A 71714-nucleotide genomic window follows, 5' to 3' on the forward strand; every position below is an offset into this window, starting at 1 on the left:
TGAAAGATATACATTTATATCTGATACCAAAATAACTAACCCTCATGTTCCAAGGCCCTGTACTTGGTCTTCAGTATCTTGTGCTGTAACTCCAAGACTAATTTCAATGTTAAATCCTCAAAATTCTCTGAAAAGACTAAATGCGATTATTAATCTGATACGTGTTATTTCAGCTCTGATTTCTGGAATCTGGTTTCATTATTCAATACATTATCCCCAGTAGATAACAAACTTATACTAAAATAATTATATTAAAGTGGAAAATCAAAGTAAGGCTCAATGAGTTGCAAAGTATGTAAGTAATTTTAATCTTCTAACCCCTGCTTTAGTATAAAACAAATTAACAAAAAAACAAATAGATAAAATTCATTAAGCTACAACAGACATTAAAAGGTTTATACTGTTCGTTGCTGGAAACTTTGTCTCTTATTACTTTCTTTTTACATATTATGTTAGTCTAAAAAGAGCAGTGAAAAAAAAATTAAATTTTAGAATCAATAATTTGAAGAAGGATTCGACATGCTAGAGCAATTAATTAGGAATTTACATATTTCACACAATTTTATTAGTCCCCTTTTGGACGAATTCTTCCTGTGAGAGAGTGTTTTAATTTAATCCCATTTACTTCAAATGATTTACTGAAGATTGTAGGTAGAATTGCCAATAAAAAAGTAAGCAATGGTTTCTACGAAAATATACTATCATTCGGATATTGTTTAATAATAATGCGATTATAAATTGCCTAATAATAAGTTGATTAATTAATAGTAAATAAATGAATAATGAAAATAAAATTAACATACTATTTTTTCTGGGGTGTGTTAGTCGACAGTCTCGACTTGTATGTAAGGAAGTGGGTCCAACCGAAAACTTTTCGCTCTTCTATCTTTTGTTTTCCTACTATTAAATTCTACACCAGCCAATTATCAATAATAATAATAATAATCTACAGCAACCACATGAGGAGGCAAAAATTATTTATTGCACGTTTGGACTACTACAATTGAAATTAAACTAAGCTAGACTGGTGACTTCCTTTCACATTTGATTTGACAACCTGAATTCAATCCAAAATACGACTACAACCAATCAGAAACAGTTGCTATTTGCTACTCCTTATGTGGATGACATTCCTTTTTTTTTCTTTTTTTTTTTTCAGCAATGTCTTAATGAACGAGGTTAAAAAAACAGTAAAGAATTCGATTCGATCCAAATTCTTGTCTATAACCGTCTGCTATCTTAAATTACTTGATCCAATTAATTCACTCGCATTATGTATGACCCATTACCACAAAAAAAAAAGCATTTAAATTATTAGGGGTATCTTTATATTTTCAAAATACGAATTCAACACCTATAGTTAAGAAGAAAAATCATATCCATAATATTATGTATATTTCTTTTATCTATCTATCTATATCTATCTATCTATCTATCTATATCTCTATATCTATCTATCTATATTATTATAAAAGAACGAATAATTTATGATAAATGTTGAATGACTAAAATATCCTTAAAATATTGATCGACTTTTATGCCCTTAAATATTTGTATAATTTAAGGATCTAATGGTAAATTACCTAATGATGAAATTCTTTTTCGATTTAAACTATATATATGCCTGACCCTACAATGTTGATCATACTTGAATTAGAAAAGTACGTCCATAATTTTCTTTCAAAGAATTATTGTTCCTAATTACAATTCTTTTATAACAAGGAATATACTAGAAAAAAAGGCACGTACTAAAAGAAGATTTAGTACTACGTTCTAAACACATCAATAACATTTTAAACAAAGTTGAAAATTCTTACTATCCTTTAAAGTCTTAATTTGTATTTAGTTCATATAAAGCTAAAACTAAGTTAAGTTAGTATCTTTTACCTAAATATTAGGAGTTACTACATATTTCAAATAAATTGAGTTAATTTTTAAAATATTAAATAATAAGAAAACAATTAAATAGTAATTTTTAAAAATATAAAATCTAATTTTAAAGGATTAAACAATAGGGGCAAGTTTCTATGAATATGTTTCTTTTACATGATAATAAAGTGGTTCTAATAATATGAAGAGATTGTGCTCTTTAATTTATTTATTTTTACTTCAGTATGAGTAATTGATTGCTTTACAAATTTCTCAAAGAAAATCGATTGATGTTAGATTAGGTTTCCTAGAATAAGTTCGTCAAAGTCTCCTATATATTGAAGTTTAACAAAAAAAATTCTTTTGATTGATTTATTTTCATTAGATGCTCAATTGTCTCCAATTCAAGATTTACATCAATTTATATTCAAATAAAAAACAAAATCCTTTAGAATAATATTATTAATGTATTATGCGTTATGATTGGTTAAAACAATCTAAAGTAAGTGAAACACAATGATTGGACCGGCTTTGTAACATAAGCAAAAATACATTATGATGTTCATATAAAATGTGAAAATCAACTTGAACTTTCCAAGGTATTAGCTAGCTAAAAAATATATACTATATATATAATACACATATATATATAAAATATTTATCTGCTATTATTTTTGACGGTTAAATATATATATATATATATATATATATATATATATATATATATATATATATATATATATATATAAAATCTTAATTAATCATGGACTTGATTTATCAAAATACGTGTATAATTAATATTTTATTGCTTTGAATATGATAAAGTAGTATAATTTTACTCGGGTTATATCCGCCATAATTTTAATTTAACATAACTTTATAAATAATTGAGACAACCCTCACAAATATGTCAAAGTACAATAGTGAAAAAGTAATACTTTTTGGAGGTAATTCAAAGATGGACAACTATATGTTTTACTTTTGAGATGGAGAAGCCAAAGTTATAGAAGGAAATATGACACCAAAAAACGACCTCTATAAAGAAGTCTTAGATATGATACTACCACACTGAATATTTATACACTATAAATAGGATATTACTTAACTTAATTAAATTGATCATCTTTGTAGGTTAAGACGATATCATTTATAATTCAAGTATTCTATTAATATAATAATATTAATGTTTAGCATTTAAATGATTGTTGTATTTTTATCACGTTAATTGCTTTACAATGATCATATCATCTTGTAAATAATTTGTTACTAAAGTTAGTTAGTTATTTTTTCACATAAAAGTTCTGACTAAATATTTACGTCCAACGCATGTACATAGTAACTAGTACTATATTAAAAGTACGAAGGCCCTTAGCTAAATGTTGTTCGCCTTTTTTACCCTTTAAACATAGAGTTTACATCGGATAAAATAGTCATTTAATAATTTTTTTCTAATATTTAGGAATAGTCATTTAATTTTTTTTTAATATTTAAAAATAATTATTTAATTATTGTCCTAATATTTAAGACTTTAATTTTCAATTCTAGAATTCATACACTTTCAACTCCATTTAAATTTAGGAATATTAGATAAGCACGTTCAATTACAAACTAGGATAGTTTCGACAACTTTCGATTTAAGAGTATTTTTTCTTTCTTTTTCTTCCAACTTTTGTAGACTGCTTGCCTTTTATTTTATTAGAATATTTTTAAGGTTAATTCACAATCTTTTTAAATATACAATTTTAAGAGTACAAATCATATCACTAAGTAATATTAAAGATTTTACCATTCTATACGTGAAAACAAAATAGTAAAAACAAAATTGAGGTTACAATTTGCCGAAAATTATTTACATTTGTTTATGAAAGTAAAAAATAAATTCAACAAAATAAGAAATCATAATAAATTAAAAAATTAAAAAGCAAAAATGTTTTTGTAGATTTTATCATAAAAATATTTTTAGAAAATATAAACAATTAAAATATTTTTTTAATCAAATTGGATTTACTTTTAAATTGTCTTTATTTAAATGAGAACTGATTATAAGTACACAAAGAAAAATAAAACGTTACATATGTGGGAATTGATGAAAAGAATAAATTCTAATTTTGATCTAAACATGAATTTCATATTCTAAGTCCTTCCACGATAGTACGAACGTAGCCCTTTCATAATCAAACAATTGCAAGTAATACTACTACAATCATATTGTCACGACCCATTTTCTGAACAAGCCGTGACCGGCACCCGATCACTAAACATAACCGAGCGAACCATCTGTGCTTATCAAATCTATTATAACTTCAAACTTTATATGCAACAAGGCAATACTTTAACCAAATACTTTTGATTAATTTAAATATTTAAAATAAATTAACTCCAAAACTTTATTCGTAGTAACTACTGAAATACTGCTAAGTTATTATCAAAAATATCTGAATCTTAACCCACCGACTGTATCTATGAAGCCTCTACTGATAAACTGACGCACTACTCAGGACATGAGATTTCCTGGCCAGTTCTCTAAGTGAACAAAGAAATAGCTAAATAAAGATGACTCTAAGGAGTACTCCACGAACAAAAGCGGAGCTCACCAATAGCACTGAAAGTGAGGGAAGTCCTAACTCGTAGCCTGCTCGCCTGCAAAACCGGTTCCTACGTTGTACCGCAGACCAACGTAGGTTCCCAAAAGAGAACGTCAGTACCATCCATTGTACTCAGTGAGTCTCAACGACATGGGACGAAACTTTAATAACATATACATTACAAGCAAAGATTCTAAATGCATGTAAAACATAAAGCTTATAAGAAGAATTCTAAAATAATTGCATAATAGCAGTTTATGAATATTCTAAAAGAAATTCTTTTCTTTTTCTTTTAAAAAAAAATACATCACTTTATACTTTGGGAGTTCCAACTATCCTGACTTAATTCTGTCTCAGTCACCGTATGATCGGCACGGGTTCGATCCCAACCTGATCGAATAGGCCCAATCCACAAGGTGCCACTCGCTTCATGGTTCTCAGCGCTCATGTGCTATACCTTAGCTTGGCTAGGCAAATTCTCAGCAACGAGACCCTCGGCTCGTGTGCTCCCTACTTTGGCACAAGTAGTTTCAGGAAGTCAATGCCTTGGTCAGGACCCTCGGCCTGGATGATGACCCCTTCTCAGAATAGAGGATACTCCCAAAAAATATTTCTTTCTAAAACTTATTCTGGTGACTTTTCAAGTCTAAATCTTTTCTGAAACATCCTATGCATACTCATACCGGTATCCTTAATTGTAAAGCATGGCATAAGAATGAAATAAACATTTAAAAGTATTTCTAAAGATTCTTGCTTTTTCATGAATTTTCAACATGAAAATGGCATATAAGAATAACACAAAAATCTGAAAAATTTATGCACATATATCATAATAAATTATCTAAACTTTAGCTAGAACAATTCTAAGTTAATAGGTACTTAATAGCTCCAATTAAGTACATATTAACTCTTTTAAGTAATTCATCAAACACCTTGTATGCGTTCTTTTGTGAGTTAAACCACTTTAGTAAAGGGTTATATTAACTCACTTCAAAACTCCTTGAGCCAATGCATAATCCCCAGTCTAATTTATACCCGTCAAATAATTGATTCTACAACAACCATTGTATTTGAATTAATTTTAAAGATTCACACCTAAACATGGAACTTACTGTTTATACAGAGGAAGAAGGTAATTAACTATTCAATTCTTACCTATACTACTTTAGGATAATTGACAATAGGGAATTTTATATTCCTGAGTTCAAGAATTAGTAATTTGTGAAGAACCCTAAAATTTTTGTTGTCTGCGTAAATAGTCTTGCTGCCTCTGTTTCTCGTTCTGTTTCTCTTTTCCGTATGAGGCTTGCGCGAGTTTAAGCCTTCTGTCTTGTTCCTATAAGGCTTTTCAACCTTCAGAGTTTTTTGTTGTGTTTTGGTTAAGGCTTTCAAGCCTTTTGCCCCTTTTAAAAGAAATACGTTTCTTACCATTCCAAGGCTTTAAGCCTTTATTTATTTATTTATTTATTATTTTTCTATTTTTGTTTTGTTTTGCCTTAACTAATAATTAATTATACCCACTTTTAAAAATTACTAACATTAAAATTATTAATAATCCCCTAATTGTATATCCAATTCTTTATAAATAGAGAAGAAACTCAAAAATCAATCACAAGGGTTTAAATCCGTAATAGAAGTATAATTTTTTATGCACTTTAGGCAAGATAAAAAAAATAAAAATTCTATATTTAGTGGATCTTGAAACTTTTATAGATTTGAGGAGCGTTACAATCTTTCCTCCTTAAAAACATCCGTCCTCGAATGTTGCTAGGGCCCTATTCTTAAGCTAACAATCATTCCTTAAGTCCTTGAACTTTTTAAGTTTTCTTAGCACTACTCACTCTTCCAAGGGACTCAAAATTTTGACTAACTCCCTAAATTTTCAAAAATTTCGGCAGAGTTTCCCTTGTAAATTGGACTATCCAAAAATATCTCTGTCACCAATACCACGACTATACCAACAACAACCAAATATACCATAACAGGCCATTCGTAGGCACCATACACAGCTCATAAACTAATTACTCACACTCCGGCAAGGAGGTACCACAATAACCAACCAAAACCTAAAGCACAATACTTCAGCAAAAAGTAAATAACTTTAATGAATTAAATATACTCTGGCATGGCACTAAATTATTAAATAACTAAATATACTCTGATAGAAACTAAATTACTTTAACAACTAAGTGTAATCTAGCAAGGACATAAACACATGCTAACTTGTATTTAATAAATAAAATATATATGCCAAGCCAAATTTAGGTTCATATACCTTTTTCCTCAAATAAATATGGATACTTCTTCCTCATATCTTCCTCGATCTCCCACGTAGCCTCTTTTGAATCATGATTACTCCACAAAACTTTTATCGATGCTATATCTTTTGTTCTCAACTTTCTTACTTGCCTATCAAGAATTTCTATAGGTACCTCTTCATAAGTCAAGCCTTCTTTAATTTCTATGGTATCGGCAGGTATTATATGCGACTCATCATGAATGTACTTTCTAAGCATAGACACATGAAAAACAGGATGAACAGAGAATAACTCAACGGGCAACGCTAGCTCATAAGCCACGTTTCCCTTCTTTTTTATAATCTCATAAGGCCCAATAAATCTAGGACTAAGTTTCCCCTTCCTACCAAACCTCATAACTCCTTTAATTGGTGAAACTTTCAAAAACACCTTGTCACTAACCATGAACTCTAAGTCACGATGCCTCTTGTCAGAATAGGACTTTTGATGATTCTGAGCCGCTTTCAGTCTTTCTCTGATTAGCTGGACTTTCTCTAAGGCCTCACAAACAAACTCTGGACCAATCAATGGAACCTCTGCTAGTTCAAACCAACCCATTGGAGACCTACATCTTCGCCCATACAACGCTTCATAAGGAGCCATACCAATGCTAGACTGATAGCTGTTATTGTAAGCAAATTCTATAAGTGGCAAGTGATCATCCCAATTACCTCCAAAATCTATAACACATGCCCGCAGCATATCTTCGAGTGTCTGAATGGTCCTTTCTGCCTGGCCATCGGTCTGTGGATGGAAAGCGGTGCTCAAATTGACCTTGGTACCTAATCTTTTCTGAAATGCCTTCCAAAAATGCGTCGTGAACTGAGGGCCTCTGTCAGATATGATTGAAATTGGAGTACCATGCAATCGGACTATTTCTTTGATGTACAACTGCGCATACTGCTCTACGAAATCTGTCGTCTTTACTGGTAGGAAATGCGCGGACTTTGTCAGTCGATCTACAATAACCCAAATTGAATCATGCTTACGGTATGTGCGAGGTAGACCTACTACGAAATCCATATTAATCATCTCCCATTTCCACTGTGGTATTTTTATATCTTGAGCTAGGCCACCAGGCCTCTGATGCTCGGCTTTGACTTGCTGGCAATTCAAATATTTAGCCACATGATCTGCTACTTGCTTTTTCATGCCTTTCCACCAATACAACCCTTTCAAGTCCAGATACATTTTGGTAGCACTTGGGTGGATAGAGTACCTCGAGCTGTGAGCTTCTTCCATTATGGCCTTTCTAAGACCATCTACATCAGGCACACATAACCGATCATTCAACTTTAAAACTCCGTCACTTCCTAGAGTGAAAACAATGATTTCTTTGTTTCTGACTCCTTCTTTTAACTTCACTAGGTACGGATCTTCGTCTTGCTTAGCCTTAACATACGCAACAAGGGAGGATTGTGCTAAGGCATAAGCAGTTATACCTCCTTCTTCGGTCTCATCCAATCTAATCCCATCATTTGCTAGTTTTTGAATTTCTCGACACAAAGATCACCTTTGTACTGCAAGATGGGCCAAGACACCCATTGACTTCCTACTAAGTGCATCTGCTACCACATTAGCTTTGCCCGGGTGATAAAGGATATTGATGTCATAATCTTTCAATAGCTCGAGCCACCTTCTTTGTCTCAAATTTAATTCTTTTTGCTTGAAAATGTACTGGAGGCTTTTGTGATTTGTAAACACTTCAAATGCTCGCCATAAAGGTAGTGTCGCCATATCTTTAATGTAAACACCACTGCTGCAAGTTCCAAGTCGTGAGTGGGGTAGTTCTTTTCATGATTCTTTAACTGCCTGGAAGCATAAGCAATAACTTTTCCATCTTGCATAAGAACACAACCAAGGCCCACTCTAGAGGCATCACAATACACTGTGAATCCACCCGAACCTGTCGGCAAGGTTAACACAGGTGCAGTGGTCAACCTCTTCTTTAACTCTTGAAAACTCTGCTCACAAGCATCTAACCACTGGAACTTAACTGCTTTCTGAGTCAACTTAGTTAATGGATCTGCAAGTGAGGAAAATCCCTCTACAAACCTTCTATACACTGGAACTTAACTGCTTTCTATAGTATCCAGCTAACCCAAGAAACTCCTGATTTCGGTTGGCGTTGTCGGCCTAGGCCAGTTCTTGACTGCTTCTGTCTTCTGAGGATCTACTTTTATGCCTTCACTAGATACCACATGGCCTAAGAATGCCACGGACTGCAACCAGAACTCACATTTTAAAAACTTGGCATAAAGCTCATTCTCCTTCAAGGTCTACAAGGCTATCCTGAGGTGTTCGGCATGTTCATCCTTGTTCTTAGAGTATACCAAAATATCATCTATAAACACGATAATAAAGGTATCAAGGAATGGCTTGAAAACTCTGTTCATGAGATCCATGAATGCAGCCGGAGCATTTGTCAACCCGAAGGACATTACTAGAAATTCATAGTGCCCGTAGCGAGTTCTAAAGGCTGTTTTAGATATATCCTCTTCTCTGATCCTCAACTAGTGGTACCCCGACCTCAAGTCTATCTTTGAAAAGTACTTTGCACCCTGAAGTTGATCAAATAAATCATCAATTCTTGGAAGTGGGTACTTGTTCTTAATGGTAACTTTATTCAAATGCCGACAGTCAATGCACATTCTGAGAGACCCATCTTTCTTCTTGATAAATAGGACTGGGGCACCCCACGGTGAAACACTCGGCCTGATGAATCCCTTGTCAAGAAGGTCTTTCAACTGTTCTCTCAACTCATTAAGTTCTGCTGGAGCCATCCTATAAGGAGGTATAGATATGGGCTGAGTTCCTGACATGAGATCGATGCCAAAGTCTATGATTCTTTCAGGAGGAAGTCCGGGAAGGTCATCTGGGAAAACTTCTGGAAATTCTCTAACAATTGGCACAGAGTGAAGAGCTGGTGGTTCTGATTCTAGATTAATGATGTGAGCCAAATAGGCGAGACACCCCTTACCGATCATTCTTTGTGCCTTAAGGTAAGAAATAAACTTACCTACCAGCGCTGAACTACCCTTCTACTCTAAGACTTCTTCATTTGGAAATTGGAACCTGATGGCACGACAATCTAACATGGCATAACAAGAAGATAACCAATCCATACCCATGATCACATCGAAATCCACCATTTCTAACTCTATGAGATCGGCCTCGGTGCTGCGACCATGGAATGAAAATATACAACCTCTATAGACTCTTGTGACTTTCACTGACTTGCCAACTGGAGTAGATACTAAGAATGGCTCACTAAGCTGTTCAGGTTCTAGCCCGAGGTTAATTGCAAAGTATGGAGTCACGTATGAAAACGTTGAACCTGGATCAATTATGGCATAAGCATTATGTGAGCAAACTAGAAGTATACCTGTAATAACTTCTGCAGATGCCTCTGCACTCTGACGATCAAGTGTAGCAAACAAACGGGGTTGTCCCGCTCCTTGAGTAACTCGATGTGCACCTCTGCCTGCTCCATGCCCTGCCTGATTATAAGAACCACGAGCCTGTGGTGGTGCAACTGTAGTAGCGGAGGAACTAGAAGGATGAGTTGATCCACCACTGAAATTACGTCGTAACTTTGGGCAGTTGGCCTTTATATGACCAATGTCTCCGTAATGATAGCAACCATGAAACCCGAGCTTGTACTGACCTGAATGTTGACGCTTACATGTTCCACAAAGACCTTGTTGTTGTGAATATTGCTCAGCATGACTCTGGCTATGTGAGGATGTTGTCCTAAAATTCTGATTCTGGCGAGACTGATTTTCATAACTCTGAGTACGTCTGAAGGAAGACCCACCACCTGACTGATGACTGGACTGAGCTGGTGCTAATGACTCCTTATTAGAGGAACCCCTTCCACCTCCGCTGGATGTACCATTAAGCCTGCCCGCTGTCCGGGCTTTCTTGTTTTGCTCTTTTTCTTCTCTCCTTTGTTGTCTATCTCTTTCTAAGTGCTTGGCGAATCCCACAATAGAGGAGAAAGCTATCATTCCTACCGCTGCAGCTGGTGTCGTATCCTTAATGTGGTAAGCCAAACTGCCAACAAACCTGCGAATCTTTGCTTTTTCTGTCTTAACCATGTGAGGAGCATGCTTAGCCAACCTTATGAATTCCATGTAGTACTCTTGCACACTTTTATTCCCTTGCTTGAGTTGTTCGAACTCTATAGCCTTAGCTTCCCTATCCTCTTCTGGGATAAAGTTAGCCATGAAGGCCTCTTCAAATTCTTCCCAAGTAGGCGGGCCATCATCTTCATCTCTTTCCTTTTCCCACATCTCAAACCAAGCGCCAGCCACATCTCTAAGCTGGTAAGCAGCCAGCTCTACAGCTTCGTCATCAAATGCCTTCATCGCTCGGAGGGCTTTCTTGACACCCTCCAGCCACACCATTAGATCTTCATCAGCTATAGAACCATGGAACAATGGAGGACTCAACTTTAAAAATTCATTCACTCTTGAGGACTCAGAATTGTTCTATCTATTTGATTGAGGTGGAATTTCATCTCTTCTCTCGTTCTGGTTGGCCATGAAGGCTTTAAACATCTCCATAGCACTGTTGACAGCATTAAACATGTGACCCACCTCTGGAGATATAGCTGTCTGAGCTTGAGCTGCTGTTGGGGGCGGCACTGGATCCTGAGATACTGGATCATCATGCTCCACCCCTTCTTCATATTCAACCCGGGGTACTTGAACCCACTTTGTGGATTTACCCTTTCTTTTCTGAGTTGAAGCCTTCTTAGTTCTACCTTGAGCCACAATAGTAGCAATAGTTTTTTGAGCAGCATCCTGAGTGTCGGTATCAGAGTTGCGAGTACGAGCTATTTCTGCGAGTTTTGGAGAAACGAATACATTAAATAATTTCTTAGAGGTAGGCTCTACTGCACGATCTAAAGTATGAAAAAAAAAATGAGACTTTTCCTAAATGCTTGTAGCCTCCTGTTTATAAGTATGGCGTGTTTCATACCCATAAACAAGACTCTACTAACACGGCTTCATAGTCCCCTAGGAATCCATAAACCTGAGGCTCTGATACCAAGTTTGTCACGACCCATTTTCTGAACAAGTCGTGACGGGCACCCGATCTCTAAACATGACCGAGCGAACCATCTATGCTTATCAAATCTATTATAACTTCAAACTTTATATGCAACAAGGCAATACTTTAACAAAATACTTTTGATTAATTTAAATATTTAAAATAAATCAACTCCAAAACTTTATTCGGAGTAACTACTGAAATACTGCTAAGTTATTATCAAAAACATCTGAATCTTAACCCACCGACTTTGTCTATGAAGCCTCTACTGATAAACTGACGCACTGCTCAGGACATGAGATTTCCTGGCCAGTTCTCTAAGTGAATAAAGAAATAACTAAATAAAGATGACTCTAAGGAGTACTCCACGAACAAAAGCGGAGCTCACCAATAGCACTGGAAGTGAGGGAAGTCTTAACCCGTAGCCTGCTCGCCTGCAAAATCGGTTCCTACGTTGTACTGCAGACCAACGTAGGTTCCCAAAAGAGAACGTCAGTACCATCCATTGTACTCAGTGAGTCTCAACGACAGGGGACGAAACTTTAATAACATATACATTACAAGTAAAGATTCTAAATGCATGTAAAACATAAAGCATATAAGAAGAATTCTAAAATAATTGTATAATAGCAGTTTATGAATATTCTAAAAGAAATTCTTTTCTTTTTCTTTTAAAAAAAAATACATCACTTTATACTTTGGGAGTTCCAACTATCCTGACTTAATTCTGTCTCAGTCACCGTGTGATCGGCACGGGTTCGATCCCAACCTGATCGAATAGGCCCAATCCACAAGGTGCCACTCGCTTCATGGTTCTCAGCGCTCATGTGCTATACCTTAGCTTGGCTAGGCAAATTCTCAGCAATGAGACCCTCGGCTCGTGTGCTCCCTACTTTGGCACAAGTAGTTTTAGGAATTCAACGCCTTGGTCAGGACCCTCGGCCTGGACGATGACCCCTTCTCAGAATAGAGGATACTCCCAAAAAATATTTCTTTCTAAAACTTCTTCTTGTGACTTTTCAAGTCTAAATCTTTTCTGAAACATCCTATGCATACTCATACCGGTATCCTTAATTGTAAAGCATGGCATAAGAATGAAATAAACATTTAAAAGTATTTCTAAAGATTCTTGCTTTTTCATGAATTTCCAACATGAAAATGGAATATAAGAATAATACAAAAATCTGAAAATTTATGCACATATATCATAATAAATCATCTAAACTTTAGCTAGAGCAATTCTAAGTTAATAGGTACTGAATAGCTCCAATTAAGTACATATTAACTCTTTTAAGCAATTCATCAAACACCTTGTATGCGTTCTTTTGTGAGTTAAACCACTTTAGTAAAGGGTTATATCAACTCACCTCAAAACTCCTTGAGCCAATGCATAAGCCCCAATCCAATTTATACCCGTCAAACAATTGATTCTACAACAACCATTGCATTTGAATTAATTTCAAAGATTCACACCTAAACATGGAACTTACTGTTGATACAGAGGAAAAAGGTAATTAACTATTCAATTCTTACCTACTATTACTTTAGGATAATTGACAATAGGGAATTTTATATACCTAAGTTCAAGAATTAGTGATTTGTGAAGAACCCTAAAATTTTTGTTGCCTGCGTAAATAGTCTTGCTGCCTCTGTTTCTCGTTATGTTTCTCTTTTCCGTATGAGGCTTGCGTGAGTTTAAGCCTTCTATTTTGTTCCTATAAGGCTTTTCAACCTTCAGAGTTTTTTTGTTGTGTTTTGATTAAGGCCTTCAACCCTTTTGCCCTTCTAAAACAAATACGTTTCTTACCATTCTAAGGCTTTAAGCCTTTATTTATTTATTTATTATTTTTTTCTTTTTATTTTATTTTGTCTTAACTAATAATTAATGATACCCACTTTTAAAAATTACTAACATTAAAATTATTAATAATGCCCTAATTGTATATCCAATTCTTTATAAACAGAGAAGAAACTCAAAAATTAATCACAAAGGTTTATATCCGTAATAGGAGTATAATTTTTTATGCACTTTAGGCAAGATAAAAAAAATAAAAATTCTATATTTAGCAGATCTTGAAACTTTTATAGATTTGAGGAGTGTTACACATATACTCTTGCTTTCCATGGAAAATAACATCCGGATGCATCCGAATGAAGAATTTGAGATGTATGATTATATATTCTGACAAAGAAAGAATTGTGGATTAATCATACTATAGCGGTTGAATTAATCCACTTTTCCATAATAATTTACTTTTGCAATAATATTTTATTCTTTTCAAATATGTTGGAAACAATTCCTATATAGTATTTTTTTAAACAATCGATCAATTTGCATTTTTATCATGAGAAAAAAAGATGTCTTTTAAAAGTTAGTCGACCATGTTTTTATCTTTTTAGAATGAATTTTAAAATATGGGATACACACGCAACGCGCGTACTCTAATACTAGTTGATTAAAATGTGTCCTGCACCTTTTCTTTCTAAATCTTTCTCTACCCTTTATACTTCTGTTTCAATATCCTTAAAATTTTCAGATGAACCGAAGGAGCATTTTTTTTTAGTAATTAAAATATTATATTAATCACCAGTGAAAACATTACAAAACAAGCATAGATACACGCAGCTAGTTACTCTAAGTAAACAAAAAATAATCTACCTCCTATTGTGTTCTTCTATCCAGCAGTCTAAGTCTAAGCCTATACATGTAAAGCTGGGCTATGGATTGCATATTTAAAAGATCAACTTCTGTAGCTGGTTCCTCATGTCGCTCGTGCCTCTAATGTTACATAAACATGCTATCTCTCTCGCTATGCTCTTTTGTTCTCTAGCTTCTCCTTTGAAAATTTTATTATTTCTTTCCTTCCATATTGCGTGTACGAACTCGCATACGTCATTTTGATAATCTTTGCTGCAGTTGTTCTCCCTTTAGCTTTGTGCATTATCCATGTGAAGAGTAGCGTCCATGTCTGTCCTATTTGAGTTTGCATTTGCAGCCACTGTAGTAGTCTGCTCTACAATCCTCTTGAAAAACTGCATTCCCCAAAGAGGTGATCCCTGCTTTCATCTAAGACTTGACACAACCCACAAAGTGATTGCACATTGATACCCCATTTGCGAAGTCTGTTTGTGGTAGCAAGCTTCCCATGACAGTGCAACCATAGAGTAAAGATAGCTTTGGGTCTGGCTCTGTTATGGTAAATCAACTTTCTCCATTCAACTTTAGGTTGATCCCCTCATAGGCGGATCCAGGATTCGAATGTTGCAGGTGCCACCATGTTATGCATACAATATACATGTCACTAGCTACAAAGATAGATTAGGAATAATGGGTCGGTTCGGTTAGTTTTTGGTTAATTTGAATAGGTCTTTCATTCACAAAGCAAATAAGTTTGATTTTAGTTCAAATTTTTAACGCTTAATTTAAACACATTTTCAATAAAAATGCAAAAGAAAAATAACATTTCATGAAAGAGCGCCTCCAATATAAATATTTACTTAAAGAGTACCTTAACTACACTATATATTCTTTGTTTGATTAGATTAATTTACTTGTATTGTTCTTTATTTATTTTTCCATCTTAATTGTTGAGTTATATGACAATTATTTTCAAAGAAAAACCTTCAACATTCAACCTATGATATTCGACTCAAAACGACTATCAATCAAGTCATTTATTTTTTTTTTCAAAACCCAATAGAAAATATTGCTCAAATTATATTTCAATATATAAATTAATATCGTTTCATTAAAAATAAAACAATTATATGCTAATTAAAATTAATTCAAATTACCTATAAAAAATAATTGTTCATAAAGTAAGGTATAATGAAAGAAACAAAACAAGGACCGAAAGTTATAAAAATGAAGAAGAGAGACTTAACAAGTAATAAAAGAAGGGAAAGAACCGAAAAAGAAGGAAAAGAGGTGAGGCGTAGGGCTCAACTGAAAATAAAGGAAATCTTAATAAGTAGAAAAAAGAAAAAATCAAAAATCAAAGGAGTTGCTCCAACAAGGAATCGAACTTGCATTTATGAGGCAAATTAAATAACAAAATTATATGCTAATTAAAATCAATTCAAATTACCTATAAAAAATAATTGTTCATAAAGTAAGGTATAATGATAGAAACAAAATGAGGACCGAAAGTTATAAAAATGAAGAAGAGAGACTTAGCAAGTAATAAAATAAGGGAAAGAACCGAAAAAGAAGGAAAAGAGGTGAGGCATAAGGCTCAACTGAAAATAAAGGAAATCTTAATAAGTAAAAAAAAAAAAAAAAAAAATCAAAAATCAAAAATCAAAGGAGTTGCTCCAACAAGGATTCAAACTTGCATTCATAAGGCCAAGGAAAGCCTTCGAAGGGAAGGCTGAACCAATGGTACTCGCTTCTACTTTGTGACTTTTGGGTGCCACTTTATCTATTTATACGTTTATTCACCGAGATATTATGTACATAATAAGAATTTTAACGAAGCGAGCGGATGCCGTGGTACCCCTGCCTCTTAAGGTTGATTCGCCCCCCGGATCCCCCAGTAGCTGATTGTAGATATATCTGATGATAGTTTAATACCAAAGCTGGATGGTAAAGAAGATACCGGGGGAATGGCATCTTATTAGTATTAAATTACGCTTTGGTCCAAGAAAAAGCCTTGAAACAAGATTCATATTATTGTATTTTGTTTCTTTTTTCTTTTTCTATGTTGAGTTTTTCTTTCGTCAAATATGGCGTACTATGTACGTAGAATAGCGGGCGGCAGGCAATCGATTTATTAGAGCCAAACCTCATTGAAAACATAAAGTTCAAATAAACATAGAAAAAATATAATTCTATCGTTTCTACTTGTAGTTTTGTATGAGGTAAAATATGTTCATATTTAATGATAGTATGAGAAAGCGATATGTGGAATCGAAGGCAGGAGATAGCTAAACCCGAAAGCAATGATCTTGCTAGTCACCGGAGAGAATGATACTCATAACGACAAAATTAATGTCGTCATTCGGTAGCATTCAATGAAGAATATTCTACAGCATTAAGTGCATGATTCGTTACAGAGAATATGGCATTGACTACCCACAATTACACACCCTTCAATAGCCCTCATAATTGTTATTAAAGAGGAGCTTAATCCTAAGACCTTGTTCCCTAGATGCAATTATAAATAGTGAGCTCTATCATCATTGTAAAAGAGGTGAATTTTCTAACAAGCATACACAATATTCTACCAAAAGCTCAATAATTTTTTACTTTCTTGCTTATTTGTATTGTTCTTACTGCTTCCGGTAGCTCTGCGCCCGGAACCAAGATATCTGCCGTCTATTTCGATTTTAAGGCTAAGTCTTATATTTCTGTCTAATTCATCTATCATTTTTTTTGGATCAACTTAATTCACTTGTCTATCGGAAACAACCTCTCTACCCCAGGGTAGGGATAAGGTCTGCGTACACACTACCCTCCCCTGACCCCACTAGTGGGATTATACTGGGTTCTTGTTGTTGTTGTATAAACCACATATAAATTCAACTGTACCGCTTTACGAGTAAACAGTTTGGCACCCACCGTGGGGTATAGACAGTCGTGTAATTGAATTGATCCCTGTATCCATTACTAACTTATTTTGATCTTTATTCTTAGCAAAAATTATTTAAAATGGCAGAAAATAGTGTTAAACAATACACAGCGTCGAGGCCCAAGGAAATCAATCTCACCACGAGGATTCAATCAGTGATACCCATAACAAGGGGAACAAGGCCATGCCGGTCCATGACGACCGATATCCACGACATGTTCGGGAGGCAACTCCTTATGATGCTGGAGAATAGCACGTCGTCGAAGCAGTCAGGGTCTTGCAAGAGCAATAGGAGGCCATTATAGGCCATCTCACACGTCAGGATAAAGTCATGATAGAACTGAAGCAGGGCATTGTCGGCCGCTACCAACAACGTGAATGGGTGAGGCCTTTTCTTGGTGCTCCCGTAAACCAAACGACGCAGAGGGTCGACAACAACACCCCGAGGGGCAAAGTCGGCTCCGATAGGGCCGGGGCGAACGGATCCAGTCACAACAATGAGAGTGATCCCTTTAAAATCAAACTCATGCGATTTATGAGGAAAGTAAACTCTAGAATGGATCAAATTCCGGGTGCACCACCAGTGCTGAAAGGGTCGGACTCAAAGAAGTACACGCAATTGCCGTACAAACCAAGCGCGATACTAGAAATGATCCCAAAGCGGTTTAAAATGCAGACGTGCCTAAGTATGATGGGACTTCGGATCTTCAGGAGCATATCACCACCTATACAACGGCGGTGAAGGGAAACAATTTAGCTCCCCCTGAGATTGAGTCCGTTTTGCTAACGAAATTCGAGGAGACTCTTACGAAGGGAGCCCTGACGTGGTATTCGCTTTTACCCGAGCATTTCATAGACTCCTTTGAGATGCTTGTGGATTATTTCAGCAAGGCCCATGTTGGGGCCAGAAAAGTACAGGCCCGAAAGGCCGATATATTCAGGATTGCGCAAGGAGAGTCCAAGTTATTGCGAGACTTCATAACCAGGTTCCAAAAGTTAGTTTTTGCCCTATGAACGGGACAAATGACGTGGTAGAGGTTTTCGGTAGGCGTATAGATTCGCTACCGATAGGATAACCGATCGTGGCCGAAATAACAGGTCATTGCAGAACAAGGAAACGTCAGATTCTTCCTACCCCTAAACTTTCTGAATACAACTTCAACGTCATCGTAGTGGAGCTGGTATCGACTATGAGGAACATTAAAGAAGCACACGGTTTCCGAAGCCAATGAGATCTGATCTCGGCTAGAGAGATCCTAATTTGTGGTGCAAATACCACGGGACAAACGGTCACCAGACTGGGAACTGCCGGCATCTACGCGAAGAGGTGGCGACATTGCTGAAAAATAACCATCTTAGGGAATTCTTAAGCAACCAAGATAAAAACAACTACGGTCATAATCCTAATAATGTAGAGCCTTTAAAAGCAGGAGGAGAAGATCCCCCACGCCTGACGATTAACATGATTTTCAGGGGGAACGAGATCAATTGGGTTACATTTTTGGTGACGAAAAAGACAAAAGTATCAGTGACCCACATCAAAAGACTCTAGGAAGTTGCTGAAGAAGACATCACTTTTACGGAGGAAAATGCTGATGGACTGCTGCTACCGCATAACGACTCCTTGGTAATTTCTCTAAATGTCTTAGATTTCAAGATTAAACGTGTTCTAGTGGATCCAGAAAGATCGGCCAATATCATCCAATGGAGAGTGTTAGAGCAATCCACGCTCGCCAGAAGAATTATTTCGGTCACAAAACTTCTCGTCGGGTTCAATCTAGCAAGCGTGATAACCCGTGGAGAAATATTGTTACCTACGAGTGTCTAGGAGGTGATGAAGACGACACTTTTTGAGGTAGTGGACAGCGATATGGGATACAATATCATCCTGGGGAGGCCATGGCTGCACGAAATGAAGGTTGTGCCATCAACATATCATCAGTTGCTGAAATTTTCAACTCCTGAGGGAGTTAAGCAAATAAGATGTGACCAACTAATAACAAGGGAGATGAATACAATCTCAGTCTCCAGTAGCAAAGGGAAAGAGCATGCAACATAGCAATTACAGGAGCCGTCACCTGTTCCCGAGCCAAGCGAAGTCAACTAAGGGGAATGGGTGTCGGAATCCTTTAAGGTGCCAAGGTATTTCCAGGTACCAGAAGAGACGGAGCAAGTCACATTGTTCGAGAAATTCTTGGAGAGGAAATTCCACTTGGGAACAGGACTGCATCCCGAACTCAGGTTTGGTTTTATTGAATTTCTTAAATTTAATGTCGATTGTTTTGCGTGGTCGCATGCGGATATGACAGGTATCCCGCCGGAAGTGGCCATACACAAGCTAAGCTTGGATCTTAGCATTCCTCTGGTAAGACAGAAAAATGTCCTATTGCCGAGGCCAGAAATAAATTCGTCAAAGAAGAGGTAACTTGCCTGCTTGATATCGGTTCAATCTGAGAGGTAAAGTATCCCGACTGGCTAGCTAACGTAGTAGTGGTTCCATAGAAGAATAATAAATTTCGCATGTGCGTAGACTATAAGGACTTAAATAAGGTGTGCCCAAAAGATTTGTTCTCATTGCCAAACATTAATCAAGTGATTGATGCAAAGGCCGGGCACGAGTTAATGAGTTTCCTCGATGCTTACTTTAGGTACAATCAAATCAAAAAACACCCGGAGGATCAGAAAAAAAATTTGTTCATCACGAATTTTGGCACATATTGTTACAACGTGATGCCCTTCGGGCTAAAGAACACGGGAGCCACTTATCAATGGCTCGTGAACAAGATGTTTGAAAAGCAAATAGGGAAAACCATGGAAGTTTACATAGATGATATGCTTGTTAAGTCTTTGAATGCAGGTGATCATCTCAAACACTTGCAAGAAACTTTTGATATCTTAAGGAAGCACAACATGAAGCTTAACCCCGAGAAATGTGCATTCGGGGTCAGCTCCGATAAGTTCTTGGGACTTCTGGTGTCACAAAGGGGGATCGAGGTTAACCCCGATAAAATCAAGGCCATCGAATACATCCCGGACCAGCTACCAAGCGTAAAAGAGGTTCAAAGGCTAACAAGGAGATGGCTTATTTGAGTAGATTCATTTTACGATCTTCAGAGAAATGCCATCATTTCTTCTCGCTCCTCAAAAAGAAGAACAACTTCGAATGAACCCCGGAATGTCAACATGGTTTGAGGGATTTGAAAAGGTATTTGTCGAGTCCTCCGTTGTTATCGAAATCGGAAGAAGGCAAAAAATTATTGGTCTACTTAGCTGTCTCGGAGGTAGCGGTAAGTGCTGTTTTAGTTCGTGAGGATGAAGGTACACAATCTTCTATCTATTATGTTAGTAAAATTTTAATGGGAGTAGAAACTCGCTACCCATATCTTGAAAAATTGGCCTTAGCTCTCATAGTCACCGCTCGAAAACTAAGGCCTTATTTCCAATGTCAACCGATAGCTGTGGTGACCACCTTTCCCCTGCGAAATATCCTTCATAAACCCAAAATTTCAGGTAGGCTGGCCAAGTGGGTCGTCGAAATGAGTGAATTTAACATAGAATATAAACCTAGTACTGCAATTAAGTCACACATTTTGTCCGACTTTGTGGTCGATTTCGGTCTGGGACTGTTACCTTTGGCAACCAAAGAAGCAATGATGGTGTCAGAATCAGCATAAGGAGTTTGGACCTTGTTCACAGATGGAGCCTCCAATGTAAAAGAGTCCGGGCTCGGCATTGTACTAACCACGCCTTTGGGGGAAACCCTAAGGCAGGCCATAAGAACGGTCCCACTGACTAACAATGAGGCAAAGTATGAAGGTTTGATTGCAGGACTTGAATTGGCCCGGGGACTGGACTCTGAGGTCATAGAAATCAAATGTGACTCACAACTGGTGGTTAATCAGGTCTATGGGATCTTCGAAGCTAAGGAGGAACGCATGCAACAATACGTAATGAAGGTTCAGGCTCTGCTCGCTCGGTTCCGGGAGTGGTCAATCACGTATGTCCCGAGGGAAGAAAATACTGAAGCAGACACATTAGCTAACCTTGGCTCGTCCACAGATATGAAAGGATAGGACTGATACGGTCGTACAGCTTATGCACTCGGTTCTGACGTGGATAGCTATTACGAGGTAAACGCGACTAATTTGGTCTTGGACTGGAGAAACAAAATTATTGACTATCTCAAACATGGAAAACTGCCTGAGGATCCTAAGGCATCTCTAGTTCTCGAACTAAGATCACACGATATAGTTTTAAAGGAGGTCAATTATACAAAAAATCTTTCCAAGGCCCGATGTTTGGGAGCCTCCGAGGCTAAATATGTTATGCAAGAAGTCCACGAAGGGATCTGTGGGAGCCACTCGGGCGCATATTCCTTAGTACTAAAATTAATAAGGGCATGATACTATCGGCCCCCGATGGAACAAGACGCCAAAGCATATGTTCAAAAATGCGATAAATGTCAATGTTATGCACCGTTGGTACATCAACCGGTAGATCCACTGCACTCAGTTCTATCACCATGGCCGTTCATGAAATAGGATGGATATCGTCGGACCGCTGCCACCGGCCCCCAATAAAGTAAGATTTCTTTTAATTTAACTGACTATTTTTCTAAGTGGGTTGAAGCAGGTCCTTATCATAAGATCAACGAACATGAAGTAGTAGATTTCTTGTGGGAGAACATAATTTGTAGATTTGGGATACCAAAAGAAATAGCCTGCGATAATGGGCCACAATTCATAGGTGCAAAAATCACAAAGTTCTTCGAAGATTTGAAAATCAAGAGGATCACATCATCACTTTATCATCCGAGTGCAAACGTCCAAGCAGAATCGACGAACAAAGTGATCATACAAAATCACAAAAAGAGATTAGAAGCAACTAAAGGAAAATGGCTTGAAGAGTTTCCATGTGTACTATGGGCATACCGAACAATAGCCAAATCAAGCACGGGGGAGACTTCTTTTTCTCTTGTGTACGGAGTAGAAGCCATGATCCCAGTGGAAGTAGGTAAAGCTACCATGAGATATTTTCGGTCAAACGAAGAAGCAAATAGTGAAGCAATGTTAGTTAATTTGGAGCTGCTCGATGAACGCAGTGACTTGGCGGATATAAGAATGACAGCTCAAAAGTAACAAATAGAGAGATATTACAATCGAAGGGCCAACCTCCATTACTTCAAAGTAGGAAACTTGATTTTAAATAAAGTAACGCAGAACACCCGGGAACTCAATAAGGGAAAACTGGGTCCAACGTTCAGCTGTTACCGGGTAAGGGTTATACGAGTTATAGAATCAAGATGGAGAAAAGTTTCCAAGAAACTGAAACGTGGCACACCTCAAGAGATACTATTGCTAATGAACGTCACCTGTACTAAAAGTATGTTGCACTCTTTTTCCCTTCGTCCGATTTTTGTCCCAATTGGATTTTTCTGGTAAGGTTTTAACGAGGCAGCAATAGAAAGCATACTACAAAGGAAGTTTCAATAGCAGTAATAAGACCTTTTAGTGATAAGGCACACAAGCAAAAAATCACTACGGAGCGGTTAGATAGTCTTTTGCTCGATAGCAAAGTTCCTACCGGGAAGTTGAGTTTGCTGTCGAACAGAATTTACCCGACCGTTCACAAGTGCAAGCCATTGGGGGATTGTTAGATAATTTTTGACTTGATAGCATAAATTCCTAAGAGGAAGTGAAGTTTGTTACCGAACTGAAGATTATCTGGCAATTCACTGGTGGAATCCTCGAATGTGTGAAACTCTTAGTGTTCAAATTCGCATTTGAACACAAGGGGAAAAATGATATGAGGATATGGCAACAACGACTGCTACTTTGACAGGAATATGAAACCCGAAAATATAGTAGTATCATCGGGATCGGAGACTGCACGGCCAACCCCGTTGAAACAAGTTATACAAATTAGCCATAAGACGTGACAATTTCGTTTTAGCAAAACGAATACTTATGTACTTTTGAAAATGGAAGGAATAAAGTAAAGTCCTTTTATTTCTATCTTGTTTCTTGTCTGAATAATGAATTGATTTTATCATTTGAAAATTAAACAAGTACTTCAAATGCTAGTGCCGTAATGAACAAGAGACGTCATCTTCAAGAGCACCGTAAACATAAGAGGGCCCTCCCTTATGAAAACCCTCATGTTAAAGGGTTGATTTTGGAAGAACTTATGCCCGGAATCCAAAAGCTTTCAGGAAAAAATACACCCGAAGCCTCACATGATTAGACGCAAATAGTAAAACTTGCACAAACACTTAACCGAAAAAAGACGCAAAGAGCAAACTTGTGCAAATGTTCAAATAAAAGTACGCAAAAATGGAAACTTATACTATACTTGAATGAAAAAGTATTTTTATTTACAATAAATGTGCCAAACGGCACCAAGACAAAAGTTTGAAAAAGGAAATCAAAAACTAAGTCGTTGCATCTCTGGAACCCGGAGGAAGAGAAGCATCTGCGCCCCAGGGAAAGCGGGTAGATCCGTCGCAGGTTCGATATCCTAGCCTTCGTCATTTTGTCCTTCAGCATGATCACTTTCTGGTTCCTCTTCAATTCCTGAGAACTCAGAACCGGAATCAGAAGAATCGGTAGCATCAGGCCTGGCTGGAAGACCCCTTTTAGCAGCCAACTCCAGCTCACGGGATTTAGCGATTTCGACATCAAAGTCAATGACACCCGCTTTAGCCTCTTCAAAGGTCTTTATCCTCATGTTGTACATGGGATATACTTTTTCAACAATGAGGGAAGCCGCTCGGCGCTGAATTTCTCCTTTAAGCTGGTCGATCTCAGTAGAGAGGTTGTCTAGCGCTAATCTCACGGATCGGAGGCTGGCTTCAAAATCACGGACAGTGGAGCCATAAATCTTATTATGCTCTAAGGTTTTCTTATATTTCTCCTCCAAACGGGCATGCTTCTCCTAGGCAACAACAACTTCTTCAGCCTTGAAGTTTAAGGCTGCCTCAAAATTATGCAATCTTTCAGCAGAGGCAGCCTCACGATCGGATGCAACAAGAACGACATTATGGATTTCAACCCATTTGGCCTTAGTTTCTTCATATTTTTCCCTTAATGGGACAACCTCTTGGATAAGAGTCATTGCTTCCTACTCACTTTGCTACAACCGAGCCTCCAATTCAACAACCTTAGCAGCTCGAGCTTCCAGTTCTGAGAGGCGAGCAATAATTTGGCCCCTCTTAGCCGAAAGTTGATCCTGATCGGAGGTAAGCTCCTCCTTATCACGAATCAACATTTGAAGGTACTCGGAGGCAAGGAAGTTGGCCTGCAAAACAAGAATGCAAATTCAAAACTTTGCCATAACACAAGTAGAAGAAACAATAGAAGAAAATAAGACTATACCGCCGCTGCGTTGTGCATGGTATTATTCAACAAACATTCTCCCGAGAGAGCTTGTATCTTTTACCAGTCTTTCTCTAAAGCCAGGGACTTCAGATAGTTAGCAAGTTTCACCCGTAGGGACAACATATTACATCTGGTGGAAACCGAGAGGGCGGTGCTCCTCCTCCTTTGGGGATCTTCTGAAGGAGCAGCATAATTATGCCCCAAGTTCCCATGAACTGGTGACTGGAGAAGAAGGACATCCTCCTCTTGGGCAGCTGCGGCCGGCGGAAATTATGTAGCAAATGTTGGTGGCGAAAGTTGAGTTGGAGAAGAGGGAGATGAAGCAAATGGCATTGTAGGTTGAGAAGCAGTTGCGGCAGGTGCAGCGCTGGTTAATGGTTCCTTGTCAACCGGAGACGGAAGAGGCCCGGTACTTAGCGCTATAGTACCAGGCGCGGCAGCTGGGACTCGAAATCGTGAGTTGGAATCTTCTACCATATAAAACTCCCCCAGAGTTCTGAGGTATCGTCCCTGGTTGGTGTAGCTAGCTCAACAAATTGAGCATTTAATTGAGTTGATGAAGGTCGCCATCTTTTATATAGAGAAGACCCATCATCATTGTCTTTTCCATCATAATAGATCACCACGGTTTTTGGGATCGGCTCGGATGCGGTGCTCATCACCACAACATCCGAAGATGACTCGGGTTCTGTACTCTTTGCCTTTTTATTTTCTTCCTCGGCCACGGATAAGCGCCTTCTTTTTTGTTGCTTATTCTCCGGCCGGGGACTCTAAGAAGAAGCACTTGCACCAGAAGCAGGCCCGAAAATACCTATTTGCGTAAAGGCTTCCTGCAGCAGCCTCTCCGCATCAATAGGATCAGCCAAAACGTCCTACTCAGGGACAACAACTGAGCCCTGGGATAGACCTGAATTCAACAAAGGAAAAAAAAGGGTAAACAACTTCCTTACATGAAAGGGGAAAACAAGATTGAGTTTTACTTACCATGATTTTTGGCCTTCCATCCATATTTGAGGGCTAATTCCTTCCACGTACGGGTTTCTGGCATAGTGACGTCCAAAATCTTTTGAACCCACTGGTAGGGGTGGGCATTCGGTACTTCGGTTCGGTATTTCGGTATTCGATTTATCAATTGTGTATATCAAATACCGTACCAAAGTATTTTGGTATTTCTTATTTTGATTCGGTACGGTTTTGATTTGATACATAATGAATCACATTGTGCTAATAACAATGTTAAGACTTTAGAGCCTAAGCAAGCAGAAACAAAAACAGAATACCTGCATCAGAACTCAATAAAAAGTTATCATCAACCACAATTCTTGTTTACATATAAGTGGCACCTAGCCATCCAAAGATGAAAATGTCAAATATGCTTATAACTACACATAGTATATACTAAAGCCTTCCTGCATCAGAGGCTGCACTCCACAAATTATCAGCCTAGCATTGGCCTAATTCAATTCTTGACCAAGGATTAAGCCTCAAACGAGAAACTAAGTTAGCCTAAAAAACCATTCAAAAAGGGAATCCAGTAAGCAAAGTTGAGTATTCTAGTTTTTCATAATTACTGCAAAGTCTTTACGAGCAACAGCATTACGACTAACGAGTAGCAGCCTAGCACAACAAAATTTCTAACCCAACAGGAATAGGTAAGCTTTCAGTTGAATCGGCATCACTTACTCTACTCCATCTACCATCTATACAAAATTAAAACAGATACAAACACAAATTGAGACTAGAGTTGAGTTTAGATATACACCTTATTAATTACTTTCTTAGCAGCAAAGATTGCACCTTTAATAATACTACTTAACCAAAAATATACTAATTTTTATAAATAATTTCTTAGCAGAAAAGATGAAACATGCAAATCAAAATTAAAAAAATCACAAAACAAATACGAGTGCTTAAGCATATCACTATCAAGCACTATCAAATGGATATGGGAAGATTATTATAGTGCACACCGCTAAGAAATAGAGTATCTTTGGCAGATTTTAATGGGTCAAATTAAAAAATAGAAGAAAATTCCCTGTCCCTCACCCACCCATCCGTAGGTACGTCGCCAAAAGAAAGGATTTACAGTATCTTATAGTTAAATATAAGATACTAATTACTATTACTATAAATTGTTAAAATATAAACTGAATATTGAAGAATGAAGAAGTTGTGAACCTGTTGAAAAGTTGAAGATTGAAGAATGAAGGTCAAAAATGAGGAAACTAGCAGTCACACTAGAGAGTCGTCGGCGTCGAGGTCGTGAAGTCGCCATGGTGATTTGTTCTTCACTCGCAGCACTCGCAGTCGCCGCAGCCGGTCTGTACTCTATTCTTCACTTCTTTATTTGAGAAGAGAAAGCTAATTCTAACTTAGAAACAAGGGAAAGTAACTAAGAGAGTAAGGGACTTGGGCTTAGTCTTATTGGGCCTAGAAATAGAAACTTGGGTTAGGCTAGGGCAGTGTAGGTAGGATTATGATAGGAAATACATAAATAATTTGGTACTTCGGTATTTCGGTATACCGAAATATCAAAATCTTAATACCGAGGACCGTACCGTTATATCGAATAACCGAAAATTTAATACCGAATTATACCGAAATACCAAAAAAATCGAAACCGAAATACTGAATTAATTCGGTTCGATTCGAAATTTGATTTTTCGAATTTTATGCCCACACCTACCCACTGGTCCAAACCTTCAACCCGTAGTGGAACCCACCAAGTTGCTAAAACAAGTAAAAAAAAGAATCAGTGACAGCATGGGATGATCTTTAACTAGAAGAAAGGGATAAAAGATGGACTTACGAGCACGGTTCCACAACTCCAGAAAGGATGACGTCGTAGCCGGAATGATGTCCTTGGTGGTAACTGCAATGACCCGTTCCATCCATCCACGGACGTTGTCATCATCCATGCTGGCCAGTAGGGCATGGTGGCCACGCTTGCTGAAATTTATCATTCCTCCGCGGAAAAGTTTGGGGGAATAAAGATTCATTAACCTAGCTAGGTTAAACTCCTCTCCTGTCTCCTCGCACAAACGCCGAAGATAAGCGACTGTCCTCCACACATAGGGAATTACCTGTGTCGGGCACACTAGGTAGCGGATGCAAAATTCCACAATAACGGAATCAAGATCCCCGCTCAAAGAGAATGAACCTAAAGTGAAGGTATACGTATAAACATACGTGAAATCCTTCTTGGGGAGAGTTATTCCCTCCGCCAGATCAGGAGCAATAATGTCTAAATCTTGTCAATTGAAGTCTTCTTTCATAGTGGGAATGCTGGAAGGACGGATGGAAGAAGGGGATATGCCAATAGCCCACGTACGAGGGTTAGCAAAAGGAAACTTCTCTTCAAAATCTTTGGTTGTATCAAGACTCTTCGGGGTGATAGTGCTTACCGTAGGAGGAACGGCGTCATCAGCTTTACCTCTACTCTTTGAAGAACTAGGGTTGCCGGAAGAAGAGGCCATTTTTTATCGAAAAAGGGGGAAGTTTTTCTCTCAAGAAGAAGGTTAAAGAAAGGTTGAAGACAAAGTACGAGTTGAGTAAAGAGAGTTTGGGGAAGTGTAGAGAATTATAAAGTGTAAATGAAGAAGTTTGATGCGTATAAGTAAAGGTATATGCGGCTAAAATCGTGGCCATACTTACCTCGATAATAGGCAAAAGTAATGCTAAATCGTAGGATGACGCATGTTCGGGGCATTAAATGCGGAGAGACGTCCGTCTAATCAACCGTCAGAAACTTTTCAGAGGGGATCAGAGAATTTCCCGCCGAAAAAGGTATTTCTATCAATTTTCCGGTGACACTAAGTTATGCCACCGGAAAGTAGGGGGACTATCTGTATGGGGTAAAATATGTTCATATTTAATGATCACATAAGAAAGAGATACTTGGAACCGAAGGCAGGAGATAGCTAAACCCGAATGCAATGATCTTGCTTGTCACCGGAGAGAATGATACTCATAACGACAAAACAAATGCCGCCATCCGGTAGCATTCAATGAAGAATATTCTACAGCATTAAGTGCATGATCCGTTATAGAGAATATGACATTCACTGCCCGCAATTACACACTCTTCAGTGGCCCTCATAATTGTCATTAAAGATGAGCTTAATCCTAGGATCTTGTTCCCTTGGTGCAGCTATAAATAGTGAGCTCTATCATCATTGTAAAGGATACGAATTTTGTGACAAGCATATACTATATTTTATCAAAAGCTCAATAATATTTTACTTTCTTGCTTATTTGTATTGTTCTTACTGCTCCCGGTAGCTCTGTGCCCGGAACCAAGATATCTGCCGTCTATTTCGATTTTAAGACTAAGTCTTATATTTCTGTCTGATTCATCTATTGTTTTTTGGGATCAAATTAATTCACTTGTTTATAAACCATGTATTTTTATAAATTCAACTGTACCGTTTTACGGGTAAACAAATTTGTCTACTTTAATTACGGCCAATCAACTTTTGCCCCTTATATCTATCAAAGAGAAAAAGAATTGTATATAAAGGATTGAAGTGTAAGATTTAGATGATCAATGTTGTTATTTGAGATAGTTCAACATATGTATACATCCTTTTCTCATAATCAATATAATATGAGATAGTTTAATAGGTAATCATCCTCCCCTTCTTTTGCTATGTCCATTAATCCAATACATGTTTAATGTAAAATACTTACTCATAATTAAACTTTTTTTATAATATAATCATAATTTACAACGTATAGAACTTGAACCACAACTAAATAAATGGATCAGCACAACAGGGGCAGGCGCGCTTTACAAGTATTGTTATAATAAAGGAGCTTTTTCAATCAGGTGGCAAGTGTAACATCCTCGCGTAATCTCCAACCCAGTCCTCCAATCGCATCAAACTTCTCTTCATCGACAGAAAAAACATTCGAAGAAACGTAGTGGAAAAAAACAGAACCAAGGGCTATTTTATAAATTACTAACAGTATTGAAGCATACAGTTTTTTCAAACTATCTTGATTTTTCTTGTTCTACCTTCAACATCTTATCCATTCAAAATCGAACCGTAACAATTAACTTAACCGTGTCATATTATCGAATTAATGGTTGATAAATAGATTAAAAATTTATAATTAACGGTTTATCGATTTGAAAGCGAATTAATCAATTTTCTTATCGGATAAATCCGTAACCCGTTAAGAATTGGAGAACTATATTTATAATTTTACTCATTATGAAGCAACTTCTTAGTAGCTTAAACTTCAACATTATTATAACTTATTTTCGGGGTAGGACTAGGCAGATCTAGATAGTTTTTGATACCTTTTCTGCTCAAATGAATTATTTAACTTGGTAACTAAAACAAAATTATATCCAGAATTTATGTTAACTGAACCTTTATTACTGGTTAAGGATCCCCAATTTGTATTTTAGCTCGCTTATTGTAAAAGAATTAAAGAAGAAGAAACTGCCATTAACAATGAGAGCTTCGTTAGCCTACTAGAGTGTGATTGTGATTGGATCGTCTATCTAATATTTACTACCTTGCTTACTTATGTGATTTTTGTTGTCTACTTGATTTAGTCTATAAATCACCTTATAACCGCCCGATAATCGCTAATTCGATACCGATCCGTCCGATATCTTATCGAATGATTAGCGAATTAGTATATTTATAAGCCGATAACCGATAAGCGAATCGTTAGCGGTCCAATCCGCCCGAATAAGCAGCTCTGCATCTGATCCACTTGAAAACCTCCGCTCGAATAAGCAGCCCTGCATCTGATCCATTTGAAAACCACAATTTCAAACTCTTGCTTCTTCGGTTTCATTAACATCTCACTCTTTAATCTAATATCGAAAGGATGCACACTTTTCTTGTTTATAAATTCTTTCATATTGCCTTTAATGTTACTTTCCTACGAAATGACATGATACGTTTAAGGATTATAAGTATCCTTGGTATTATATATACGCATGTACACATTAAAGTTTACTGATAGAGAATAATGGTAACCTTAAAAGTGAATAAATTAATTAATGTACTAAAACTAGTGAAAATTAGTTAATGTAACCACTAATTGAATCTGTTTTTCAATTGGCAAAGACTAAGGGCCCGTTTGGCCATAAAAAAATTCACCTTTTTTTAGTAAATTTTTTATTTTTTTCGAAATCAGCATTTGACCATGAATTTTTTAATTTTTACTTAAAGATGAATTTCGAAATTTTTTAAAAATTTAAAAAATTTCAAATAGCTATTTTTCAAAATTCACTTCAGATCACTCACAAAAATTTTAAAACAATCCAAAATTATATTAATGTCCAATAATAACTTTAATTTTTAAATATTATTTTTATTTAATTTTTTTTTTTCGAAATTTTATAATTCTTATGTCCAAACGTCCACTATACGAAGAGCAACAAATTCCTGATAGGTGTAGGCATGCATGAGATCCACGTCCACACGCGCTGTCCTACAAAAGGCCTTTTTTTTCCCTTCGGTGCAATGAGATGAGAGCCCACCGCCTGATTGGTAGCTGCTCACTGCACCCTCTGCTGCCTCCTTATCCTCTTTCTCTCATCCGTTATACCTTTTTATTACTACATGAATCCATCCTTAAAAAAATGAACAAAAGTGAATAGATACATGAATCTAATGGGGTAAATGGTAATCAATGAAAATTTCAAAAAGGTGTCATTTCTCTTCTGAAACCGAAGGAGAAGAATAGGTGAAAGGCTTAGGGTATGATAAGTGTAAAGCATGCATGCAAGTTCAAAACCCTCTTGTAATCCCACATGTCCCTTTTCTTTATGTTCCTCAAACACGTACCCACCGTACGTTTCCAAGTGTCACTTCTTTCTTTTCTCTTCCTTCATGTTTTGCCCTCTTCTCATTGGCTTATATCACCCTCTTATACCTCAAACCTCAATCCCACAAACTTCCCCTTACCTTCTCTCTTCTCTGTTTCTGCATTTTGGGATTGTTTGTTAAGAGGAAGTTTTGAATTTCTCCTTCTACCAAAATGATGCAGACTTTGAATCCTTACCCTTCAACCTCAAAAACAGCTGAGATCATGGCTAGATACAGGCCTATAGCACCAAAGCCAGAGGTTCCAACAAGTCCTGTTTCTGAAAATAATCCTAGTGGCTTGCCAGCAAATATTAACAAATCTCCTTTCTTGAGGAATGTATGGCCTCAGTTGCAAGCAAGGCCTACAAGAACTAGGAAGAGAGGAAGAACTGCCCTTGGTCCACCTACTATGAAAAGAGCCAGAACTAATTACCTTCCTGCAGTCCAATTTCCTCATTATCAGGTAATGGCTGCTTCACCTGCTCATAGACCAAATGCGGTTCCCCACTTCTCTATAATCCCAAATCTTGTCCCTCTTAAATGTGGCTTGGGTACCCCTGTCACAACTCCAGCAAATTCAATAGCACTCCCTCTTCTTTCTTGTACTACGATAAATCTTCCTATGCTAGTTACTGAGAAAAGCTCTGGAGAGGAAATTAGAGGGATAGATTTGAACTTGGCAGCTGATGTTCCTGAAGAATTAGATTTCATGCCACAGTTAATGCAAGGATCCACTAGTCCTAAGAGCCGTGGCGTCATTACTCCACGGCCAGTGCGTCCAGTTGGGTCAAGTATTTCAATTGGGTGTATCAATGAGGAGGCTCCAGATGGTGGAACTAACAAGAAATGTATGAAAAAGCCAGAGGAAGTGGAGGAAGAAGTTGAAGCAGAGGCCTTACCAGCTGTTATATCAGACTCGAATAACAAAGTAAGGCTAACAAATTCAGCATACAAAGAAATGGTGGGTCAACCTGAATGTTGTTGGCTGGACTACATGCGTGGCAATGCATGCAAGAGAATTGGTGGGGAAGTGATGCTTGAGTTCTTGGATTCAAAAAGTGTGCCAATGTCATCTGATGGATTTACTTGTTGGGTGAAGATAGAATGGGGAGCTGACAAAGGGAAAAAGAATTCTGTTAAAGCTTTTTGCAATGCTGTGAGGTTAGCTTGTCAGTCCAAGGATTATCTCTTTGAGTGGAGGTTTCATACCACAGATGATGATGCTCCTGAATCTGCTTCCAGTATCTAAACAGTTTTTCAAGTGTAAATATAGGTAACTCGTTTAATGTTGTAGAGTAAACCTTATGCCATATAGTAGCAGTGTATAAAGAGTAGCAAAATGAGTGTTAGTTAATTATGTTTGATAGTTGTTTCCAGCTTTAAGTGCGACATGCGAAATTGTAGATCTGCAATGACCCTACGAGTACAAAGCTATATGCCAATGTCAAGTTTATAAGCTACCATTTCTATATATATTCCCAAATTTATTCTCAAAAATTTGATTTGGGTGGGTGAAGTTTCATTCAAACATGAAAATATGTGTTTGAACATCTGTTTTGGGTGAAGTTTGGTTTGAAAAAATATAAAACATGACTTATACCCACAAGTTCTAAAAACTATCACAAATACCCAACAGTACTATTATCAATAACATTCATTATATTATCATAAATTATAGTTCTGAACATAAATAGATTTGATATAAAATTATCATTTTTATAATGAACTACATGATACACTATCAGATGACCGATACACTCTCAGATGACCGAGAAGACGAAGCAACATCGTTATAAAATAATAAATGGTGGACTTTTTTTATAAAATACAAATGTTTGGAGCAATTTTAAAAAATATAATAGTGATATTTTGGTTTAAAATTAACTATTGAACTGGTTTTGAGATTTAAAATTTGACTAAAATATAGATAAAATTTATGACCAAAATCAAATTTATTTTGACAAAATCTATGGCCTAACTCGCTAGTTTTCTTCTTTTGGTTCTCTACATTTTTACTAGTTCAACGCACAAGAAACAAAAGGGACGACAGCCTACGTCCTAGTTGGCGAAATGAGTACAAGTTTTAAAAACCTAGCTAACTAACGTAATACACTTTTGTCTATTGGACCATGATATTTCGATAGGAAACGAAGTAATTGGCTGAATACGTGTTACAATTCCAATGATAAAAGAATTTCCACCTGTCAGAAGTGGCAACTCTTGTAGGCAGCGCAGCAGTGTGGAAATTGAACGTACAAAATATCCATTAGTCTCCCTTGGACACTGGTCCGGGGGCCTTCCATTTGAAGTTAGTCTGCATATGATTTTGTCTGTAGCCAGAAATAAAGTTCATAAATATAAGACTCACTGTGCCCGATAAATAAATGGTTAACTAGGCAACCATGAGACTCCATTTCAAGAAATACCAATTTAAATACATGGTCTTTGAACTGGTCTACATCCCGCAAACGGATAAAATAAAATTAACAAAAGAGAACCAATTAACGGAATGGAAATTTTGGTTGGACCGGCATCTTAAAAAACATGGAATAACATGGAGTAGAGAAAATTCATACCTTCAACAACGGTGTATGAAACTTCTTGACCTACAAATCAAGATTCAAGAGAAAAAGAAGAAATAATACTTCTCTGAACTTCTTTATACAATCAAAAAGATACATACAACACAAGGTAGCTCCCTATAATGAGTCTAATTTGGTATTTAGAAGATAAAGTAACTGACTGAGATAACATATTAAAATACAATGACATAGTAAATTTATTTAACACTTAACAGTGTATATAAGTTAATCCATCTTGAAATACTTAAAAGGTCCTACACAGAAGGTTAAATTGCTGGCAGTGTTGCTGTAACATTAAAAGCAATCAAACAGAATAAGGAGCAGTCCACATTCGAACCTCAAAGATCTCTGAAGGTCATTATCGCGATATTTTATATCCAAAGAAAATGCACTTGGTAAGGTCTTCGAGTTTGAATCCCAATCCAATGTCCTGATCCTAACTAGTTAGGAAGTGTCTAACTTGCCAAGTAGATAGAATTTGAACTCTCAATCTCGTCAGTTTTGCGTTCCCTTTAGCAACAGTGCTGTATCTTTACAATGAAATGTACTTTGGTTCTTTGTTATTAATTTTCACGTGAGTTTATTCCTAAGTTCAAAGAAGTTTAAAATCTAGTAACTCACTCTCGATAATCCAAAAGTGCTCCTCCATTCATTTTAGAACCTTGATGACTGAAGGATTCTACCGCAATATGTGCCTGCTTATAAGGTGAATGTTAAACAAAGCTCTGTACATTAGACTGCTAACAAGACCAACAAAGTGGCCTTGGAACAAAGTCAAGCTAATGTATTGTGTAGTGACAATTAGTATGAAAAAGATTTGGCGTTCAAGTTCTAGTGAAGCTAACTTCTATGCAAGTGACCGGCTCATAGAAGGAGAGACAAGGTTTGCGGACGCCGGCAGCTACCTCGTAGTCTCCGATACTCGATGCGCACGAACTCAACGACCTCCGTGATCAAACACACTTGGATCTGCACATGAAGTGCAGGGTGTAGCATGAGTACAACCAACTCAGCAAGTAACAAAAATAAATAAGGAACTGAGAAGGTAGTGACGAGCTATACAAATACAGTTCAATTTCAATTATTCCAGCAAAGAATAGACATACTTTCAAATCCGGCAATTTAAGTCAAATAAGTTTTATACAGTTAAAGTGCAGGTACTCCGAATATACAATCTTTCAGAAATTTTACAACAATGACTGATAGCAACTAAGTGCATCAACAAATGAAAGCAAATACCGCCTCTCAGGGCAACAGTCACTCAACTCGTCACAACAACTCAATCACTCGGCTCTCAGCCCTCAGTACTCACATTCAATAGGTACCTGCGCTCACTGGGGGTGTACAGACTCCGGAGGGGCTCCTTCAGCCCAAGCGCTATATCGCTGCGGCGTGCAGCCCGATCCCATATAAATATCCATAAGGCTCGTTGCGGCGTGCAACCCGATCCATATATACAGCCCTAAGGCTCGTTGCGGCGTGCAACCCGATCCATATATACATATAGCACACAGCTCGGCACTCAGGCCCTAACTCAGTCACCAACCTCTCTAGTCTCTCGGGCTCTCAGAAATCATAAAGATCAACCCAAACAAAAATAACATAATGTATCAACAAGAATTAAGAAGAGACTAAAATATGATACGCAAGTAAAACCATGACTGAGTACAAGACAACAATTAGCAAATACTTCAACAAGTACGCGACCTCTGCGGGTCCCAACAGTACCATCACTTAGCCTAAGCATGATTTCTAACATGATTTGCAGTCAAATTTCTATAACACAAAGAGAACAGGTAATTAACAATATGCTATTCGACTTTACAGTCTCATGGGGCGGACCAAGTCACAATTCCCCACGGTGCACGCCCACACGCCCGTCACCTAGCATGTGCGTCACCTTCGAAATAGTCACATCATACCAAAAATCCGGGGTTTCATACCCTCAGGATCAAATTTAAGACTGTTACTTACCTCAAACCGCGCAAAATCCTACTCCGCAATACCTTTGCCCCTCGAATCAGTCTTCAAATGCCTCGAATCTAGCCACAAGCAGTACAAGATAATTAATATAGGCTAAAGAAATCAATTCCACAAGAAAATACGAAATTACAAGCCAAAATCCGAAATTGGTCAAAAGCCGACCCTGAGCCCACGTCTCGAAATCCGACAAAAGTCACAAAACCCGAAAGTCCATTCACTCACGAGCCTAACCATACCAAAATTACTCAAATCCGATAACAAAATCTCATTCACAACCTCAAAATTCTAACTCAAGAGTTCTTCCTCTTTTTCCTTAATTTTTCACCCCAAATCACAAATTAGATGATAAAATTAAAGATGAAATCACGGGATTTAACCAAAACCAAGTAAGAATCACTTACGCCAATCAACTCCACAAAAATCCCTTCAAGAATCGCCCAATTCCGTGTTCTCTAGCTCAAAATATGAAAAATGGGTTCAAACTCTCGTTTTTGAAATTAATACTGTCTGCCCAGATTTCCTTCTTCATGAACGCGACCGTCCTCTCGCGTTCGCGTAGACCAACTCAGACTGCCTCCCAGTTAACTCTTCGCGAACGCGAAGCTTTACAAGCTCAACTCATCGCAAACATGGCTCATACCTCGCGAACGCGTAGACCAAAGACATGGGGTCCTCAGCTTCCTCACTTCTCTTTGCGAACGCGACACCACTCACGTGTTCGCGATGCACACTCATACTACACCTTCGCGTTCGCGTCCTCTTATTCGCGAACGCGAAGAACAAAATCTTCTCAGCTCACATTAACCATTCGCGAACGCGTAAGAGGAAACCAGAAAATACACACCAGCAGATATCAGCCATCAACTAAAGTCCAAAACTGATCCGTTAACCACCCGAAACTCACCCGAGGCCCCCGGGACCTCAACCAAGCATACCATCAAGTCCCAAAACACTATACGAACTTAGTCGAATCCTCAAACCACCTCATATAACATCAAAAACACGAATCACTCTCCGATCCAAACTTAATGAACTTCGAAATTTTTAAATTCTACAAACGATGTCGAATCATATCAAACCACGTCCGATTGACCTCAAATTTTGCACACAAGTCATATTCAACATTACGGACCTATTCCAACTTCCGGAATCTGAATCCCACCCCGATATCAAAAAGTCAACCCATCGGTCAAACTTCTCAAAAATTCGATTTTCGCCATTTCAAGCCTAAATTAGCTACAAACCTCAAATTCACAGTCCGGACACGCCCCTAAGTTTAAAATAACCCAACGGAGCTAACGGAACTCCATTCCGGAGTCGTCTTCACACACTTTCGACTACGGTCAAAATCCTAAGACTTAGCTTCTGTTTTAGGGACTAAGTGTCCCAAATCACTCTAAAACCAAAAACAAGACCTCCCGGCAAGTCACATAAGCAGAAACAAATACGGAAAAAATAGTAAATAGGGGATCGGGGCTAATACACTCAAAATGACCGGCCGGGTTGTTACAGCAATGTTCAAAATTTCCAGTGGAAGTTAGTCTATCCTCAGATCCACTAAACTGTCCAAGAAAAGAATTAACCATCTCTGTTGAAGAACTCTAGGTAAGACGTATATACTTCTTTGCATTTCTATTATACTTTTCTATTAAAGACTCCAAGGCAACCTGAAGTATTTTGGTTCTCAAGCTTTGTTTGTAATGAAATCATTGCTTTAGTGAGAGCAACAAAATTCCAAATGGAACTGAGCTAATAGAAATAAATGAAAAGCTAATAGAAATAAATGAAAAATTCTAAATCTTCTCTACCTATTTTATTTCCAGTCAACAATGTTTGCTTTTACGGGCGTGTAGACGAGTGGAAATGCATTGTGTCAATCAATCAAAGGATTAGCAGTCAATTTTCAATTAGGAATTATGGGAGAATCTGCTCATAAAAAAAAAAAAGTCAACATTTTTCTTCACAATGAAACATAAAAATCTCCGTGTTAGGTTCATCTAGAATTAACATCATAGCGGACCCTAGTATTTCCAAATATTGAACTAAAAATTCGAACAACGGCACAAATAATTAAGAACATTATAGATATATTCTGCAAGAAAAAAAAGCAACAATAAGGATTTAACAGTGGAATAAGGTTGATGAAGTAGTACGTACTCTGCATCGAAGGAGGAATTCCAGAGACCATCCCTACTTCCCCAGGTTTGATTTCGACCAACGCATCGGAGGAAGAAGAAGAAGACGATGACGATGATAACCTCGTCTAATAAACCGATGAAGATCGGAGAGGCTGAAACCTAGTGAACGGACGCCGCAGAAATTTCGCCATTGTAGAACCAAATGAGAATCGTGTGGAATTACGCTGTGGTTAATGTCTCTATGAGCGGGAAATTGTTGAAATGGAAAAGTTAGTTTCTGGTAGGTACTATGCTATGCTCCCATAAGAAGGTTCGCGCTCTTCTTTTGGAATTCAATTGGGCCTATTTTATATTTTGGGCCAACCAATGTCCATGAGAAATGTATAATAGTCGAAAAAATATGTACAATCAGACTTCTATATAACATCATCCATATATAACAGCATTTCACTATAAAAGTCAAATTTTTTCCGAAACCAATTTTCATGTTATGTTATAATATATGTTCTCTACAACAGCACTTCGTTATAACATCCAAAATATTCGGAACAAACGAATTTGTTTTAGAGAAGTTTGGTTGTATTATATTTTTAATACACGTATAATATACATATTTTATATACTTTTTAGGCTTCTGAATGTATTTAGTTTCATCCAACCGATCAATTTTGTATTTCATGTCTATTGACAAGACCCGAACCCAAGCATAAGGGAAGAAATTGACCCATGAACCTATTAGGACTTTCCTAAAGAGTTTAACTTATAATTTATTTAGATGTCGTGTAATAGGTAAAGGTGACCGAATAATCTTTTTTTTTTAAAACCATCAATAGATATCAGTTAAGCTCTTCCAAAAGAAAAAAAACTATTAGGAGAACTCGACGAGATACAAACTCTAACTAAATTACATCACTAGAGGAGAAGAAATACAAATAATATGCACAAAGTACTATTTAAAAAAACCTTGTATGGTCATCGCCCAATAGGCGCCTTGTTTTTTCTTCTGTCAAAATCACTTGATTGTTAATAATGAATACAATATTTGTACTGCACAAGAAAAAAGGCATGCCGGTGACTAAGCTCCCGTTATGTGCGGGGTCCGAGAAAGGATCGGATCACAGGGGGTTTATTGTACACAACCTTATCCTGTATTTCTGCGAGAAGCTATTTCCACGGCTCTAATCCGTGATCTTCCGGTCACATAACAATAATTTTAACTGTTATGCCAAGACTACGCTCACTCTTCGGCCGACCATACAAAAAAAGGTTTAATTTGTCATGAAAAGTTTCACTTGCGACAAGAAAGACCAGGATATGATCGAACGGCAAATTCAATTAGGAATGTCCGAATATTGTCTTTTTTTTTTTGGTAATTAATGTCCGAATATTGTCGCTATTGTAATATGTATCTTCCTGCTCATTGCCATTTGTTCTTTCGTTCTCTGCGAGACTTGGTCATCGGTATCTTCTCTCTTGTCTTCTTCCTCTTTTGCCATTGTTCCATTCAGTTAAAGGTCCCACAGAAATTGGAATATTAATTATTCTGCACAACATACATCCCACAAAATAAAAAATCAGCCAACGCAATTACTGAAACAATGTCAATGGAGGAGCTAAAAGAAGATGATCAAATGCTTGCCAAACTTAAAGAAGTTTGTTCTGATCTCAAGAACCTTCTTCAAATCTCATTCAATGTTGAAACAAGCTTAGCAGAAATGGAAGATAAATTTGATGGTATGCAAGAAAATCTATCCATTGCTTCTAGAAGAATAGCTCCCTTACAATCTCTTTCAATTGCTAACAAAGCCCTTGATACAAGAATCAACAGAGCAATTTCTCCAGCTCTTGCACTTCTTGAAAGTTTCAAACTTTCTGAATCCCTCCAGCGTAGACTTCTTGATCTTGCTACCAAATTATCTAACGAGAAATCGTCGAATAAAAGGCTCAAGAAACTGATCAAGTATGTAGACACAGTGGACAATTTGAATGAGGCTATTAATTCAATAAGCAAAGAGTGTGAACCAGCTATTCAGAAATTGCAAGAAGTGGTGGAGTTTTTAAGTAGGACTAAGGCTACTGATCAGTTCAGGACGCGTCGATTGAGAGAGACTTTGATTACCCTTAAATCCCTTTGTGAAACTGAAGTTGATGCTATGAGATTTGATGGGCTGTTTGATGATGCTTTGTTGAATTTGCAAGATGAATATGAGAGTTTGTTGAATAAGATGAGGCATAGGAATTTTATGGAGGGAAAAGTTGATAGTGATGATCAAGATGATGTTGCTACTGAAATGGTGCCTACAGATTTGGGAAGTGAATTAGAGGTTGAAGTGCTTACTAAAATCTCTGAGACCCTGGCTGCAAATCATTGTCTTGACATATGTATTGATATCTTTGTGAAGGTAAGGGCTGTTTCCTTTATTTTATAGCAGCATTTAGCTTACTGCTTGACAGGTATATGATATCCGTGATTGTCGATCTATATGTTAAATTGCGTGATCACCTCATTTGAAGGCTTAATCTGTTAGATAAAACACACTTTTGTTTATTCAATAATATGTCTTGACTACTTTGAAGGAGAGCCTTGACGTAACTGGTAAATTTGTTGTCATGTGACCAGGGTAAGATTGCGTACAGTAGACCCCTGTGGTCCGGTCCTTCCTCAGGTCCGACATAGCGGGAGCTTAGTGCACCGGACTGCCCTTTTTCATGTCTTGACTATTTTAAGTGGCTGTTGTCTAAACATAGGCCTTGCAATCAAATTTATAACTTGTAGTAACATATGTTTATTAGTAGATGACTTTTAGACGGGATTAAGCTTCACTTTTATGTTGATTAGTGACTCCTTGATGGCGAGTTTTGTGCTAAAAGGCGATTATTAAAATCTAACTATCGACTATGTTTTTCCTTGTGCCAATCAACATTTTCAAGTGTTTACTTTGCCTAGAGCAATGGATCTAAAGGAACCTGAACCTCATTTTAGCTTGGCTTATTAGATATCATGTGCAAACAATACATGTTAGCTTGGTTTATCATTGATCACAGTTGTGCTAGCTGGCTTACATTGTTAAACCTGATTCTCGACCAAGTTCTTCTCTTTTGCCAATCAACATTCTCATATCTTAAAACTTTCCTAGAGAAGAGGAGACAAAAGAGTGAGAAAGAAGAAAGAAGGATCGAGTCTTTGCAAATCTGCTGTTTCAGATTATGGAGCTGACTGCTGAGTATCACCTGATTAAATCGTCATTTTACATTGAATAAATTTCATCGCACACAATAGATATTAACTTGGTTTATCATTGATCACTTTCTCTATTCTTCTTTGATCTTTTGTTAAACATGGATTAAGAAAGCGAAAGTTAAATAGGAATATTTCCTGATCCAATGTCTACATTCTCTTAAACTGTTTGATCAAGAATTACTCAACAAAACTATTTGATGATGGTTATTATATGTTCATTCCAACAGCTTTCTAGATATTGCTCAATGACTTAAAGATGTAATGTATATGGCTATTAGCTACTAATAATGATTATGGTATTCTGCTTCATCCCACAGGTAAGGTATAGAAGAGCAGCCAAAGCATTGATGAGACTGAACCCCGAGTACCTAAAAACATATAGTCCAGAAGAAATCGATGAGATGGAATGGGAGAGCCTAGAGACAGCAATATCCCTCTGGATCCAACACTTTGAACTTGCTATCAAGAATGTATTTGTATCAGAAAAGAAACTCTGCTGCCAAGTTTTAGGCACAATAATGGATGGAGTAATATGGCCAGAGTGTTTTGTCAAGATCGCCGACAAGATAATGGCTGTCTTCTTTCGATTCGGGGAAGGGGTTGCACGAAGCAAGAAAGAACCCCAAAAGCTTTTCAAGCTCTTAGATATGTTTGAATCATTGGAAAGGCTAAAACCTGAGTTCTCAAACATTTTCGCCGGTGAAGCTGGTGCTGATATCTGTTCGCGATACAGAGAACTGGAGAAACTGCTTGTACATTCCTCAACCAAAGTCTTCTTTGAGCTCGGCCTTCAAATTGAGGCCAATCAAGATGTTCTTCCCCCTCAAGATGGTTCAGTTCCAAAACTTGTTCGTTACGCTATTAACTATCTTAAATACCTTCTAACGGATGCCTATAGCGCGACAATGGTCAGAGTCCTCAGGACTGAACAAATATGGAAAGCTGGAACACTTTCAACACCCGAAACGGATGAAAACTTGCTGAAAGATGCCATGTTCAACATCATGGACACTATCCGGAGGAATATTGAATCCAAAAAACTGAGGTATAAAGACAAAGTATTGCCTCACGTGTTTGTCATGAATACTTATTGGTACATTTACATGAGGACTAGAAGTACAGAACTCGGGAAGCTCATGGGAGATCAGTATATTAAGAAGACATACAAAATTGTGGCTGAAGAATCAGCTTATTCATATCAAAAACAAGCTTGGGGATCTCTAGTAAGGCTGCTGGACAAAGAGGATATTAAAAGAGTTGACAAAGACGGACTTACTGCTATGGTACGAGGGAAAATGGAGGCGTTTACTAAAGCATTCGATGACATTACTCAAAGGCATAAAAACTTTTATTACATACCTGATTCAGACTTGAGAGAGCAAATGAGAGAGGCTACTGTAAAGCTTGTTGTGCCTGCATATACCGAATTCTTGAACAATTTCGCGTCTACTTTACATGACAAATCCTATCCTTCGCCCGAGTATATAGAAGATTCATTAAATCATATGTTTGAGGTTGCTGATCACAAGACTTCTGGAAAATCATCGTTGAGATTGCGACAAATGAAAGATCCTTCGGATGGTAGTAATTCATTATCAGGCGAACAATCTCGTAGGAGCAAAGACTTTAGAAGGTCCAAGTCAAGTGTCATTGATGCCTGATAAATTTTTCAAGTAATGTGATGTGAAGGACAACCATTTGTTAGAAGAAATGTGATTGAAATCTTTTTCTGGTAATATTTGTGTTAAGCTATTGTCAAAATTACCACCAAAAAGTTGTGTACAATATCAATATAGGCAACTTGGAGATGAACCCTTAAGTTAGTATGCTCTCCTCTACTAGCTTGTGACGAGGAGGAAAGAAAACTCACGTGTTCTCTATTATTCTATTCTACAAGGAACTAATGAGTTGTGAAATTCCTCTAGTTTTGCTTAAGTAGCAGATGTTTATTTACAAGCATTGTGGTAAGTTATATAAATAAAAAAGAGCACAAACAAAATGTTTGTAATATTTGTAATATGGCCATTAATTTGGCCTATTTTCAAGTGGGGGTCAAATTTTCATGACATTTGCCATGTCATAATATCCACTGTTAGGCCAAAGATTTCTTGCTATAAATAGAGGAGCTTCTCTTCATTTGAAAACACGCCAATTCAAGAGCTTTTCCTCGTCTTTCTTTCTCCTTCTTTAGTAATTGAGAGTACTTTGCAAGAGAGTTGAGTATTGGGAAACACTTGTGTGATCTCCTTTATTTGGAGTGATCTTGTGAGGTTATTCTCTCGGGAGTATTTGGGATTAATTAGAGTATTTACTCTAATTTTGTACGCTCTTTTGTACTCTTGTTGTTATAGTAAAATTTGCTTCTCTCCGCTTGTAGACGTAGGTCACCTTGACCGAACCACGTTAAATTTGTGTCTTCTTTAATTGGCGTTATTATCAACTTGCATTATCTTTATTATTGTCATTATAACGTTGTTTGGCTAAATTCTGCACTATCCGATTTCCCGATCCTAACAAATTGGTATCAGAGCCAGATCTAACCGGTTAGTTTAAATAGCCAAAATGACTCTAACAAAGTCTTATGTTGAGAAATTTGACCGAAATACAAACTTCGGAATGTGACAATTAAAGATGGAAGCTATCCTAATTCAGGGTAGCTTAGATTTGGCACTGCAAGGAAAGGAGAAGAAGCCAAATAAAATGACGGACGAGGAGTTTGCCGTCATAGACAAAAAAACAAAAGCAAGTATTATTTTAAATCTCTCAAATGAGGTTTTGTGTGAAGTTGCAGCAGAAAGCTCAGCCAAAGACATATGGGAAAAGCTGAAAACCCTATATATGAAAAGAACAGTAGAAAATAGGCTTTACCTAAAGTAAAAACTCTACACTTTTCGTATGGCTGAATGTACCTATATACTTATACATCTTGATACTTTTGATTTTCTTCCTATGGATTTAAGTAACATAGATGCTAAAATCAAAGGCGGGGATCAAGTTGTGTTATTGCTTGTTTCCTTACCCTAGTCGTTTAAGCATATAAGAGATACTATGCTTTATGGAAAGGATAATATCTCTTATAAAGATATCTATTTTGAAATCAAAAGAACAAATAAATAGAGATATTACTGGAGAAACTAGTGGGAACCAAGGGGAAGGCTTATTCATAAGAGGTAGATCCAATAAGAAAGATTCAAGTAATGAGAGACCTAAATCAAGGTCAAAATCCAGATACATAAATGTCATGTGAAAATATTACCATAAGAAATGTCATATTATTTCTGAATGCTTTAAATTGAAAAACAAAGAAAAGCATACAGAAAAGAAAAATGAGCACAAATATACTGACATTGCCGAAGCAAGTGTAGTTACTGATGAGACCGAGGAAACTATTTTTTTAGCAACTAATAATAGTTTCTAATCTAACAATTAGAAAATTTTAGATTCAGGTTGTTCTTATCATATGTGTCCCAATCGGGATTTATTTACCATATATGAATCTATTGGAGATGGAGTTGTCTTGATAGGCAACAATGATGCCTGCAAAGTTATTAAAAAAGGTACAGTCTGAATCAAAATGCACGATGATGTGGTGAGAACTCTCACCGATATTAGACATGTTCCTGACTTGAAGAAAAATCTTATTTCTTTGGGCACTCTAGAATCTCTTGGGTGCAAGTACATAGGTGAAGGTAGAGTTTTGAAAATTTCTCATGGTGTTCTTGTGATCATGAAAGCACGCAGATCTGGTACGTTGTATACTCTTTTGGGATCTACTATTACAGATGCTGCTGTAGTTTCAATATCAGATAAATCAAATTCTGACATCACCATTTTGTGGCATATGCGATTGGGGCATATGAGTTAAAAATGTCTTTCTATCCTCAGCAAAAGAGGTCTCTTATATGGCCAAAGTACCAAAAATATGGATTTCTATGAACATTGTGTGTTCGAGAAGCAAAAAAAGAGTCAGCTTCAAATCTTCAGCGATTCATAGAACAAAAGGTACTTTGAATTACTTTCACTCAGATCTTTGGGGTCCTTCACGTACCCCATCAAAAGGTGGTGCCAGGTATATGTTAACTTTCATTGGTGATTATTCAAAGAAAGTTTGGGTTTATTTTCTGAAAAATAAAAGTGATGTTTTCTTAAATTTCAAACAATAGAAAGTTTTGATTGAGAAGCAAACATGAAAACAGGTTAAGCGGCTTAGAATAGATAATGACTTGAAATTTTATAATGATGAATTCAACGAATTTGCAAGAATGAAGGAATTGCTCGACATTGTACTGTGAGAATGACACCTCAGCAAAATGGTGTGGCAGAAAGGATGAATAGAACTCTTTTGGAAAGGGCTCGTTGCATGATTTCAAATGATTGGTTGACAAATGTCTTTTGGGCAGAAACTATCTCTACAGCTTGTTATATTGTCAACCGAGCTCCTTCTGCACCTTTGAACTTTAAGACTCCAGAGGAAATGTGGTCTGGTACTCTTGCTAATTATTCTGATTTAAAGTATTTGGTTGCCCTGCATACATGCATGTAAATGATGGAAAATTAGAGCCAAGGGCTAAAAAGTGCATTTTCCTTGGGTATGCATATGGGGTGAAAGGATACCGACTATGGTATCCTGATCTCACGACACCAAAATTTATAATTAGCAAAGATATAACATTTGATGAATCCTCTATGTTACATTCTAGAAAAGAGTCTTCTAGTTCTTGTAATACATATAAAGTAAAGAGTACACATAATCAGGTGGAGGTTGAGATTGGCATTCCTTCTGAGCCAAGCTCATCAACTTTGAAGAAAAATAGAGTTGAGACTCCTAAAGTTGAGTCAGAAGCTGAAATTCCTGAAGTTGAGACTCCTGAAGTTGAACCAGAAGAAGAGGAGTATTCTATAGCCAAACATAGACCAAGAAGAGAAAGTAAACAACCATTAAGGTTTGAATATTATGTTGCATTTGCTTTTTCAGTTGCACAGGAAACTGAAAAAAATTGAAGAACCATCAAAATATTCAGAAGCAGTTTCTGATGCTGACTCAGCCAAGTGGCTGATTGCAATGAATGAAGAAATTGAGTCTCTCCACAAGAATGGTACTTGGTCTCTTGTGAAGCCGCTATCAGAAAAAAAAATTATTGGTTTCAAATGGGTCTTCAAGAAAAATGATAGCATTTCAGAGGTTCAAGATATAAGGCACGATTAGTTGCAAAGGGCTATGGTCACGTAAAAGGAGTTGATTTTAATTATATTTTCTCACCTGTTGTTAAGCATAGCTCTATTCGTGTCTTGCTTGCCTTAGTTGCCATGTATGATTTGGAATTAGAACAACTTGATGTTAAGACAGTTTTCTTACATGGAGAACTTGAGGAACAAATATACATGCATCAATCCGAAAGAATTGAAATTGAAGGAAAAGAAGATCATGTTTGCTTGTTGAAAAAATCCTTGTACGGATTAAAGCAGTCTCCAAGACAATGATACAAAAGGTTTGATTACTTTATGTTGGGTCATGGTTATTCGAGGAGCATGTATGATAGTTGCGTTTACTTCCGGAAGTTAAATGATGATCCATTTGTGTACTTATTACTTTATGTTGATGACATGCTCATTGTTGCTAAGGATTTAACAGAAATTCACAATTTGAAAAGTTAGCTGAAAAGTGAATTTGAGATAAAAGATTTGGGAGCAGCTAAGAAAATTCTTGGCATGGAGATCAAAAGAGATCGAAAAGCCAACAGGCTATTCCTGACCCAGAAGAAGTACTTGGAGAAAGTCTTGGAGAGGTTTGACATGAAAGATACTAAATCATTTAGTACCCCTCTTGCTGCTCATTTTAAGTTAGCAGTTGCTCAGTCCCCGCAGTCAGAGGAAGAAGAGCGGTACATGGCACATGTTCCTTATTCCAGTGCAGTAGGCAGTATTATATATGCAATAGGTTGTACACGTCCAGACATTTCACAAGCAGTGAGCGTGGTAATCTGGTATATGGCTTGCCCTGATAAAACACATTGGTAGACTGTGAAATGGATTCTCAGATACTTGCAAGGTACTTCAAACACATATTTGGAGTTTGGGAGAAATACTAACACTTTGGTTGGTTTTGTAGACTCAGATTATGCAGATGATCTTGACAAAAAAAAATCACTGACAGGCTATATATTTTGCAGTGGTGGTTGCGCTATTAGTTGAAAAGCTACATTACAACATGTAGTATCTTTATCTACTACCGAAGCAAAATATATGGCAGTAACCGGGGCAATGAAAGAAGCCTTATGGTTAAAAGGTCTATTTGTGGAACTCAGTTCACACCAAAGTGGTATTACCATTTTCTGTGATAGTCAAAGTGTCATTCACTTGACTAAAGATCAGATGTATCATAAGAGGACGAATCACATTTATATAAAGTATTATTTCATCCGAGAAACCATTGCTGAAGGAAAAATCGTTGTTCAGAAGATCAGCACTAGAGACAATCCTGCTAACATGTTCACAAAACCTCTTTCAGTGTCCAAGTTATGAAGAATGATTTTGCTCATTGGGGTTGTTGCTGAGAAGGTGGAGCAAATTTACTACTATATATAAGCCAAAATTAGGCCAAGGTGGAGATTTGTAATATATCCATTAATTTGCCTTATTTTCAAGTGGGGGTCAAGGTTTTATGACATTTGCCATGACATAATATCCACTATAACAAAATTTGTGGAACAAGTTTTCATGATATTTGCCATGACATAATATCCACTATTAGGCCAAGGATTTCTTGCTATAAATAAAGGAGTTTCTCCTCATTTGGAAACACACCAATTCAAGAACTTTTCACTCTTGTCTTTCTTTCTCCTCCTTTAGTAATTGAGAGTATTTTGTAAGAGAGTTGAGTGGTCGAAAATACTGTGTGATCCCCTTTCTTTGGAGTGATCTTGTGAGGTTATTCTCTTGGGGGTATTTGGGATTAATTAGAATATTTACTCTAATTTTGTACGCTCTTTTGGACTCTTGTTGCTATAGTAAAATTTGCTTCTCTCCGCTTGTGGACATAGGTCACCTTGACCGAACCACGTTAAATTTGTGTCTTCTTTATCTTCTTTAATTGTCGTTATTATCAACTTGCATTGTCTTTGTTATTGTCATTATAATGTTTTTGGTTAAATTCTGCACTACCCGATTTTCCGATCCTCACAATATTTGATAAAGTATTTTGTAACAAACTATGAGTAGTTAAATAAATATTTCTTTTACAATCTTTCAAAATAAAAAGAATACCATCATCACTAGAAAAAATGAAAAGGGGGAAGATGTAATTTAAACAGAACTATATGTTAAAAATCAACGGAGTAGAAGATTGAGAAAAAAAGGAAGTTACAAACTGGATTAGTTTTCAAATAGCAATAAGCTAAATTCAAAAGAATAGTCAACTTAATAGTTAATAGTTCGCATTCTGCATCCTTCTTGGCATTTTACATTCTTAATGTAAGTTTAATTTTGCAGTTTGCACTTTGCACCATATCTTTGCATTTTGTCCGGTCTACAATATATAAGACATAGTGGCGAAGCCAGGAATTTTTTTAAGGGTGTTCTAATTTGAAAAGAAAAAAAAAATTCGACAAATATATATTATATACCTCTACAACCTAATATTTTATCTATATATATAGTATAATTTTTCGATAAAAGATGGTCAATTGACCACCTTTTGAACAATGTGGCTTCGCCCCCGCGTACAGCTAAAGAACCTCCTAGTATTCTGCAAGCAAAATGAGGACATTATGTGATAAATATAAAAAAATAAAAGTAGATTATGCAACTCGCCAAAAAATTTATAATAATAATAAATTGAAAAACATACATTGGTGGTGTAATCGAGGCGGATCCAGAATTTTAAGCTTATGGGTTCCTATAACAATCTCAAGTTAATCTACATGATAACTACACCAACGAACTGGGTTCCAAGCTAAATATTCTTATACTTTTAATACATTTTTAGTACTAATACAGGGTCTATGCAAAAGTTACTGAGTGTTTATCCGAAAAATGGGTAGAGTTAAATTTATACGTAGTTCCAAGTATATGTGGCACAATTTAACACAAATTATAAGGATGAATAGAAATATGAATATAAATTATAAAGAATGCGAAATAGATAAGGTTGTAAAGAAAATGAATCTTAGGATTCAACAAGTAGAAACAATTTAAGAAACCTGAAAGGACGATTCTTTACTATGGGAGAATATAGTATTTTTATTACAATGTAAGCTTGGAGAAAACTTGTCCTTACAGAAATGGTAACCATGCCCTTTTATAGTGGAGGGACTTTGCTCTAAGCATAATAAAATAAACACTCAGTGAGAGACCCATGATAAATCAGTTTTCTACAATTTCTTCCAAGATTCTCTCTAGTGGGTTTGCAACGGCTTTTGTCTGCGAGCTCGATCTTGCTTAGAGCCCTCGATTTTGGTTTGAGCTCGATTTTGACTCTAGCTCGCGATCTTGACTCAAGCCCGATTCTGGCTCGAGCTCTCGAATTGATTCGGGGTCAATGTTGGTTGGTCTCTGGATTATAAGCATGATAGATTTACTCTGCATCATAGTTCGATTTGGATTCGAGCTCGATAACGATGTCGAACTCGACATGGATCGGACCTCCGGGTTCGAGATTTGTTTGTTCCATCTTCGGAATCTCACTTCGATCGATCATCGTTCGAACTTGATCGGACATGCGAAGGCCGAAATCTATTTCGACCGTATACAGATAGTCCCCTCGTTTCTCAGAAAGACTGTGGTGAGAAACGATATGATTTTTTAACGGTTCGATCGGATTATAACCTTACGTTTCTATCGGGTTCGACCATGACGCATGTGATAGTTGTTCCGTCGATTTAGTCTTTCAAGGCATTTAATGCATGTCAGGTGGTGGTCGGCCACCGCTGATACTGAACCGCCATCACTTGAACCTATAAATAACCCTTCCTTTTATCATTTACCACTTTTACATCTTCTATCTTCCAAATTTCCCAAGTCCCTTTTCGTATTCTCTAACTTACCCGTAAATCTGTGATTTCGTTTTGCAAAAGCCCCTCTTCAATTCTACCAAATCTTTGTCACTTTCCTCTATTCCTCACCTCTGAATTCGAAAATAGTGAAAACGTCACAAACCATTCCTCAGAAAGAGAAGGCTTCATCTTCACAATGTGCCGCCGATGATACACCGGCAGAACCACGGCCTGAGGAGTGCGTTCCCGGGGCGTGCGTCCTTACTTCTGATTTTAAGGTCGATAAAGGCTCATCGGTCCCTGGCCGATGTGAACCAGTATCGAGGTACATATGTTCGATAACCGAGAAGTACCTCCAACAGGTAAAGAAAGATTGCAATTGGGATAAAAAAAAAGAAATAATGATTCCTTCTTCTGACGAAGATATCACTTCTCACGTGAAAGGATTTTTGAATGTGTATACTTACCCTTTCACATTAGGTCCCCTTGATTCCGTTAGTATTGACTTCTGTCATCAATACCAAATAACCCTAGGCCAGGTCCATCCTTCTTTTTGGCGGATCGTTATCCTGATCCGATATTTCGTGAGCAAAATCAAGGGGATGCCGTTCACCCTCGACCATCTTATCCGATTGTATCGTCCTCAACTTTTTCGAAGAAGGTTAATAAAATTTCAGCATCGGGCTTCCAAGGCTCTGTTCTCGAGTATTGACGAGGACATGGATCGGGGTTGGATGGGCAGGTTCGTTCGAGTGAGGACTTCGGACTTGATTCCGACCGAAAAGATGCCCTTCCCCGAGGAGTAGAATATGAAACGTAAGTGTGATCCTGTTGTTGCTTCTATTTTGTTCTTTTATTTCTTTTCTCATCGACCCTCTTCTTTTTGTGATGTAGCGGTTCCCTGGATGCCCGAAGCAGTTCCCAATCTCAAGAACTGGGTATGAGCTCTTGTCTAGACCTCCACATACGCCGAGCGCTCATGGCGCGATTTGTCAAAGGGTCGGTGGGAGGCCAAAAATTATGGTAAGCCCCTTTCTTGTACTCTTTGATAGTTCGAACGAGGTAGTTTCCGAATATCTTAACAAAATTTTCCATATGCAGGTCTGGTAAAGCTGCGGTTTTAAGGCCCTTGTCCAAAGAGGAAGAAACTTTGGCCTCTGTCCCAAAGCCGGTGAAGGGAAATAAAAGGAAAAGAGCCACCGTTCCCGAAGATCCAAAACCGAAGAAGAGGACGGCTCGTAAGCCGAACAAGAATGCCATTCCTTTGACCGTGGAATTAGTTCTGCGTCTAAGGGATGAAGATGAAGAAGAGGAAGAAAATGATGGGTCCGCGCTGGCAGCCCGAACGAAGAGAACCACTGATGCCCCATCGGCTGCTGGATCGATGACGCTTCATGAGGCTCCGCCTCGGACTGAGGATATACAGGAAAAAATTCGGGTGGAATCCCCGAATTATCGAAGATCGAAGACTCATTTCATCAGAGTCAACAGATGAGGGATATGTCTGAAAGGGCCCTAGAATCCCTTCGAACCGAAGAGAATGTTCCAAGTGATTCTTTTAAGGCAGCAGCAACCGAAGATTCGCCCACCTTTTCCCATTTTTTCCGAAGGGGTGATTCGAGAAGCTCAAGCTCTAGGAGACCTCGATCTAGACATGCCTCACAATGGAGAGGATCCCTTTCGTGACATGTTTATCGATGTCAAGGACGTTGCCGGTACTGGTGATGAACTGGATCTTTTTCATGGGGTGCGGCAAGCTTTGAATCAGGTAAGTTTTAAAATTATTTTGTCGGTACTATCTTCATGTTTACTTTTCGTTAACTTCATTTCCTGTTTCTTTTGTAGGCAGCGGTAGTTCATCGAGAAACATGTTCTTGATCCCAAAATGAGTTGCGTCGATATGAGGCCGACCTTCAACGGGTTACTGATAAGAGGAAATCCCTAACACTTCTCTTAAGGCGGAGAGAAGAGGAAATAAAAGACTTCCGAGATGAGTTGGCCAAGGCTTATCGAGATCAGACTGACTTATCTGAGCAGGTAATGATACTTTTAAAAGCCTATGGGCTTGATACCAGAACGATGGCTAAATTTTTGATCTCACAGTTGCAGCAAAAAATTGAGATGATCGGGAAGCTTCGTGAGGAGGTTGATGTGATAAAAGCGGAGTCTTTGCAGTGGAAAGAAGGTATGGACCACTTTGCTGCAGAGAAATAAATTGCTCGAGCCCAGTTATCATCGGTCGAAACCCAACCTCAAAGAATGAATGAAAAAGGCTTGGTTCAAGCAAGAAGAATTGAGGAGCTCGAGGCTCAGTTGGCCTTTGTACTTGCAAAGGCCAAATCTGATGCCGAAAAGGCAAAGGCCGATGCGGATGCACTCGTGGCCGTCTATCAGGCCGATACTGAGGCTGCCCAGGTCCAAGCAAGAGAGTCAGCTGAGACCGCTGATGCTCGAGCACATTGGGTTGCCGAACTTGCTAAGTGCCGATCTCGGAGGGAAACCCTTGAGGAGATCCATGCTCGTGGTTTCGATCTCGCTGAAGAGATAAAAAGGGCCAAAGAACTTGAAGCCGATGCTGAAGCCCTGGTTTCCGATGGCGATAATGATGATGATAATGGGAGTGAGAGTGGATCCGAGAATGGGGGGAGCCTGATAGAGAAGAGACCATTCCTGAGGATGACCAGGAAGCTTAGTCCTTAATTTTTACGTTGTAATCAATCATTTAGACTAATTTGTATATAGACAATTTTGCCGACTTGCTTCTTTTTTGTGAAAACATTCATACTTAATCAAATTTGGACTTCATAGCCTCTATGATCGAGCGAGAACCTGAAGTGATTTAGCTTTTTAGGCTTATTAGTTGAGTCAATGATTCGATCTCGTTGTAATGTAGCCCGTAGGCGTAATGGTCGAGTGAGTGCTTGCTCGAACTCAAAATACAAGTAGCCCGTAGGCTTAGTAGTCGAGTGAATGATTCAAACTCGATATAATGCAGCCCGGAGGCATAATGGTCGAGTGAGTGCTTGCTCGCACTCAAAATAAAAGTAGCCCATGGGCTTAGTAGTTGAGTGAATGTTTCAAACTTGATGTAGTGTAGCCCGTATGCATAATGGTCGAGTGAGTGCTTGCTCGAACTCGAACTAAAAGTAGCCCATAGGCTTAGTAGTCGAGTGAATGATTCGAACTCGATGTAGTGTAGCCCGTAGGCATAATGGTCGAGTGAGTGCTTTGCTCGAACTCGAACTAAAAGTAGCTTGTAAGCTTAGTAGTCGAGTGAATGATTCGAACTCGATGTAATGTAGCCCGTAGGCGTAATGGTCGAGTGAGTGCTTGCTCGAACTCGAACTAAAAGTAGCCAGTAGGCTTAGTAGTCAAGTGAATGATTCAAACTCGATGTAATGTAGCCCGTAGGCATAATGGTCGAGTGAGTGCTTGCTCAAACTCGAACTAAAAGTAGCCCGTAGGCTTAGTAGTCGAGTGAATGATTCAAACTCGATGTAGTGTAGCCCGTAGGCGTAATGGTCGAGTGAGTGCTTTGCTCGAACTCGAACTAAAAGTAGCTCGTAGGCTTAGTAGTCGAGTGAATGATTCGAACTCGATGTAGTGTAGCCCGTAGGCGTAATGGTCGAGCGAGTGCTTGCTCGAACTCGAACTAAAAGTAGCCAGTAGGCTTAGTATTCGAGTGAATGATTCAAACTCGATGTAATGTAGCCCGTAGGCATAATGGTCGAGTGAGTGCTTGCTCAAACTCGAACTAAAAGTAGCCCGTAGGCTTAGTAGTCGAGTGAATGATTCGAACTCGATGTAGTGTAGCCCGTAGGCGTAATGGTCGAGTGAGTGCTTTGCTCGAACTTGAACTAAAAGTAGCCCGTAGGCTTAGTAGTCGAGTGAATGATTCGAACTCGATGTAGTGTAGCCCGTAGGCGTAATGGTCGAGTGAGTGCTTTGCTCGAACTTGAACTAAAAGTAGCCTGTAGGCTTAGTAGTCGAGTGAATGATTCAAACTCGATGTAGTGTAGCCCGTAGGCTTAATGGCCAAAAGTAGGTCGAGTGAGTGCTTGCTCGAACTCGAACTAAAAATAGCCCGCAGGCTTAATGGCCAAATTTATCTTAATTCTGTTTGCGTAATAAATCTCCAAATAGAGGAATTTTTCTTGGATATAAGATGTCGGTAAAGAACTTTCTTTGCAAGTCACTATACATGTGTTCATGTTTCGCGCCTGGGTTCGGGCCAACTACGTGAGCATGGTTCGCCTTGACCATTTGGCTCTTACAACCTTTCGGGCCAACTACGTGAGCATGGTTCGTCTTGACCATTTGGCCCTTACAACTTTTCCTATTGGAACCCCATTGTTTGCCAAATAACTTTCTTGCTTCGGAACTTGATATATTTGAGGGCTAATGCCCCCCAGTATTCGAGGTCGATTATAAAGAGGACTCAAATACTATTTGTTAGTGCAGCACGATCATTGGTTGCCTCGTTATAAACCTTGCCGAAAAACCCATTTTGGGATAAAATCGGTCTAAGGGAAAAAGAGTGCAACGCGTGCTTTCAGATCTATGGCTTTGTATCGAAGGATCCATCTTAGCTCCTGCTCAGATTTCTGCAGGGGTCAGTTTTGAAATGTAAATGAATATGGAAGGGTCGTACCTTAGCAGTAGTATCATTTTAGATGTGACACATTCCAATTGCTTGATAGTTTTTTGCCGTTTATAATGCCGAGCTTGTAAGATTTCTTTCCGACGTTCTCGAGAACCTAGTATGGTCCTTCCCAGTTCGGTCCTAGTTTTCCTTCGTTCAGATTTCGGGTATTCAGGGTGACATTCCTTATCACTAAGATGGCGGAGCTTGGTTCTTCGATTATAGTATCTTTCGATTCGTTGCTTTTGGACGGCCAATTGGACGAGAGCAGCTTCTTGTTTTTCGTCCGATAATTTGAGGTTAGTGTTCATAGCCTCGTTATTTAATTCTTCTGTTGTGTATCGAAATCTGGCACTGGGTTCGCCGACTTAGACTGGTATCAATGCTTCGAACCCATATACTAAGGAGAACGGGGTTGCCCCTGTACTAGATTTTGACGTTGTTCGATATGCCCAAAGGACTTCAGGTAGGATTTCTCTCCACTTTCCTTTAGCGTCGTTCAGCCTCTTCTTTAGGTTTTGAATGATAGTTTTGTTCGTTGATTCAGCCTATCCGTTCTCACTGGGGTGGTACGGTATTGATAATATCCTTCTTATTTTGTGATCTTCGAAGAATTTCGTTACTTTGTTGCCTATGAATTGTTTCCCATTGTCACACACTATTTCGGCAGGTATCCCGAATCGACATACGATATGATCCCAGATAAAGTCTATAACTTCTCTCTCTCTCTCTCTCTCTCTCTCTCTCTCTCTCTCTCTCTCTCTCTTATTTTCTCGAACGCCTGCACTTTAACCCATTTAGATAAATAGTCAGTCATAAATAAAAAGAATTTGGCTTTACCTGGGGTCGATGGCAGAGGGCCGACGATATCCATTCCCCATTTCATGAACGGCCATGGGGATAGGACTGAGTGAAGTTGATCTCCGGGTTGATGGATCATTGGCGCAAACCTTTGATATTTGTCACATTTTTGAACAAATTCTTTCGCATCTTTGCCCATATCGATCCCATAATACCCTGCTCTGATTATTTTTCGGACTAATGGATCGGCGCCGGAGTGATTCCCACAAGTGCCCTCGTGCACTTTGCGTAGGATGTAATCGGTATCTCCCAGACCCAAGCATACTGCCAATGGTCCATCGAATGTCCTTCGGTATAGTGTTCCATCTGAAGCCAACATGAATCGAGCAGCTTTAGTCCGTAGGACCCTTGAATCTTTAGGGTCCGATGGGAGCTTTGAGCTCTTTAAGTATTCAATATACTTATTTCTCTGATCCCAGGTTAAGCTTGTAGAATTTATCTCAGCGTGACCTTCTTCGATTATGGATCTTGAGAGTTGAACGATAGTCCCTGAGCTCAAGTCACCTTCCTCGACCGACGATCCCAAATTCGCAAGTGCATCAGCCTCACTGTTTTGCTCTCGTGGAACATGCTGTAAAGTCCATTGTTTGAAATGGTGCAAAGTGACATATAGTTTGTCCAAATACCGATGCATCCTATCTTCTCGAACTTCGAAGGTTTTGTTTACTTGGCTTACCACCAGCAAGGAGTCACAATTAGCTTCAATGACTTCTGCTCCTAAGTTTTTAGCTAGCTCGAGACCTCCAATCATTGCCTCATACTCGGCCTCGTTGTTAGTCAACCTAGTAGTTTTAATAGATTGCCTAATAGTGTTACCCGTGGGTGGCTTTAAAACTATGCCTAGCCCGGACCCCTTCACATTTGAAGCTCCGTCCGTAAAAAGGGTCCACACCCCCGATGACATACCCGATTTCAACAGGAGTTCCTTTTTGACTTCGGGTACGAGGTTGGCGTGAAATCGGCCACGAAGTCTACTAAAATTTGAGACTTGATGGCCGTACAGGGTTGATACTCGATATCATATCCACTGAGTTCGATGGACCATTTAGCTAATCGGCCTGATAGTTCGGCCTTGTGCAAATTATTACGAAGCGGGTAAGTGGTTAATACGCATATGGGGTGACATTGAAAGTACTGTCTTAACTTTCTAGAGGCGCTTATCAGTGCAAGTGCTAGTTTTTCTAGGTGCGGATATCTAGTTTCAGCTTCTCCTAAGGTCCGACTTATATAATAAATAGGAAACTGCGTACCTTGTTCTTCCCGAACTAGGACACCGCTTACTGCGATTTTCGATACTGCCAAGTACAAGCAGAGTTTTTTGTCTATTTTTGGAGTGTAAAGTAGCGGTGGGCTCGATAGATATTGTTTCAGTTCCTCTAATGCATGTTGGCATTCCGGGGTCCAAGCGAAATTGTTCTTCTTTTTAAGTAGAGAGAAAAATTTGTGACTTCGATCTGATGATCTCGAAATGAATCGGCCTAAGGCTGCTATCCGCCATGTTAGCCTTTGTACAGCTTTCATGCTGTCCACGATGGTGATGTCTTCGATGGCCTTGATTTTATCGGGGTTAATCTCGATTTTCCGATTTAACACTATGAAGCCGAGGAACTTGCCCGACCCGACCCCGAAAGCACATTTTTCGGGGTTGAGCTTCATGTTGTATTTCCTCAAAATATCGAACGTTTCCTGCAAATGGGTCAAATGGTCCTCTGCGCGCATGGACTTAACTAGCATGTCATCAATATAAACTTCCATTGATTTACCTATTTATTCTTCGAACATTTTATTCACTAGGCATTGGTAAGTAGCCCCTGCATTTTTTAGCCCGAAGGGCATCACATTATAGCCCCGTTCCCAGGTATACCTTCCATTCGGGCCAGTATTCGATTAGTATGACTTTCTCCAATTCCTCAATCGTTGATTTGGTGGCATCAGAGTCATCAAGAATTACGAAAGATCGAGGGATCCTTTGATCATTATCTTCTTCGATCTTTCCGGTTATCTGGTTGGGTCAAATCCGATGTCTGTGATTGCTATTTGGTATCTCGTCCCCCTTCTGACACCAATCCCTTTACTGGCGAAGGCGAGGATATTGGTTTCGCTTCCTCGATGGCGAACATTTCTCTTGCGACTGGTTGTTCTCTGTATACTATTTTGATTCCACTCGATGTTGGGAATTTGAGGACCTGGTGTAGGGTCCAAGGTACAGCTCTCATGTTGTGGATCCATGGCCTTCCGAAAAGGGTGTTGTATCTCATGTCGCCTTCGATTACGTGAAACTTCGTTTCCAGGATGGTTCCGGCCACTTTTATTGGTAGAATTATCTCGCCTTTGGTGGTTTCACATGCCATATTGAATCCGTTTAGAACCAAGATTGCGGGTACGATATGATCCTGCAGGCCGAGCTGTTCTACGACCCTCAATCTGATGATGTTGGCCGAGCTACCTGGATCAATCAACACATGCTTAATTTTAGTTTTATTCATGAGTACGGATATTACAAGTGCATCGTTATGAGGTTGTATGACACCTTCTGCATCTTCATCACTGAAGGACAATGTTCCCGTGGGTGTGTAATCTTGAGTTCAAGATCGCTTTTCTCTCACAATCGACGTCTTAGTGCGCTTAAGCACTGGTCCCTGAGGGGTATCGGCGTCGCCGATGATCATGTGAATGATATGCTGTGGTTCTTCTTGTTCGATGTGCTTGCCGAGATCCCTGTTTTTAAAATGGTTCTTTGCCATATCGCTCACAAATTCTCGAAGGTGCCCTTTGTTAAATAACCAGGCTACTTCCTCTCTTAGTTTCCTGCAATCTTCCGTTCTGTGGCCATGGGTGCCATGATATTCGTACATTTGATTGGGATTCCTCTGGGCAGGATTGGTTTGCATGGGCGAGGCCATTTGGTGTCTTTGATGAGTCCAATAGCCGATACGATGGCGGATGTATCAATGCTGAAGTTATACTCCGATCACCGAGGTGCTTCCTTATATCCGGTAGGCATATCAAACCTACTTTTGTTCATCAGCCCCCGGGACCCTTGACCTTGATCATTTCTTTTGTTATTTTGCCTGAGGTTATGTCTCGATCCACTGACTCTGTGGCTTCCGTTGTACGTTTGGTATCGATCCCCGATCGGGCCTCGTTCTCGATTAGTATCCCTTGGAATAGCAGGTTCAGACCCCAATTGATCATCTTCGACTCTAATTTTTGATTGGTACCGATTGTGCACGTCGGCCCACGTGATGGCTGGGTATTCGATCAGGTTATGCTTTAATCACAGTGAAGTCGTCGAACTTCGTTCGTTCAAACCTTGAGTGAAAGCCTGAACAACCCAATCGTCTGTGACTGGTGGTAAGTCCATTCGTTCTATTTGAAAACGAGATACGAACTCCCTCAGCATCTCGTTATCCTTTTGCCTTACCATGAAGAGGTCCGATTTCCTTGTTGCGACTTTTATGGCGCCGACATGTGCTTTCACAAAAGAATCTGCTAACATGGCGAACGAGTCGACTGAATTTGGTGGCAGGTTGTGATACCAAATCATTGCCCCTTTCGAGAGGGTCTCTCCGAATTTTTTCAACAATACAGATTTGATTTCATCGTCTTCTAAATCATTGCCATTGATGGCGTATGTGTAAGAAGTGACGTGCTCGTTGGGATCGGTCGTTCCGTTATATTTGGGAATTTTGGACATACGGAATTTTTTGGGGATTGGTTTTGGGGCTGCGCTCGAGGGAAAAGGTTTTTGCACGAATTTTTTCGAATCCAACCCTTTTATCATTAGTGGAACTCCCGGAATCCGATCGACCCTAGAGTTGTGAGTTTCTACTTTTTTTATCGTTGACTTCGACTCGCTCTGTGAGTTTCTCGAGCAATTTAGCAATTTTGGGAGTAGTCCCCGATTCTCGCTCATTTAACTTCACTATGGCTGGCTCCGTTCTGTGGGTGATTTCTCGAGGTGGATTGGGCTCTGGCCTGCTTTGTAGCTGGGTTTGGCTCTGCAACTGAGCTATTGCTGCCTGTTGGGCTTGCAACATTTCGAAAATCACACGCAAGCTAACACCGTTTTACTCGACGTTGTGGGTATCTCGAGCCGCAGACCGAGTGCCACCATGGATGCTATTTTCGGGTTCAGCATGCAGGTTCGCCTCAATGGCTATATGCGAATTGATGTCTATTGGCGCTCCGATTCGAGCTCCAACGGTGTTTACGAGTGGTCCTTCAATACCGGGTGCCAAGTTGTTTTTTTCGTCCTGAAGACCGACCCCGTTGTCGATTGGTGAAGCCATTTGATTGATGGTTAGTCGTGGCTAATCCGAAATTTAAGATATTTTTGGAGACAAGCGCAAAACACAATGGCATGTTTTTTCAGATTCGTATCAAATAACCACTGTTATCCTTGGCCCCACGGTGGGCGCCAAACTGTTTACTCGAAAAATGGGTAGAGTTAAATTTATACGTAGTTCCAAGGATATGTGGCGCAACTTAACACAAATTGTAAGGATGAATAGAAATATAAATATGGATTGCAAAGAATGTGAAATAGATAAGGTTGTAAAGAAAATAAATCTTAGGATTCAACAAGTAGAAATAATTTAAGTAGCCTGAAAGAACGATTCTTTACTATGGGAGAATATAGTGTTTTTATTACAATATAAGCCTGGAGAAAACTTGTCCTTACAGAAATAGTAACCATGCCCTTTTATAGTGGAGGGACTTTGCTCTAAGCATAATAAAATAATCACTCAGTGGGAGACCCATGATAAATCATCTTTTCCATAATTTCTGCCAAGATTCTCTCTAGTGGGTTTGCAACGGCTTTTGTCTGCGAGCTCGATCTTGCTTAGAGCCCTCGATTTTGGTTTGAGCTCGATTTTGACTCTAGCTCTCGATCTTGGCTCAAGCCCGATTCTGGATCGAGCTCTCGAATTGATTCGGGGTCAATGTTGGTTGGTCTCTGGATTATAAGCATGATAGATTTACTCTGCATCATAGTTCGATTTGGATTCGAGCTCGATAACGATGTCGAACTCGACATGGATCGGCCCCCCGGGTTCGAGGTTTGTTTGTTCCATCTTCGGAATCTCACTTCGATCGATCATCGTTCGAACTCGATCGGACGTGCGAAGGTCGAAATCTATTTCGACCGTATACACTAAGTTCACGAGTACCCATAATGTTTGCTCTACATTCGCCCCCGGTGTAATATGGTAAAAACGTAATGAATTAGTAGTTGCTTCCAATTTCCAAAAGAAAAAATTCAATTGTGTTGAACTTTAACGGATATCATGGTATTTACATGAGGTTATAAAGTAAAAGTTAAATATCATAATTACATTACAAATTATTATTTTTGCATTATCAAAATTATTTTAAACCTAGATAATTAAGCCAAAAATTTCGGTTATTTCATATAATCTTTTAGTTACTACCACTTGTTTCACATATTTAAAAGAAAAAAAATACAGCACTTATGATTTAATGTCGAATCGCGTTTAATGTCTTTTGAATTTTTTAACATAAGTTGCGGACTGCGGTTGCTATCTCTTATTTCACATATTTGATGAAAAAATACAACACTTGTGATATGTTAAAAGTCAGAATCATATCTTTTGACTCATTAACATGAGCCTAAGGGTGGCATGTGGGGCGGGCCCGATCCTAAGTGGGCCGGTTCTAGGCGGGCCGGTCCTAAGCGGTCCCGAATTTCGCGGGCTTCTTGTTAGAATCGGGACCACGAACTAACGGTCCCGGGTTAAGTGGGCCGGTCCCGGGCCTAAGCGGGCCCAAACGGGCCTAAGTGAGCCCAACAGATACTTTCTATTTTTTAAAATTTTTTTATACAAGTTAGAGAAAAAAATGGTAATAAAAATATCTAAGGCAATTTGTAAATTATATTATAGAATTGTCACATATATATATATATATATATATATATATATATCTTAAGATGTATATATAGTATATCTTAAGATGTATACTATCGAATATGGCTTATATACTATGTATATATAGTATAGTGTGTATGTATATATATATAGTATAGTATAGTATAGTATAGTATAGTATAGTATATACTATATTATACTATATATACAACTTAAGATATATAAAAAGACAAAAATATTTTAAAGAGATATTCAAAGCAATGCGTTATAATTTTATTATAGCATTAAAAATCATGAAAATATCTTTCTTAGTCTTCCTCCCTCCTATGGAATGAGCACAACAAGGTGCTAATATCACCATTGAGAAGAAAAAGAAACTAATCAAGATGTGCCAAAATACAAGTTACATATTAATTTACATGGTATCTCTTACAAATTTCATAAATCCTTCAAGGTCCGGAGAAATTTTCGTTGATGGTAGCGGAAAAGAAGCTTGGTCATCACCGCTTCCAAGCGAAGCATCATCCTCCACAAGTTCAGCTAGCATTTCTTCGTAAGCTTCGTCTACCTCTGGTTGTGATTCAGCAAGTCCAAAATTTCTTCTTTCCGAACGGATCCAATCTCTGAAAAGTACTGATTTTTCCAAGCTCTCCCTCATAGACACTCTATAATCACCGAGTTGAAGTCTTGCTTGACTGAAAGCGCTCTCTGATGCCACTGTTGCAGCTTGAATAGTTAAAATGTCTCGGGCCATCCTTGAAAGAATCGGAAAGTATTTTTCTTTCTCCTTCCACCATTCCAAAATATTAAAGGAGCCGTCGGGATTCACTTCCTCAATTCCCTGTAACAAATAAACTTCAAGCTCAATTAGTTGTGAAAAATCACTAGTACTAGAACCTTGAGAACCCCTGAACCCTGCCCTAGAACTAAGTGCTCTTACTCCCGCAGTTCTTTTAGATGATTGAGAACTAGAAGAAGTAGGAGTTGGAACATTTAGTCTAGCATGATCTAATGCAACTTGATAAGCACTATAAATTGTTTGAACATTTATTTTAATTGAGGCTATTGCGTCCGGAAGTTTAGACAACTCCTCATCTTCAAGTGCTAAACTATTATAAACAGTTTCATACCAAAATTGAGGACCTCCTAATTTTATAGTAGGATTTAACAATGCAGCAACACTGTAAATAGGAGGAATAGGAAAAAAAAAAATTTTAAACTTTTTTCTCATAGAATCAATAGCAAGTTGATAAATTTCCCCACCCTCTGAAAAATAATCAAATAAATTTGCAAGTTCTGCAATATAAACTAAACAGTTAGAAATAGTAGGATAATATTGCCCAGAAAATTTATTTGTAGTAATATGAAATTTTTCTAAAAAATCTACAAGCATTTTAACATTAGCCCAATACGCATTTGTAAGGTGCTCATCATCATCACTTACATGAGCATTAAACGTTGAGTTTATGAGGATGCTATATTCATATGCAACAACTAAACTTTCATACATGTAATTCCATCTAGTCGGACAAGGTTTAGGAACCTTTCTTTCTCTTAGGCCAAATTTATCGCATCTTTTAAAATATTCTCTAAGTCTACTTCTACGGTTTGAATAAAAAATCCAATTAAGAGCCATTTTAACCTTTTCAATTTCAACATTTAAAATTCGCATACCATCACCCACAATTAAATAGTAAATATGACAAATACATCTAACATGAAAAATATTACTAAATGCAGGACTTGGTGTAGTGGTAAGCAAGGATACAACATTTGTGTTACTAGTAGCATTATCCATTGAAACTGACATTATTTTATCACTAATGCAAAAATATCTACAAATATCTGTAATCGTGCTAGAATTAAACTGCCCTGTGTGACGTGAATTAATTATTCTATAAGCAATAATGCGCTTTTACATTATCCAATCCTCATCAATCCAATGACTGGTAACAGTAAGGTAATCACAGTCATTACCACTTCTACCAATGTCAGTTGTAATAGCAACACGACAATTTATATGAGTAAATAAATAGCGCAAATATTGTTCATATTCATGTTTATATTTATAAATATCGCTCTTTACGGTTGTGCGAGGAAAACCTTTATAAGTAGGATTATAAACTTTTCTAATATAATGCACAAAGTGAGGGTTAGAAGAAAAACTATAGGGTAAGCACATAACAGTAACTATTTTTGCCAATTCTTTCCGATCTTTTTTTGGATCATAATATAAAATACCACCGGTAACAGTGTTAAATACCACCGGTAATAGTGTTAATTTTCGGTTAAAATTGATTTGACCCGGTACTAAGGTCAGCCTAACTAGGTGCACTTGTTCCATCGGCCAAAGCTTTCATACGAAAATATCTAGCTTTATCTTGAGGGTGTAGCAATATGTGTCTAGTCAAACTTTCCGTCCCCCCCTCCCCACCCCTCCCCGACTTCCAACATATTTAAAAACTAACTCTTTGCCACAATCTTTACACTTAACTCTATTTTTTTCTCTTAGTTGAGTAAAAAATGGCCAAACAAGAGATGTTTCTGCCCGTTTAGAAGGTTGTCTAGAAAAAGTTGGGGCAGTAACAAGAGGGTCAGACGGGGCATCATTTGAATTATTATTAGTTGGGTTAACTTCAGGAGCAGGACTAGTGGGTGTATCGTCATCCGATTGCGTTTCATCAAAATCTATTTCTTCATCATCATCTTCATCAATAGTTGGATTACCATAAAGAGCATTCATATATTCATGGTTTAATTGTTCACCGGGTGCAATATTATGGCAAAATTGACTCTCGGTAAATTGTAATAAACTATTATCGCTATCAAGAATAGGAGGTGTAGGACGGGTAACAGGTTTGGGTCGGGGAGCCGGGGGAAGTGGAGGAGGAACAGATTGACTACTAGATTCACCACTCTTGGATTTTTTCTTATTTTTACTAAACATTTTGTTAAGGAATAAGCCATCCTAATTAATCAAACAAAGTAAATAAAACAAACAAAACTATAATATTAAAACTTAAGAGTTGGAATGAGTGTACCGGATCGACGAATAACTTGTTGAAAATTAATTATCATTGAAGATTTGAAGACTTCAATTCACCAACTTCACAATTTTGCACAAAATGTAACAATTAAGTAAGCAATTATAGAATAATATTAGAGTGAGATTGAGAGATATTGATGATTTTGTGAGAAAAATGAAAGAATGAGGGGGTATTTATAGTTTAAAATAGGGAAAAAATGTAATTATAAAAAGTTTGGGGTTAAAACAAAGTTTGGGGGATTAAATGGCTATTTTGCAAATAGCCAACGGCTATTTTGGCAGACCAAACGGCTAGTTTTTAAATGGCCAAGCGGTCAATTTTTTTTTAATTAAAATTATCCATTGGGCCCGGATAGGCCCGTTTAGGACCGCTTGAACCGGCCCACTACCCAGCCCACCTCCCCACGGCCCCGGTCCTATCCGGTTAGGACCGTTTAGGCCCACCGTCCATATGGACTTGCAGTCCTGGGCCGGTCCCGGTCCTAACCGGCCCACATGCCAACCTTACATGAGCCTGAGGCTGCTACTAAAAGGAGCCAAAATCTGGTGTACACATACAAAACAAGTGATCAATTAGTGGGTGGTTAAATCATGTAACACTCACCAAAGGGTAGAAAAATAAACATTATAAATTGTCTTGGAACCCCTTCTTAATTTACATACCTAATTAGAGGTAAGCAAAAACTAGCTATCACTCGAGGAGTTTGTACCTCAATTTCCAAAAACCAAATGGAGGGGAAAGTGATTCTAGCATTTCTAGTTCTTTTTATAACAGGATCGTCTATAGCTGAGAATTTTTCCGAATGAACAAGTAATTGCCTCAACGAGATGAAAACTACTGATTGTATTTTGAACCCTCCAATGTGTCTTTCCACTTGTGCTGCAAAATGCACTTCATTTGCACTTTCTTCTTCCCCAAAAAATGATCATGCTTGTAATGTTGGGTGTGCTTTACACCAATGCAGGAACTTTATGACCATTACTATTGAAAAAAAGTAGTTCATAACTATACAAATTGCTATTCACTACGTTTTACAGCAGATAAAGAGAGCCTTGGAAAATGTATGACTAGTTGCAGTGAGGCGCATTGCGCAACTACGGCACCAGCTGTGGAACTATAGGCTGAACACTGTATTGGTGTGATTTTATGTTATTTTCTTCTTCTAGGGGATCTTATGTTATTTTCTTCTTCTAGGGGATCTTATGTTATTTCAGTTCATTAATTTCTAGCAATGTTACTTCAACTTTGTAGTTGTGTTGTTATTGTTCTAATTGCAAACGGAACGACGTGAGCGGCACTTCGATTAGCCTACTGACACTCGTCGAGCGAATATTTAACCTCGTCAAACATATAAAACATAGGATGTACTTCCTCCGTTCACTTTTATTTGTTTATTATACTAAAAATATATATATTCTCACTTTTACTTGCCCACTATCTTGTAGGAAATTATTGGGTTTTTTTTGTTGTTGTTGTACTTATCCGCTATACTAAATCAAGAGAAAAATAATCTTTTTTTCCTGTTTTACCATTATTATTAACTACTCATTCCTCAAATTATTTCCTTTGAAAATGTTTATCATTATTATAGGTAAAATTATAAAATATATATTTTATTTATTATTTCGTAAGAGACGTAAAAAGTCCAAAAAAATGAATAATTAAAAGTGAACGGATGGAGCATAATAGACCGTCGGGCAATTCTGCATATATAAGAGATGTTGGTGTTTGATACCTTTGAATTATTTACCTTAACATACTATCACCTGTCAAAGCATCCGTCAATACAACAATTTCACTACCTCCACAACATTGTAAAAAGAAAGTCAAAAAAATGAAGCTAGGCACCATAATATAATTAGATTATCAAATTACTTAAATTTACATTATCATATTTTTTTAAATTAAGTAATTAGGTGAAAAATGGATTATCTTTATTACTTTTTATCTTTATCAAATTACGAAAATTCTAAACTTTTAGTTGGTAAACTGAAAAACGAAATATGCAACATGTTCTAATATCTTTACCCTGTTAAATCCTAATGAATTTACTCGTGTAAGTTTTTACCTTTTACTAAGTATTACTCCATAGCGTATATTTTTTGTTTACTTTTCCGTACAAGTTTCCTTGAAAGTTCCTCAGCTTAATCCACAGACTCCACAGATCAGAAGAGAATAATCCCATTTCCCAAATAGCATCATTCCCTCATCAAAATCTTCTCCTACTTTTATCTTCTGTTCAACCAAACCTGTTTCCTTCAACAAATCCTATCTTCTTTCTCAAACCCTCAATCCATAATCAAGTATCTCGACAATTTCGGCGAAAATGGCAAAAGCAGATGAAATTCAAACCATTTCCTTATCATTCACTGATTTCCCAGAAGATGTGCAGCTCTGTATCCTCTCATTCCTCACCCCTTTAGATATCTCCAATTTCGCCTGCACTTCAAAGCGCTTCGTCTCTCTTTGCCGTGATGACCCAAGACTCTGGTTTTCCATGTGTCACCGCAAATGGGGATCCAAAACCCATATCAACAAATGGGTTAATAACGGTAGAATTCCTTACAAGCTTCTTTACAATACCCTTTTAGAGTATGAGAATCTCATTGGCTTCTGGCGCCTCAGTGGTACTGATTCTGATACTGATTCCTCTTTAATCTTTTTTGAGTGGGGTTCATTTTATATAGCTGGTTCAAGGGTTAAACCCGCAAGAAATTGTACTTATGGAGCGATAAAGTTGCCATTTTTATTGATGGGTTTTAACTCTAAGGGTGAAATTGTCAATTATCTCGATCCTGAAGGGAGAGTTGAGTTGTTATCTGAAAATGTGATGAATTTTGATGATTTGGGTTTTGGGGAGAGTGAATTGATTCAGGTGAATGTGAATTTCATGGGAAAAACTCATGTTGTTGTGGAAGAAAATTGTGGCAGTGCACTTGGGTATTCTTGTAATTCTCCACAGAACAGAGGAGGATTCAGGAAAGTTTCAAGCTCAGGGAACATGAGGGGAGAGGAGTATGAGGATTTATGTGGGTCCCCTGGAAGCTTGCCAGATAGGTTGATGTCCGAGATTTATCAGTATTTAGCCAACAAGACGAGTCCCGGTGGGAACGGGTCATCGAGGAGGCAGAGAAGGAAGGAGAAGGAAAGGCAGGGGAAAAGGAAGTGGGAGCCTGAACATTATGTGAAAATCGTGAATTGCTCGCCTACACCAGCCAGGCCTTTACAGGGCTTGTGGAAGGTCTTGTTCTGCTTCTTTCTGTTTATATATTATGGCAAAACTTGATCTTTATCGGCAGTTCTTTTTTTTTTCCCCATTAAGATTTGGCCTTTGGTTTGTTGTTAATGACTTGCATAAGTATAAGTAAAGCATCAAACTTTATAGAGATAACTAGCTAGCAGGTTAAGGTGCAACCAAAGGCTGACTCTGTAACAACAACAACAACAACAACAACAACAACAACAACAACAACAACAACATACCCAGTATAATCCCACGGGTGGGGTCTGGGAAGGGTAGTGAGTACGCAGACCTTACCCCTACCTGGAGAGGTAGAGAGGCTATTTCCGATAGACCCTCGGCTCAAGAAAAGATGGAAAGGAAGAATAGGGGAGAAGAAGAGGAGGGAAGAGGAGAGAAAGGCGATAAGCAAAGAGGAGAAAAAGTAGCATCAAATAGTAGCCATCAGGGCCAAAGGCTGACTGAGTAAGTACAAGTAAAAGTAAGTAAAGAGGAAAACTTTGTAGTATTGACTAGGTAGAGCCTTGATTTATCATAAGATATAATCGCTTGTGTTGGTTAACCGGGTAATATTCATGTACATATTCTAAGTGTCGAATTGATAATAAAGTACTTTTAATCTTCAGTGTAAGAGCAAGATGTATAGCACTAATACTAGAAGTGCATTGAGTATTAGCATTTGAAAGCCTAGCCGCAAACCGATAGGATAACTGTGCTTCAAACCCCCTAAGCTTTAATAAACATAGCTCTAGCTCTATACATTATGATGCCACTAACCATTAAGTACGTGAAGTAGGACTGATTTCTGACTCGTTTTACCAGAAACCTTATTGTGTTTTCTGATAATGACCTGAAGGTATGGTGATTACTAGTGATATGTTTGTGTTTTTTCTGTTAACCAGTTTATTCCTTTCAGTAAGAAGCACCATTTGACCTTGTTACTAATGATGCCTTGTTACCATAAGAAATCCAAGTACCTCAGACCTAAACTTTTGAAACCCAAATGATTTGAGTAATAATTTCTCAAGCAATGCCAATACGTATATCTGGACTTGTACATTCGAATTAAATGCTGGTTTTGCTTGAAGGTTTAAGTGTCCTACTGTCTCTACCGAGGAATTTTTCAACTGTAGGTCTTTCTGCTGTATCCCTTCTTGACCTTACCCTAAAGATATCTAACTGTTTATTGGGCATTAGTTTATTTATGGTGTATGCTATTACATCATCCCATCATCCTCATGGTTAACTTCCATTGAATTATGATGAACTGCATGAATCTCAGAGGATTTCGTTTGCCAGTTTGTCATACGGTGTACTTCCCTTTTGCTGAATGGTAACATCTGGGCATGCTTAACCTTAACTGCAAAAAGCCTGCTTATCTGATGTTTTGGTTTTACTTTTCACTGCAGGGATTCTGTGACGACATGACTTTGGAGTTCTTCCTTGTCTCTTATGATGATGTTGGTGGTATCACTTGCAGAAGGGTTGTGGAATTATGTAAACCTTTCTCTGCCTATGCCCCAGTATTTTGGACTTCAAATACCACATTCATTGAGTCCCCTTTATCTTCAGAAGAAGAAAACATATATGAGAGTCGCATACATATTCGGCCCCTTGCTGAAGCTGATGACCCATGTGAGATTCTGTCTAGTTCTGACAAAGGAGTTTTGCGCATGCTTTGCATGAACTCAAGCTACGACTTGGTTATTCCTGATTTGGCAGGAAGCACTGTAAATCCTAGGCAGGCGGAGGGAAGGATTTGGCAGTATGAAAATGGGACATTTGGATACGGGTTTCTGCGAGACAATTACATTATAGACTTGAGGCATATTGCTCAAAATGGTCAGATATTTGACACAGCAGATATTTCTAGTATTTGATCTTACCGCATACATTGGTCAGACAAACAGAAAGTGCAGAAGGAAATTTCCAATTTATATTCTTTGTACATATTAGTTGGTTCTTGATGCCGGCAAGATTCTGGCTTTGTTGTAACATTTCGTGAGAATAAAAAGTTGATTTCAATGTAAAGTAGATATTTTCAAGCTTCCATTTCTGTGAATGGATTTAACTCTTTTCCTACTCTTCATACTTTCCCTTTTGAATTCTTTCAGTTTCATTTTCGCATGTCAAGGGTGTAAAGACGCTTAGCTGATTACTTCATCTTTCATATTCATCAGCATTTAAAGTTTTCATTGTGGGTGTAGCATTTTATATTTTTATTCCCTCTCCCACGATACTGATTGTAATTTGTGGTTAGCTACTGGCAACTTCTGTCTCATGACTCTCACCAAATGTTTTTCTGAATTGAATGGCTGGTGAGTTTTGTGAACTTTAAAACATCCTGCTGATTACTGTTGCTTTCGATTTGTTTTGTATTCTGAGAAGTTTCTGATTCTTCACAAAACTTGTGTTTTTGTTTCTATATCTGAAGTTTTAATTTAGCCTCTTGTTACGGTTTATTGCCTTTCCTTCTACCAAACAATTTTGCTTCTCTGTCTGTCAAGTCTCCAGAGTGCTAATGGTATAATGTATGGCTATCCATACAATTATCAGGTAGGGGAAAGGATGATATTGGGGCGAGAGAATGATTCTACAAGCAGGGAGCAAAAACAACATTAATGGAGAAACTTGGTAAGGTTGTACTTTTTTATTTTTTAATGTACAGTTTATTTTTCAGTTAAGAACTATTTGTTCTTCATTTTACTATCATCCAGACCATTCTAGCCTTGAAAAGCTGTCAATGGAGAAATGACAGCTTTAAAAGTTTCTCCAAGGCCTTGGGCCAAATTATTAGAGTCTATACTGTTTCAGTAGTCTGTCTCTTCTTGTCCTGATAATGGGAAACTTAATACCAGATTTCCTCTACAAGAGCAATCGAATTGGAGAAGAATCACCTTCCAACATTTGGATAATGTGAGATACAAAGAATTCCATAGTTTGAGGTTGAAAGAGTGCATTGCAAAGATTTGCATGCACTGGGACAGCAAAACCATGTTATATTCAATCTCATTCAACATTCACATAATACAAGTGAAGCACAAGAAACAAAGGTCAAAAATCTACACACAAAAGTAGACAATATATAGTTCAACATCAAATTAATTGAAGTAGATGAGAGAAAACATAGGCTGGGGAAGGAAGTGCATTCATGGAAGCTGCTGAAGGCCTTCGATTCTTCAATAAAGCAGATAGGTAAGACATGATCGCGGAAAGATAAGGAGCAATCAACTTGGTCGGCTGTTTATGACTCTGCAGTAACTTCTGTTGTTGTCGTGGAATTCATTTCATGGTCACCCTCAAGCTTGCTTAAGTTGCCCTTCTCCTTGATAAGTTGAATATGGTGATGTTTACAATATAGGCGCCCCTCATGTGCGATATAGTTGGAAGGGCTTATTACACAGCCTCCGTGGCTGCATTTGAAGCAGCTCTTATGGTATGGCGTGCCATTAACTGATACCTATTCACACAATCATTAATATTTGTTACACAACATTAGCATGGAACAAT

The 71714-nt window shown here is 38.0% G+C and overlaps 6 protein-coding genes and 1 long non-coding RNA gene across 9 annotated transcripts in view; 4 read left to right on the forward strand and 3 right to left on the reverse strand.

Moving 5' to 3' along the window:
* Positions 1-4070: 4070 nt before the first annotated feature.
* Positions 4071-13504, reverse strand: LOC138909082 (uncharacterized). 3 transcript variants are annotated; one of them, XM_070200181.1, is made up of 3 exons: positions 10137-11531; positions 4464-4524; positions 4071-4161 (listed from the first exon to the last, which is right to left on the reverse strand). In XM_070200181.1, the coding sequence occupies exons 1-2, from the start codon at positions 11158-11160 to the stop codon at positions 4490-4492; spliced, it is 1059 nt and encodes a 352-aa protein (XP_070056282.1). In that variant the 5' UTR covers positions 11161-11531; the 3' UTR covers positions 4071-4161; positions 4464-4489. The 3 variants fall into 3 exon arrangements, 2 of the variants coding, with proteins under 2 accessions (XP_070056282.1, XP_070056281.1); XR_011415599.1 differs by lacking the exons at positions 4071-4161; positions 10137-11531 and adding an exon at positions 13177-13504 and having other exon boundaries at positions 4198-4524; XM_070200180.1 differs by lacking the exon at positions 4071-4161 and having other exon boundaries at positions 4198-4524; positions 10137-11530.
* Positions 13505-31431: 17927 nt separating this feature from the next.
* Positions 31432-33048, forward strand: LOC104115101 (uncharacterized). The gene has a single exon (XM_009625671.4). It carries the CDS (start codon positions 31761-31763, stop codon positions 32835-32837), a length of 1077 nt encoding a protein of 358 aa, XP_009623966.1. The 5' UTR covers positions 31432-31760; the 3' UTR covers positions 32838-33048.
* A 640-nt stretch (positions 33049-33688) lies between these two features.
* On the reverse strand, positions 33689-34207 carry LOC117281161 (uncharacterized). Its single transcript, XR_004511778.2, has 2 exons — positions 34165-34207; positions 33689-33918 (listed from the first exon to the last, which is right to left on the reverse strand). It is a non-coding gene; the product is annotated as an uncharacterized lncRNA (long non-coding RNA).
* Positions 34208-39722: 5515 nt separating this feature from the next.
* LOC104115102 (exocyst complex component EXO70I-like) lies at positions 39723-43556 on the forward strand. Its single transcript, XM_009625673.4, has 2 exons — positions 39723-40693; positions 41850-43556. The coding sequence occupies exons 1-2, from the start codon at positions 39890-39892 to the stop codon at positions 43191-43193; spliced, it is 2148 nt and encodes a 715-aa protein (XP_009623968.1). The 5' UTR covers positions 39723-39889; the 3' UTR covers positions 43194-43556.
* A 2303-nt stretch (positions 43557-45859) lies between these two features.
* Positions 45860-47724, forward strand: LOC138910381 (uncharacterized). The gene is made up of 4 exons (XM_070201617.1): positions 45860-46044; positions 46233-46424; positions 47274-47414; positions 47571-47724. Exons 1-4 carry the CDS (start codon positions 45860-45862, stop codon positions 47722-47724), a joined length of 672 nt encoding a protein of 223 aa, XP_070057718.1.
* A 19372-nt stretch (positions 47725-67096) lies between these two features.
* On the forward strand, positions 67097-70286 carry LOC104115103 (F-box protein At3g12350). Its single transcript, XM_009625674.4, has 2 exons — positions 67097-68204; positions 69614-70286. The coding sequence occupies exons 1-2, from the start codon at positions 67290-67292 to the stop codon at positions 70082-70084; spliced, it is 1386 nt and encodes a 461-aa protein (XP_009623969.1). The 5' UTR covers positions 67097-67289; the 3' UTR covers positions 70085-70286.
* An 857-nt stretch (positions 70287-71143) lies between these two features.
* Positions 71144-71714, reverse strand: part of LOC104115104 (LIM domain-containing protein WLIM1-like) — a 2022-nt gene continuing 1451 nt past the window's right edge. Inside the window, exon 5 of the mRNA XM_009625675.4 lies at positions 71144-71664. Within this exon, the coding sequence (XP_009623970.1) occupies positions 71449-71664 (216 nt within the window). The 3' untranslated portion in view covers positions 71144-71448. The remainder of the gene's footprint in view (positions 71665-71714) is intronic.

The sequence above is a fragment of the Nicotiana tomentosiformis genome, chromosome 4, assembly GCF_000390325.3.
Source record: "Nicotiana tomentosiformis chromosome 4, ASM39032v3, whole genome shotgun sequence".
Lineage (NCBI taxonomy): Eukaryota > Viridiplantae > Streptophyta > Magnoliopsida > Solanales > Solanaceae > Nicotiana > Nicotiana tomentosiformis.

What these genes read in the sequence shown, in the direction of transcription:
- LOC104115101 (XM_009625671.4), top strand. Translation starts at nt 31,761, where the DNA reads ATGATGCAGACTTTGAATCCTTACCCTTCAACCTCAAAAACAGCTGAG.
- LOC104115103 (XM_009625674.4), top strand. Translation starts at nt 67,290, where the DNA reads ATGGCAAAAGCAGATGAAATTCAAACCATTTCCTTATCATTCACTGAT. An exon ending in CTTTACAGGGCTTGTGGAAG is followed by an intron (nt 68,205 to 69,613) that starts GTCTTGTTCTGC and finishes TTTTCACTGCAG; the next exon opens with GGATTCTGTGACGACATGAC.
- LOC138910381 (XM_070201617.1), top strand. Translation starts at nt 45,860, where the DNA reads ATGAATAGAACTCTTTTGGAAAGGGCTCGTTGCATGATTTCAAATGAT. An exon ending in GCTAATTATTCTGATTTAAA is followed by an intron (nt 46,045 to 46,232) that starts GTATTTGGTTGC and finishes GTTACATTCTAG; the next exon opens with AAAAGAGTCTTCTAGTTCTT. An exon ending in GTTGAACCAGAAGAAGAGGA is followed by an intron (nt 46,425 to 47,273) that starts GTATTCTATAGC and finishes AAAAGCCAACAG; the next exon opens with GCTATTCCTGACCCAGAAGA.
- LOC104115102 (XM_009625673.4), top strand. Translation starts at nt 39,890, where the DNA reads ATGTCAATGGAGGAGCTAAAAGAAGATGATCAAATGCTTGCCAAACTT. An exon ending in GTATTGATATCTTTGTGAAG is followed by an intron (nt 40,694 to 41,849) that starts GTAAGGGCTGTT and finishes TTCATCCCACAG; the next exon opens with GTAAGGTATAGAAGAGCAGC.
- LOC138909082 (XM_070200181.1), bottom strand. Translation starts at nt 11,160, where the DNA reads ATGGTGTGGCTGGAGGGTGTCAAGAAAGCCCTCCGAGCGATGAAGGCA. An exon ending in ATCTGCAGAAGTTATTACAG is followed by an intron (nt 4,525 to 10,136) that starts GTATACTTCTAG and finishes GGTACAACGTAG; the next exon opens with GAACCGGTTTTGCAGGCGAG.